The sequence below is a fragment of the Balaenoptera borealis genome (assembly GCF_965194805.1).
Source record: "Balaenoptera borealis genome assembly, chromosome: 19".
Taxonomy (NCBI): domain Eukaryota; kingdom Metazoa; phylum Chordata; class Mammalia; order Artiodactyla; family Balaenopteridae; genus Balaenoptera; species Balaenoptera borealis.
The window spans coordinates 15,513,329-15,585,417 of NC_138878.1; the positions used below are offsets into that span (position 1 = coordinate 15,513,329).

At 39.9% G+C, this 72,089-nt stretch overlaps 1 pseudogene across 1 annotated transcript; it reads left to right on the forward strand.

Annotated features, from left to right (window-relative positions):
- The first annotated feature begins 24,041 nt into the window (after nt 1-24,041).
- Nucleotides 24,042-52,216, forward strand: LOC309617522 (large ribosomal subunit protein uL30 pseudogene; annotated as a pseudogene). The gene has a single exon. The product of its transcript is annotated as a large ribosomal subunit protein uL30 pseudogene (transcript).
- Nucleotides 52,217-72,089: the final 19,873 nt, after the last annotated feature.

Consider the following 72,089-nt stretch of genomic DNA (forward strand, 5'->3'; position numbering starts at 1 on the left):
CCGAATAAAAAAGCCCAAGACTTTGTTAAAAGTCAAGTACTATAGAACTTCTATCAAAATATTGACTGAAGAGGCCAAATGAGTTTAAATATTACTACCCATGAAAGAGTAATATTTTTATTGAAGTATAGTTAATTACAATACTGTGTTAGTTTCAAGTGTGCAGCAAAGTGATTCAGTTTTTAATATGTGGATTTGCTTATATGTGGAATCTAAAAAAAAATGATACAAATGAACTTATATATAAAACATAAATAGACCCACAGACACAGAAAAAAATATATGGTTACCACAGGGGAAAGGGGGAGAGGGATAAATTAGGAGTTTGGGATTAACATATACACATTACTATATATAAAATAGATAAACAACAGGACCTACTGCATAGCACAGGGAACTATACTCAATATTTTGTAATAACATGAAAGAGTAATGATACCTCCAATCTTGAAGGTACAAAAGATAGGACTACAAGCTTTCAAATAAGACAGATATGAATTCAAATCCTGGCTCTACCATTTAATAGCTAGAAAACTTGAGTATTAACAATAGTTATAATAGCTAACATTTATTAAGTGTTCATTATGTACCAAATACTATACCTAATAGTCATTATCACGTAATCCTCATAATAACTCTATAGGATAGCTTCTATTAATATTCCCATTTTTACAATGAGGCTTGGAAAGATTAAACGACTTCCCAAGAAATGTACCTGGTATGTGGTGGGGCCTGGATTTGAACCCAGGAATTATGATTCCAGAGAGTGTCTTCTTTACCATTTTGACATACTTTCTCGCAAGTTATGTAATCAAGTCACTCATTCTTCATTAACTTTTCATTTACTGAGTTAGTGATTCATTGATTCAGTCATTCTAAAAATATTTAAGGAGCATCTCTTACATGTAAGGATCTGAAGTGCTGGGGAATCAATGGTAATGTGGTCCCTGCCTTAATAGGTTTTCTGGTTTCGTGGGTAAAGGAGATTCTGATCAAATAACCCAGCCTCTTCTTATATCAGCATACTCTGCACTCTATTTTTAGACCAACCTTTTTCTACTGAAGATCCATGTCACTCCTTTGTCTGAAATCCTTCTCCAGGATTCTGGTGGTTTCAAAATATGTCCACAACTTATTTAACATTCCTCCCTTCACGAAGTAAAACTTAATTCTCCTCTTTTAAGTGTGGGCTGGACTTATTGACTCGCGTCTAATGAAGAGAGTGTGGTGGAAGTGACAGTGTGTATGGTAGACATGGGTGGGGGACAGGAGGGAGCAACTATCCTAAAACTTGAAGGGTTTCATTTTTTAAGACATTACTAGAGATCAGTGCAATCTTCAAGTGGGAAACTACAGAGGCGACCTGGTGGATCAGGCTGGGAGTTGCATTACATCCCGTTTATATGAAAGAATCCAGCCAGATATATAGCCAGATCCCAAGTAAACTGGGCTTCTATATCATCTCTTAATTATGACAATTCTAGGGTGTTCAGAGGAGAAGGAAAGGAATTAAAGGAAGATTTAAAGGAGGTAAATAGTTTTAAAGGATCAGGAGATTTTAACACAGTTATGAAGGTCCCTTCTCTCCCTCTCTCTCTCCCCCTATAATATATATATATATACATATATACATACATACATATATATATATATATACATATATACATACATATATATATATATATATATACACACACACACACACACATATATATATATATACACACACACACAGTGTGAGACATCATGCAGCTTTATTTACTCTTGAAATCATTACACCAGAATTATAGACTGACATGGGTAATGGCTGAACCATAAGCAAATTGGGAAGTACAGAAATGTCTCACCCAATCTCTGTATATTTTTAATTGCAAGAATTACTCTTCCCAGGGAAAAAGTAATTACTGCCATTCCTCAGTTGAATTACAGTACCATATCTTTATCCAAGTGCAAATACTTTGGGATCTATACGTTAGAGTTTGCAATGGAACACTTTACACATCTGATTTTAAGGGGGAATGAGAATAAGACTAGGTATTTTTGTAGTGAGAATTTCAATGAAAATATGCCATTTCATTTGCAGAGCATCAGCACTTAATTGTCTAATTATTCCTGGCATGAAAGAAATGAAGTTAACGTACGACAGAGGCAGAAAGGCAAGTAGAATGAGCTCCGCGTGAAAAAATGTTTTGAATTGTATAAATAGTTTTGAACTATACCGTTTTATTTTGGCTGGCAAACAATAAGATTCTTAACATGTGAAATTAGACCCATTGAAAAAACTAAAAGAGTATTGCAGATGAATGCCAAGTTGTTCAGCAAGAAATCACAAAAAAATTGGCAAGAGTTACAATTCACTTGAGGACTCCACAGGTCTCAGAAAGTAAAGTTAGCAGTAACTACTCAGCAGTCAGCAAAGATGAGAAGGACTTCGACGAAGACAGAGAGGCCTTGAGTTCTATCAGCTTATAATAAACAGCATTTCAAAAGTAGCACTTTTCAGAGCTAATACATAAATATTTTAAGTGGTGAAGCATAGGTGTGGGCTATTTTTTCCTGTACCACGTCCAGAAAATCTGCACATACACATCAAATTCTGCATCTAGGGAATCTGTTTTATTGTGATGTTTGCATTTTTAAACAGTGTGCCTGACCTATTTGGAGGTTAATATAACTAAATGGAGCCTATTTGCTGTTTATTATTTATAGAAGATTCACTTCAGATTAGGGCTTCTCAAGACATTTGTGTTTTAGCTGTATCACGAAGAGTTCCTGGAGAGCTCCCAACACCATAGCAGGCAAGAAAATGACAAGTGAGAATATAGACCAACCTATACCCTGCACTATAAAGGCTAAGATGCAAGTCAAGCTCTTTCCTCCTTGTAAAGGCCACACTGGCCTCTGCACAAACTTGGGCTCTTAGAGTCACATAGAGGACAGCCCTGCAAGTCAGTACAAAAGGCTCTTCACTTCAGAGGATCCCAACTACAATATACAAAATAAAATGCCTGTCTTCCATTTATGAGAAGATTTTCTTAGAACTCCTTTGCTTATCTTACACCTACTAAAGGAAGCAACCAGTGAGTTTGCATGGCTCATGACTGATTACAAAACACCTAGGTATGGCTCCCAAGATGAGAAGAAATAAAAGAAAATTATAAGTAAATTAGTATTAAAGTGAGTTCTGCCATCAACCCTGTCTATCTTGTGGGCTAATTCTGGACAAGGTGACGGCTCTAATTCTGCAGACTCAAATAACCATGAACATTTTTTTTAATACATAGGTTTGCAGGTTCTTTTGGTTTTGAAGGGATAAATTCTGAGAGCAAGAACGGCCCCTCTGAGCAGCTTTCCAAGTTGTTGTGCTGGGAATATGAACATCTCTCAATGGAAATCAGCCCAAGCGTCTACTGCATTTCTCCTTTTATCATTATGATAATGAATGCTGGAAGCTTTCCAAAATACAAAGCCAACTTGACAGTGACAAATATGAAGCAAAAGGCCACAGATGATTAGGCCATTTACTGACCAGTGGAAAAAACAGCCATGATTGACCCAAGAGTTAGAAAAGCCAAGTATTTCAGTCAGCTGAGGAAGTTCAGGTCCATGGCATAGCCAGCAACTACAAGAGGGGAGGGTGACTTGTTCAGACAAACAACTCTGCCTTATTACTGCTATTTACACACGTGATTACAAAAGAGTCATAGATGTCTGCCCTTTCAGGGCTGGCAAGAGAATGAGATGAAATAACCTTTGTAAAGCACGTAATACAGTACAGTGCCTGGGTCACAGCAGGTGCTCAATAAATGCCTGATTCCTCTTCCCTGCCCTGATTCTATGATACCCATTTGTCTCAGCATCCCCACTGCCTTCTATTCTGCTCACCTGCTCATTCCCAAGCTCTCCAGGAAGAAATCCATCAGACAAGGGGTCAGAGGAACAAAGTAAACATACAGGAGCAGTAAAGGAGAGGAAGTAAGGGATTTGGAAATTCTATTATGCTAAGAGATAACTCAAACTTGGTCTGGCTGTAGTTTATGTTCTCCCAAAGGCAGACCTTGAGACAAGGATAATAATTCAAGTAGTGTATTTGGGAAGTTATCTGGGGAAAAACCAGTACGCATGAGACATAGAAGGGTAGGAGGTCAACAAGGGTGCATTATTGAGTTAGTGGGCAATTGGAGCTTAAACCCACTAGGGGTCTGGGAGATAATGTATTACATGCCCCAGAGTTATTCTAACCAAGGGAAGACGTAGGGTGTATCCACCAAACCGTCATTTGTCATTGGTTGATAGTTGCCTTTGGCGGCATCAACTCTCTGGCAATTCTGGCTTGCCCTAGATGCTGGCCAAGGTGGCCATGCAATCAGAAAAACGATCCTCTAGCAGAGTCACAGCTGCTCTCAATAAGCAGCCTTCCGTGTCAAGAGGTAAGTGCCCATAGGGTATAGGTGGGGCCAACCAAGCTCTGCCATAGCAACTAATTTGACTTTCAACTTGTAAAAGAGGTTGAAATAAGGAGTAGCATTTTGAGATTCTTTCTGAAGTTAACACTGTGACACTTGCCACTTCCATGGTGGCTGTTGGGATTGACGTTAGATGAGGCAACAGTAAAATGAGTCCAAAATTCTGATTAAAGAGTCATTGATAAAAGATATGCTAAGCTATCTATAACTCTTATCAACTATCCAGCCTGGAAAATTCCTCATACAATTTGGTTAAGACAAACCAACAGGAACTGGATGTAGTATATTGCTCAGCTCTAAATTCATTGCTTCCCTTTGTGTGGGTTTGTGTGTAATGTCAGCCTTATCAAAACCATCAGGTTGGTGAACATAGTAAATAGAGGTCTGATTTATTCTCTAGCCACTTACCTTCTCCCACAGCAATCCCACAGAAAAGTCCTTCCTTAATTTCCATATGTCCATTTGACTTGTAGCTTTCATATCTTCAATATTTCCAGACACTTCTGGAAATAATGAAGACTATTTAAACATAAGTTGTAAGGTAGGAATAAAGTGTTGATAAACTCCAAGCTTAAATTGTACAATAATCAATAGTGACCATTATATCTAGCATGTAGCAATTAATTCTAATAGCAGCAATTTTCCTATGGACCACCAAAAAGGGACACAACAGTTAATGAAGAAAAGAGAGAGAAGAAAAACAGGTAGAAGAAAAGGAGGGTTTAATTATTTATAAAAATTTTGTTGGAGAAATAAGGAATGGAAAAAATCTATCTTAATTGAATTAACTCTTAGAAAAACCAATTCTGAGATCACTTATTTCTGGTATTGCAAGACGGAATTATTCTGTGGGGTTAGAAAAATGTCTATTTCTGAATTTAACTTTTTCATTTAAACACTAAGAAATGATCAGGAAAGTAGAGATTATGTAAACGTCATGAGGTACGGGGGTGTTAGAAGCTTTGGAAATTGTTGATTTTCTTCACAATTTCAGGTATATTTGAACAGAAAAGAACCATTGTTTCAAAACACAAATGCAAAATGTTTTGTTTAGCACATACAGTCAGCCCTCCATATCCTCGGTTCTGCATTTACAGGTTCCCCATCCACAGATTCAACCAACTGCAGATCAAATACATCCAGGGGAAAAAGAATTCCACAAAGTTCCAAAAAGCGAAACTTGAATTTGCCACACACCAGCAACTATTTACATAGTATTTACAATGTACTAGGTATTATAAGTAATCTAGAGATGATTTAAAGTATCTGAGAACATATTTTAAAATGCATAGGCTATAAGCAAATACTATGTCATTTTATATAAGCAACTTGAGCATTCATGGATTTTGGTATCCGAGGAAGGGCCCTGGAACCAATCCCCTGAAGAAACTGATGGATGACTATATAAACATTAAACTGTCACCCAACTATTAAAATATCCTCCCAATTACTTATATTTTATATAAATAATTTGACATTGTTCCCAAGAGGCCAAATACCTGAGAATGGAATTCAAGGTAGTAATCACTGTGTCCCCAAGTCATGGATGTGGAAGGATTGTGAGAAAGTTCCTGTTATGTTTCACATGCCAAAGAATGAAGACTTTGTCTAAAACTCTATGATGGAGTCACATTCCTAACCTGGATATGTGCTAAATCCCAGCTTTTAAATTTTCCAACTTTATTTTTCTACCTTGCAAACATACTAATTGTCTTCCTGAAAAGCTTTCATCACTTTTCTTCTGTGTTATTAAAAAACAAAAACAATAATTTCAAGTCACTTAAGAATCCATAAACAAATGTAGATGTGGTTATATGCATGCCTTAGTATACACACATATATTTCCATGCTGCACTTCCTGAGATGACCTAGAAGCAATGACACTATAGCAGTAGTGAGCACACTTGGGATCTAGATCTTGATATCTAAATACCACTATCCAATAAAAGGGACCAGGGCTTCTTAAATCCAAGAGGAGTATGGAATATCTTGTGGTGCCAGAGAGTAAGGCAGTCCTAAAATAAGATTGGGGTATGTTAAGAGAACATGGAAGCCAACCTGAAAGAGCTCCCAATGGCCAAAACTGGAATAATTTGAGAAAAAAAAAAAAATTTTTAACAGTAGTATTGGGTTATAATCTATAGAATAAAATAAATATCCATGACTTCATTTTGATATAAATAAATAAATGAATAAATAAAAAATAGTGGAGAAAGGATAGCTCTTATTTTCAGAAGAATTCCAATTATTCAATGTGGAAAAAATAAGGAAAACAGAAAATCTCCATTAGAACACCACAGTAATAGTGTTGCAGGTAAGATCCATTGACGGATGCTAAAATTAGTAGGTGAAAAGTTGAGAAAAAAAAAAGGATATTTGGATAATCTCAAGGCAGCTCCCTCAAGATATTTATCTTACTATCACCAAGGGAAAAATAGTAGCTTTGCAGTGAAGAAAGCCAGCAGTTACCATCTTAACCAAGTAACCAAAGTTAACATCATCAGTAATGACATATCAATGTCAAATATCCCATGATATGGTGGACTAAGAAGGGTGCATCACCTCTGTGGTATTCTTGCCAAAACTGTACAACCTAAATCTAATGACGACAAAACATCAGAAAACCTCAGATTGAGGGACATTCTATGAAATACCTAACCAGTACTCTTCAAAACTGCCAAAGTCATGAAAGTCAAAGAAAGACTGAGGAACTGTCACAGATTGGAGGAGTCTAGAGAGACATGACAACTAAATGCAGTGTGTGGTCCTCAACTGGGTCCTGGAGCAGAAAGAGGACACGAGTTGAAAAACCAGTGAAATCCAAATAAAGTGTTAAGTTTAGTTAAATGTATTCTATTGACAATTATTTCTCCGTTTCAACAGCGGTACCAAGGTTATGCAAGATGTTAACATTAGGGGAGGCTGAGTGATGGGTATATGGAAAATTTCTCTCCTGTTTCGCAACTTTTCTTTAAGTCTAAAATTACTTGAAAATAAAAAGTAAAAAAAAAAGAAAGACATGAGAATTGAATATAAAATGACAGATTAACATATTTCACATGAATAAAAGGGCTATGTTTTGTGGATTGTCTGCTGTATCAGTCACTTCCCCTAGTGGTTTATGTTTCTTTACTGGCTTCACTTTCAAAAGCTTTTCATATGTAGGTCAAAATTTAGATTGCCAAGTTTTTATTACAGGCCTTTAATAGAGTATTTTTGTCAACATCTGTCTAGTGAAAACGGTCATGCTCTATAATTACAAGTAAACAGACATACCAGCTAGAATGTATTACATATTTACTATATGCCAAACACTGTAAGTGCTTTGTTGTATTAACTCATTTAACATGCTCAACAACCCCATGAGGCAGATCCTATTATTATTCCTATTCAGTCACTTGCCCAAGGTCACGCCACTTTCCTGTACTTTTAATCACCACTGGGTTTTGCCTGTAGAGCAATGTCAGGGCCACCATATCACGTCAATCCTGCCTCAAGTTTGAAAAACAGAGAAAGACCATAGGATTAGAAACTTCAGGTTAAAATCCTGAAAGACTGTTCAGAAGGACATCATTACAAAGCATGTATTGAAAATTAAAAAGCATTCCTCTCTTCCGAAAAGTTAGTGTTTTTTGAGGGTTCTGCTCTCCCTAAAAGTTTCATCTCAAAGCCTGCCATATATGTTTAAGAAGTAAAAAAGACAATACTTATGTGATCAGAGACAAGATAAACCTTAATAGGTTCTTGCAAGACATTATGATCTTTCATATAACCATGTCTTTAGGTAATTCCTCAAGTGCACACTCTTTACTCAATGAATGGCAACGATTTCTGCTGTTAAATAAGATATCTAAACAATATGTAGAATATACCTTGTTTTCTTAATACACCTGAAGTCTATTATGTAAATACACAGTGCATTTTTTGAAACACAGATTATTTACCAAGTAGATTAGGCGTTCAGTGAAGAAGCTATTACAGACTATTGGATAAACAGATATTTAGACCATTTTCAACCAATTACTTAAAACACATGCCATTAAAAGTTTATTAGCATGATTATTTTTACAGAACCATCACCAAAATCATTAAAGCAATCAAGGTTCTATGGAGACAATTAAAATATAGCAATAAGTGAACAATTTGAATTGTAATAAATTCAAGTATCACACAACAAATGCAAGATGTACTTTTATTTTTTTTCATACTTCAACTGTTTAATCTCTCAGCTCAAAACACTAATTGAATTGGCCTTCTCGTGAGCCAAACCTTCCATCACAACTACTTTTGTAAAATCACCGACTTCATATTGCTTGTGAAAGTCTTTTTTAGCAAAGAACTCTACTCTTTTACTTTTAAACCTTCCCTCACTTTTTCATTTTACAATAGAAGAATGATTCATATTCTGCAGCCTCCCTTTTGGTTTGTGTGTATCTGTCCCATAGATCAGATCTCCTATCTCACCCACAGGAGATGCAGAATTGTAGATAGAAAGAAAAATAACACACAAATACTGGAGTACCACCTTTGTGGACATAAGCCTCCACGATAAAGGAACAAAAGAAAATCACCTATTAGTCCAAAATAAATAAATCAGGGTTTTTAAAAACGTTGTTACTTCATCAATTTGAATAACTTTTAAGCAAACTGGCAAATGTTTCCAAATGTAATTGTGAACTTGAAAATCAGAAACAAAGATTTTTAATTATATTTTCAAAGTCTTCAAAAATTGTCTGGATATAAAATTCAAAATTCCCAGGCCATGTTTTATCCTGAAAAGAAAATGATAGTTAAATTAGAAATCCTTGAAAAATAGGATTGATAATGAAAATACCCACAGAAGGCAGGCTGCAATTTTTCCGCCACTGTAATACAATCTATTCCAGAATAATTTTTCTTTTTATTATTTCATTAAGTTGTATCTCACTAAAGTTTCTCTTAGAATCTCTCGGCAGCACCAAATTTTTCATTGAGAAAACGATAAATCACTGGCCTAAATTACAATTTCATTATAAATGCCTTTGCCTTCTAATGCTGCCTAGGACCTTTTACCCTGCTACATAATTCTAAAAAATGACCCCTGTCATAATTTCCTTCACTAGAATAATATGGGGAGATCTAATCCTGAATCCTGCTGTCTTATAATTTAATATAAGAGGTAATTATTATTCAAAAGATAATGTTGCAGATATTGAAAATACTCTGAAGTTTGAGTCTAAAAAAAAAAAAAAGGAAGTCTTAGGTATGTGGGAGCTTTCTATCACTGCACCTATCAAGAGAAGCAAGAAGAAAGAAGCAAAGGGTTTTTAATAAAAAAAAAAATTACAATCTATATACGGCTGGTGTTTTGTATTGTGTGAAACACATTTATATAGTCTTCAAACCATTTTTAGAAATGAAATGCCTCACTTCCAAAGTCAAGGAAGCAGAGAGAGCAATGTGGCCGTGAGCAACAATGTCTTTAAGTTCCGAGTCTGCTTTAGTGTTGGGGTAATGAAAATCGCACCCTCTCACCACAGTCGCAGTAGGAGGCTTTGGGTGGGGAAGGGCTGCAAAAAACGAGAAAGGAGGATGAACCAAAGTGGCCAAGTGAAAATGTCCTGAAGCAGGATGTTAGGACGTAGCACAGAGAAAGGGCTTCTCGGGGACACTTTGTTGGCAGCATCACAGAGCCTGGATGGGATACGTACGAAAAACAACTTGGCCTCCCCAGCAATATTTCAAAACTGTGCTGAATGGTGGGGTTTTCCCTCTCCTAGAATTCACAAAGAGGTAAACCAAGAGAAAAGAAAAGGTAACAGTAGGTGTACTGAACCCTTCTCAAAACTGACCTGCTCTCTAACCTCTAATAGTAGGAACATAAACTGCATTCAGTTGATGCCCAAGAAATCACAACCTTCCCACCTGTGCAGGTACCGGCCCCTGCACAATGCACTTCAACAGCGCAGGTGAAAAGTCAGTTGTATTGGTGGGAGATTCTTTCTATGATGTGACCTGAAAAGATGGGACAGCACAGAATTCACGGGGCAGATCTCATGGATGAAATTAAGTGGCATTTTAGTGGAAAACTGAATCACATATTCTACTACCTTTTCACAAAAAAAAGAGGCAAGATGAAGGGTTTTATTAAATTACAAATGTCCTCGAGGTCATATATCTAAGTGCTTAGTCCTCTGTGTCTACCTGTATGAAATAAAGAGGTCCCTCTTTCACTTTGTTTCTCTCCCTAAAAAAATTCAAGATATGATGAAATGAACCATCATAACTATCTAATGACATGGATAGAATTATGTGAGGCAACGTTCGGATTACTTGGTAGAGGAGGTGGAGGTAGTGATGCTGGCGATGGTGCAGAAGGATAAAGAGCTAAGGGTAAACAGAATACAAAAGAACGACTCAGATGAAATGCTAAGTCTTGCCTACCAATTCCAGACTAGTCAGCAAACCTCTATACAGCTCAGTAAACATCAGACTAAACAGTACACAGGGCTTTACTGCCCTTTTGTTTTGTTTTGTTCTGTTCTTGCTTTGGGAGTTCATTTAAGATGTAATAAATTGAAAAGGTGCTTCCTCCCACCCCCGTCCCTCCATAAATCTCAGCACATTGCAATGACTTATGCCTCATTATGGACAGAAAGAAAGGGCCTCCCTAGGCAGGGACATCCTCGACTACCATTAAAGCAATCATTAAAAATAACAACCCACCTAAGGAAGAAAAATAGTCTTTTTTTTTTTTAAAGATATATATTAATTAGCCAATAAGATTAAAACTAGGTTCTGTGGGTTCAAATAGGAATTGAAATCCAGAATGCAGGAGAAAGCAGAAAAACTGATGTGGGAGGGGAAGGGGGAAGTTTATAGAAAAAAGGTCTATAATTTCCAATAGCAGTAGCAGAGAGAGCCATGAAACGGTATCCATAACGAACTAGTAATAAAGAAGTGTGCGGAGATTGGTGGACTGTGGTTACCTGCATCATTTCATGAGGACAAAAGATTTAAGAGTCCTAAGAGGTTCAGGGCAGACATTGGAGTGGACTGACATTCCAATAACTAAACAAAAGTACATTAAGGTGGACACACAGGTAGATGGAGAGGAAAGCACCGAAAGGCAATCTTCAGGTTTAAGATGCACTAAAAATTTTCTGCTTCACTGTGGTAAGTTTTCAAAGGACCCCAGTTGAAAGAAGGCAGAGTGAGTGAGTCAAGAGTAGGAAAATAAAAAGCAAGATGAAAACTGAACATTAGGTGGCCCTACCAAACAAGCCAATTCTATCTTCACTGGCTAATTCTGATCACTTCCTCCTATGTTTAAAAGTACTCAGTGGGATTAAGATCATGCCACAAAGTGATAAATACCTATAAAATGTGAAGTGAGCACAAGCAAATGTGTCTCCTACTAGCAGTCACAGAGAAAAACAAACCCTATTGGTGCTAATCCCCAGTGGGTCATCCACAGAGCATGTCCTCCACATGCCAGGGTGCTGCCTCCCACTAGGTCACAGGCAACTGTTGACCTACCTTGTCATTTACCCTCATCAGAAAGAGGAACCATTCTTGTCATTTGCCTTGGTTTTGGTTGTCCCAGAAGCATACCTTGAAACAAGGATTTCATTTTAAATAGTTTATTTTAAAAGTGATCCAAGAATTATTGGGAAGGAAGTGGAATGGGGAGACAGAGAGGGCAAAGCAGCCAAAAATGATATGTCATCAAGCAAGTTACCAATGAGAAACTGGACTTGAATCCTGCTGGGGAACTCAGCCTGTGTAGATCTGCACCTCAGAGCTGTCCCATCTGAAGGGTAAAGGAGCTTGAGTATTTTTTTACCATCTCAGTAATGTGTTGGAAAATCTTTAACAACAAGTTCTCCAGCAGGAGCGAGAGTGGGGTTGAGTGATCCCTGATTTGCAACATTTGCCAGTTTCCATGGTGTAAATTCTCCCATCATGGCTGATTTCTAGCTACCAACAAAATATCATTGAACATGGAGCTGGGAAAAGAACCATAGCAGCCACTGCTATATATACATAGCACTGCTGACTTCTAGATACAAAAGACAATAGCAGGGGGAATTGTAAAATGCAGTAAAATAATTAGGAAGTAATGGTTGATTACCTATACTTTTAATATAATTTACTTAATTGTAAGTGTATGTAATTTAATTTTTAATAACAGCTATGTTTAACAACTGACTCACAAAATTCCAGAAAATTTAGCCATCAGGTCTTGCAAGCCAGTATGATCCAAATCCAACCCACCATCGCACAAATTCCCCTCAGTCATTGGTTGAAGGATGCACTTAGTGGGGATTCATATCCCTCATACTTCCAGTCTGGGGTGTGGGTGGGCAGCGAAGTGGACCCCAGAGGCCAGACAAAGCAGATGCCAGCAGACGGACACTGGGCCACACTCTTCACTGAGCTGTCCTGCCTTGTGATCTAAAATTGAGTGTGTCCTAAACAATTCCGTTCACTTTCCTCTCCCCATTCCACAAATCATGAACCATCCTGCTGTCCCCGTTTTTGTTGAGGAACTGTTCTTCCCCTAGAAATCCTGCCTCGGACCCTCAAGTTCCAACTCTCTCTTGAACCCATATCCAATCAGCTGTCCTATACATTCAGCCCCCAAAAAAGGTTCCTCTCAACTGCTTGTCATGTTTCCTTTGACAGTATAATGGTCCAGACCCAAGTCATATCTCACGGAGACTCTTCCCAATGCATTCTAAGTGGACTCACAGCTTCCAGTCTCTTCTGGTTTCAAGGCACCTAGAAATCACTTTTGTAGTAATCTTTCCTACATGCCTTAAAGAGCACTACCATAGCTACAAAGGAAAGACCTTTAAAGAGTAGAAAAGTCCCCCTGTAGTTTAGTCTAGTCTCCCATTGTAGCCCTACTCCGCCCATTCTCCTTCACACCCTAGAAGATCTGAAAAACTAAACTGCTTGCTGGCCCCAGAACACAAGCCTTGTCGTACCACCTTTACGGTGCTCATTCTGACTGTTTTAGTTACTTGTCTTCTGCTATTCTCACTTTACTAATTTCTTTTGCCCCTGGGCACCTAGCACAGTACATTGCACATAGTAGGAGTTTAATATTTGTTGAATTAATATGTTGTGTCCATTCCAATCCAAATAAGCTGGATAAGACTGAACCGGGGGTTAAAAACCTAACTCAGCAACCAATATACTTTATTATACAATTCACCTTGTAATGAATTAATTAGATTTTTTAAAAAACTTTAATTCAACTTACTTGAAGTTGTCAAGCTGATTTTTTAAAAACCCTTTTCTGCCCAGCTGTCTTGGTATTTGTCTTTTCCTCATGATTTGAGCTATAACTACTCTATCCAGAGTGACCCCTTTGCTCAGAGCCGATGGAAACATGTCTGCCCACACTCTGGAGAGATGACGGTGAATTGACTTAGAAAGAAGCCTTTGTAATATTCTACAGTAGTTAAAGTGCTAAACATATCAACGTAAAGACATCTTAAAAATTTAATGAGGAGTGAAAAAAAAGCGAGTTGCAAACAGACATATACAGTTTGATAACATTGATGTAAAGTTTAAAATCAAGCAAACAAAACTGTACGCCATTTTTGGTGGCACCCATGTGAGCAAACCAAAGAAAATACCAAATTCAGGAGAGTGGTTAATTCTTGGGGGCAGGGAAGGGCAAAAGAGAGAAATGAGATCAAGGAGAGGCACACACAAAAGGCTTCAAATGGACTCTAAACGTTTTGTAGGTTGGAAAAAGTGGTCTGAAACAAATACGGCAAAATGTTCAGATTTGACAAAGCTGGGTGGTTGAAATAGCTATTAGTCTCTATACTTTTATCTGTACACGTGAAATATTTCATAATTTTTTTTAAAGTATTTATTTGTACTGGAAGAGTTCCCAAATGGTTTTACATGAGATTTGTAACTTAACAAAGGACTCTTGAGTGGTGTTGAGTCAGACACAGAAAAAGTAGAATGACTGTACGAGTAACTGCAGTTTCCATTTTATCAATACTTTTTGACCTTTCTATCTAACTAAATTGATTACAATCATCTACTTTTGGTTGATTACTCAATTTTAGCTTTAACTAAATCACTCACCTCTCAACTAAGTACATGCAGCTGATTGAAAGCAACAAAACCCCATGGCATTGGAAGGTTAACAACACAAACCCCAGATGATGCCGCATATCACAGGTTCATTAAAGGAAGTCTGTTACTCCAGGAACAATTACTGGGTCATTTGTTCATCTGGCTCATGGTCTCGTCCCAAGAATGTTCTAATTCATCTCTCCTAAGTAGTAGAATTCCTATCAAAACCGCTGTCGTATACTATTCCCTTGGTAAAACTGTAGCACCTCCCTCCTTGGGGTTGTTTTTAGGATTGAATGAGTTCATACATTAAGCACTGAAATCAGAGGACCATTGTGCACACTGCTATTATTATTAATTATCTGTAGAACAGTAATGACAATGTGATCACCTTAAATGAGACTTAAGCTCAAAGTCCGTAACAGAAGCTGATTTTCATTCCCAGATCTATCTTTTTAGATTTCTGGTCTTTTACCCATAAAACTGCAATAATTACCAAAACCAAAACCCTGTCCACCACTAGTGTCCAGCACAGAAGTAGGGGAAAGATTGCCAACAGTTCAGATTTTACTTCCTGCCCTAAAATGAAAGAAACCTGGGGAAAGATAGCAGTGAGTTGCAGGCCTCTGGACCCATAAGGAATGCAAAGAGAGCCCTTGTGTCTCCCTTCCTACCCAGCCTCTCTGTGGCTTTCCAGAGAGATCCAGGCTGGGTCTGCCTCTCATCCTCTGGCAGCCACAGGCCCCAGCCCGCTCTGTCCTGCTCAGTAACCAGGCATCAAACAAGAGTAATTGACAGCTTCTCTCCTCCAGCCTCCCTCTCAGAGCAGCAGTTTCCCCAGGAGCCGCCTCGTACAACCTCAAACACTTTATTACTGGTCAATTTGGGTTTCCTGCCCACTTTAAGTGGCAGTGCTGAGGGTCTGCAACTCTCTCTAGCCCTCATTGATCAATATTAACAGTCACTTTCACAGCATTTCCCTGCTACTCAGCAAGGCCAGGGACTGGCTGTAAATTACCACACAGCCTGGTCATTATACTGAAAGAAATGCTGTAATCCAAAAGTTAAGGCTAATTGTGAAAATAATTTCTGTCAGGCTCCTCAGTACTCGAATCAAAAAAGGCAAGAGAGCCCAGAGCTTGTCCATTTGGGGTTTGTTTGTTTAACCAGAGTGTTCAACTGCATTCAACCCCACAGATCCACCCTCTATCTGGTATTTTTTATGAAGATGGGTCCAGTGACTTCAAACACCCCACCCAGGCAAACCTCCAGTTCTCCAGAGAGGTGGGGGAAGGAAAGCCATCCTATAAAGTTTAAATCTTAGGTTTACAGTCGATGCATTATAGGTATGAAAAAAAAAGTCAGGATTTAACAATTATTGGCTGAGGTTCACATAGTAATATTTGTTTATGAGGTAAAATTTAACAAGAAACAAACAGCAAGTGTTGTTTATAAGCAAACGTGAGCCCTTTAAAGGCATAGAGAGGCTTTGTAAACGCAAATCTCCGAACCTGGCAAAGCACTGAATGGAAATTCCCTGATGCTAGCAGCTGATTCACATGTTGAAGGTGACAGAGCAAAAAGGCCACCAGGAACCGGCCTGCTGAATTGGGGGGTGCAGAAATACACTGTTGAGGGGTTTTCGGGGCACACTGCTGGGCTGGGAAAAGACTGGGCCCTGGATTTGGAAGCAAGACTAACACGTGAGCACAGCAGAGAGAGCGAGAGAAAGAGAGAGGGAGAAAATAAAAGGCTGACGGAAAGAAGTAGTAATTATTTTCAGACCCAAGAGGGCCTTTCTCCTCCAAAGATGGATTCGGTGTGTCACCTAGAGCCACCTCAGCCAGGTTGTTTTTCCACTGCCTTAGAAGTGCTGCCACAGAAGGCTCGGGAGAGACCCCTCACTTGGGCTGGAAGGAAGAAATAACAACAAATCTATAGAAGGGGCGCTCAGGCAGCTGCCACGTGGCAGGGACATCCCCTGCAGACCTGGCCTTGGCCACACCCTCGGGGAGACCTGTGCTCAAACAGCCGGAAAGGGAGTGGAGGGGAGCAGAGGGAAGGCAGGAACCTGCCGAACACTTAAAATACTAGAGTTAGTGAAAAAAACATTCTGCTTACTCTCTTTATACACAAGCGCCATGGCAGGACGAAGAGCAGTCAGAATGGGTCCTAGAAAACCCATGGTTCATCCTGCGAGGTGCCACTCATGGTGGCTCCTCAGCCACCACACCATGCCTCGTGGCTTAAAGTCCGAGCTGCCCTACTCCCTCAGGGGTCAAAGGCTACCCTCCTTTTGGCCTTCTCCTCTGTGGGTCATCAGGAAGAGTCTCACCTCAAACCCAGAGCCCTGATATCTCCTGCCCTCCACCACCCCCTGCCCAAGTTGCAGTCTGAAATTAACTTTCTTGGGCCCAATCTTCTACCTGCCTGCGTAGGTAGCACATGCCCTGCCCAGCTGCCCGATTTGAGCGTGAGGATCTGGTGGCCAGTTGGGAACAGCTGGATGCTGGTGGCCAGCTGGCCTCCCCAAAGGCCCTGCCCTCCCGATCACATCCTTCTCATGGAAGAGAAGGAAACCAGGTCAGGGCTGAGAATCAGAGTCGGTGTTCCCCGAACTTTACTTCATCTCCCCAGGAGTTTTTTTCCCTTTGTTTTCACCCTAAGAGGGAAGAAGTGATCTTGGCTGCTAAGAAAAAATACAACATAAAGGACACCCCCCATTCACAGCCCATCAATAGGCAGGAGCTTTCCCCCACGAAAGGGAGATTAGGGGCCGCGGATGCCAGCTCGCGGGACTCCTGCACAGCGGACGTGGACGGCTGGCTGGCCGCTCCCCGGGCTCCGCGGTGGTTCAGAGCCCTCGACCCGCTCCTGGGCAGGGACTGGCCCACCAGCCTGGTGACCAGCCTGGCTCATCTCCCGGCTCCAGGGCCCGGAGGGGGATTAGACACCAGACGCCCCATGCTCTCTTTTGTTTAGGAAAAAGGAGAGAAAGAGAGAGAGTGAAAAATAAAATCCTCAATCGTTGAGTACAAGTCATTTTACATGCTGGGATAATGAAGTATAAAAATGCCTTCAAAGAACTGATTTCCTACTTTTAACTCACTGCCAGCCAAGCTCTTTGTGAGGCCTCTCTGGAACATGCATTCCCCTCCCACTCAAACAAAAGAGCTGAGAATTCATTAAACTATTTAATTATGCCTTTTTATTTTTCTCCATTAGCAAGTCCTACCAGCACAAAGTAAATAAAGCTACCGTGGTCTTTCCCCAGCAGACACACTGACTGTTTTTATTCTTTATTCAGTTTACAATATAAAGGGCTATTTTTCCCCCTCCTCTTATTCTTGGCGAGTTTCCTGGTACAAACCCCGTAAATAGAAGCACCCAACTGTACATGCAATGCATGAAGCTAGCGCAGGAGCATTCAGCATTGCAAGCACATAGCCTAGACAGCTTTCAAAGTACCCGCAGCCAAAGGCAGCCAAACAGCACTTTACAGCCAGGCGCGGAAAAAATATTAGTTAGTTGTTTTTTTTTTTTTTATACTCTAGTAAATTTGCTTTTTACATCTATTTCTTTTCAGAAGGGCTTGTTATTGAGCTCACTGTCCACAAATTCCATTGATCTCAGGCTGTGACTCAATCCATATGCTCACGCTTTGACACCAGCACAGCAAGCAAGCGATACAAATCCTGTTCAGGCTACAAACTTATTGATTTTATAGATTTCCCCCAAAGTTGTGATAATGATATATCATTGTTAAATTTGGTAGAACAAACTGCTTTCCCAATCTGTCAATGCGAGCATGAAAACCAATTCACAGCCTTGTTTAGAAGGCTTTCCCATCAGAAGAATAAGTTCAACCAAAGGAAGCAGACCACCGATACCTGACCTCTGGCACCAGCTTGATGTATGATTCCTTCCTCGCTGCCCTTTTCCGACCCACAGCCCACTGGGCTGCCAGACTCATGCTTACCAGTTACAATTATCCACGGCGATTCCTCCCCAGGATGCTCAGTATTAATTATTAACAGCTGGGAGCATGCTGCTTGGGTGACCCACATCAGTAGGTTTTAAAAGACAATTTGGGTAATTTTAATATGCTATTCAGATGCACTTGGATCCATTAGGATCCTGGGATTATTGACTTTAATAGGGCAGAAATTCTTTTTCTGCTCTCTCCCCCTCACCTTTGGGAGTCAAGGCAGCTGCTTCCAGCAGGGGGCAGACATCAGACAACATTTCCTTTGAAAGGATGCACCTTCCTGTCTAAGCTGTGATGGGTCAGGCGGCACCTAACTCTCAGCTCATGTCCTAGGTATGGGCTAGATCTTGAGTCTTACCAACCTGGTAGGATTTCATTAGTTTTACTTCTCCCCAGGGTGTTTGTGACTCTTTTTCTCAAATCATGTCCCCAGGTGTCCATCCATTCAAGTACCCTCTGGATGACCCCACCTACTGACTCACCTTCTGCCTGTGAATTCAAACGTTTTATCATGTGGAGATGTCTGCCTAACTCATGTCAACACACGTGTTAACCTTCTATTCCCAACTGCTCCATCAACAGGAATACGTTTTCAACCATTATAGGGTTATTTCCTTGGGTCATGATGATTGTGATTATTTTGGATGTTTCCAATGTGTCTACTTCCCATATTTCTAAAACTTTAGTACTTCTGTAGTCTCCTTTTTTCCCCTTGTCTCACTGTCTGCCCTTCCCTGCTTTTTACCTTCTTACTTGCGGACTCCCATGGGCTCCTCTCACACCCCAACCCGTTAGTCCTCTTACCACTAACGTAAACAACACAACAAAACCATCGAAAACTCTGCTAGTCTCATCCCCTCAGATAAAATCCAGGTCTCCTTCTCTCTCTCAGAATCTTTCATTGCCTTCAAATAGTGCCTTCTGTTTCTCTGCTGCCTCTCTCCCCAACAAAATTGCAACTACCTCTTATTTAAGGATAGAGTGTCAACCCCCAATCTATAATACCTGCTTGACTTAAACTGGATGACATGGGAAATGTTGTCTTGTCAGATCATTTGTCAGATAAAATTCCAACTACTTGTATCTCCAACTTTTATTTTCCCCTCATATACGTTGTCAGTTCCAACATGGGCTGAAACCTAGGTTTCCTAGAGTCTCATGTTCTATAGGAAACTGACTTTAATAAATCAGATCCAAGACGAAATGAGATCAAGCATGCTGGTACCATATAACCATGGACAGACCCACTTGGCCTTTTCATTCAAGTACACCCATGCCTAAGCTTGCTTATCTTCTTTAAGCTAATAATAATGTACATCTTCATGACTTTAATTTTGGCAATGGATTTTCATACAACTTTCTCACAACCTGTGACAGAGCATAAGGAGGCATCACCTTCCCCATTTCATAGATGAAGACACCAGGACTGAAATGCATTATGGGTCAAGTTAGTAAGTAGCAAAGCTGTTCTTTAAACTTAAGACTTCTGGGCTCTGAATTCAGTGGTCTTTCCAACAGAGCACATTTCCTCTCGATGCTAGTTATTTTAACAACAATCTTTGCATTCTAGGTACACCACTTCCCCAACCTGACACATCAACTGAAAAATTATTTTACTGGCATCTTTTGTTATTTTTAATAGCAACTGTCTCATGACATGTCTAATTAATTTTAGGGTCCTCCTGCTAGGAAATAAAGTTAATATAGCAGTGGCCTGCAAGAATCATCATTATGGAAATGGCTCCCATTTCCTTCTGCAGTTCAGGAGTAGAGTGGGGTGGGATGGGCAGGAGTCATAATATTATAGAAAAATAACAGTCCCTAAAGGAACTTGTAATATATTATCTTTTCAAAGATCACTAAGGTGAGAGATTTGTAAAGCGAAGAAAATTTCAAAACAGCCCACACATACAAGATTGTTTATAGTCATAGATCCAGTATGGAATTCCCAAAGTCCTTACAAGAGAGTTTCCAGAAAAGCATCAGAACAATAAGTCCTCAGCCAAGAAATCAACAATTAAATAGGCTGGCTATTCTCTTTAATCCATCCATTGCAACTTCCAAAGGGTTTACTGGGGTAACTCGACTACGGGGTTTCCCACATTGGAAGGGCAGATAGAAGGATGCACCTTCCCGAGAGAAGAAGCAGACAGTTAAATTTTTATGATGAATAAGTTCCCCCCTCCCCCAGAATTCTTACTCTGAACACACACACACACACACACACACACACACACACACACACGCAGACCAAACCGCCCTCCTGTTCATAATTGCACTGGTCCAAGTGTGCAGAGCCTTCACACAGAATGATGGCTTCCCCTGTCTGCTGCATTTGTTCGGCTCCTTTGGGAGGAGCAATTTACAGAAAGCATTATCGATTTTTGCCATAATAGGTACAGAGATGCCTCACTGTCCCTCCTCAGCTGGCTCGCTCTCCGCATCACAACTGTCAGGCCAGTTTGTGAAGCTCCATCATTATTTTTTTTTCAAGTAAATCCATCACAAGCTCAGGGTGGGGGGAGGGGAGGGAAGTGATGAAAATAAAATTATTTTCACCTTGCCATACGAAAGAATGTTCATGTCCTTCACTGGAAATGAGTGCAAGCACCATAGACTGGCAGAAAAATAAAAGGAGGGAAAGGAAATTTGCAATACCAGAAAGAAAACCAGATGAAAGACAAGGAAATCAAGTTGGGACCTATTTGAAATATTTTTAATGCAGTTACACCTGGGTTCCAGCTCCCTGTCATCCTCCTCAGGGGGCCTAAAACACATGCAGGCATTGTCTTTAGTGTGGAATAAAGGGAAAGCAGACATGGATTCATTTATTTGGTTATCTACTTGTGTGCATCACGGAATGGAATCCGCCTTAAAATTCCCTTCTCAATAGACCACCGGCCTTTACCAGTGACCACCAGTTCCCACTCTACTTTGTTCCTTTGTGCCAGAAGTTTCCTGATCCCCCCCACCTCCACCCCACCCCCCAGCCCTCCCTCACTGTTCACTGGAGGCCTCCACCATTTGGTTACTGATCAGCATGTGAATGGAAATACTTCTTACTTGAAATATTTTTTAAAATGAGAGTCTCTCTTTCTTAAAATGAGAAAGAAATCACATGGAAAATAAACAGAGGGGGCAACTACACTCAATATGTTACTGACGCTCAAACAAGCCTTTTGATATTCATGAACCGCCTTGATTGGTCATTGGTACCCTCTTCAAGCAGGTCTCCAGGCTTGGTGAGGAAGGTCAGAGCTTATCTTCCTTCATCTGAGGGTACGGGCTCTACTGTCCCCCAAATTCCTAAACACAGCCTTGTTGAAGGCTCGGAAGATTTAACCCAAGAACTGGCTCTGGATCTCATTCCCAGATCCTCAGTTCATTAGCCATGAAAAGTGATAGCCACTTAAGATTTTTATGAGACGTTGTTCCAAAGACGGACCACAGAAAACTGCACAATTACACAGCACTTTGCATACAGCCCGCCAGCCTCTGGCTCAGACCTAAGTAGCTCAACAGCCATCAAACTGCAGGACGCAAAGTGGCCAGTTTGCTCTTGGTAAAGGTGAGGACGTTTTGTTCCAAGTGGTGCTTTCTTGAAAGGACACACTTATTCTGATACAAATCCAACACCTAACCGAGTATCCTTTCTCCACTCCCCCCAGGCACAACCTCTCCACCCTACAACTACAAGAACAGACCCTTAAAAGCCCACAGGTCCCTCCCTTTTTCAGAGCTCCTATTTGGCAGGAACATTTGCAAACAGAGAAGTTGAGAGGGACTGAGGTCCAGCTGAAAGAGGCAGACCTGGGATCCATTTGGACACTAGCCTTCTGAGGTTGGACCATGAACTGAATCATTTTGAAAACAAAACCCAGTCCTCCTCTATCAGATCATATGGAAAACACATTGAAATCAGGGCAAGAAATGGGATTAGTCCCATAAAACCTGTAATTCTGACTGCAGCTGCCTGATTGTTTGTCACCCATGACACCATATACTCAACTATGATGCAACATGGCAGTGCTCACCGGATTCAAAAATTCTGTGTAGCAAGAAGGAGAAACAAGAATCTTGGTGATTTTGAACTTTCACTTCTAAATTGTATTTCGAGACTCCCACCGGAACACGGGGTCTAAGTGATGCTATTCAAGCCCTTGGTATCTATCCCACCCAGAGGAATATTAACTATGAGACCCTGGGAGAGACCATGGCAAAGATGCGTACGGTTTGCAAAACTTGCAAACTCTTATAAGATATGCTAGGTAGTCAATTAAGGCTACTGTCTCTTTTCATGTTGATGTCTTTACACTTCCTCTCACATCAGGTGGCACTCAAGTGGCCACCGGCATTTTGTGGATCTGGTTACATTTAGTTTGGCTTTAGAGAAATATATTTATTTGAGGTTCACAGTCATGTCCACGAACACCTAAGTCATTGCTAGCCAACTCAACGTAGAAAAATTCCAGAAACACCTTGCTCCCAAAAGAGTAGCTAATGTTCCTGGCACAGAGACTCATACAACTACACCAAGAATGACCAGATGATGACCTACTATAGTCTTGTATGAGGCAGAACCTACTGTATTAAGGGTGTTACAGACATGATTGCATTTAATTTTTACAACAATAGACATTTGCTGTTTCTTTCACTGTTGTTTCCCCAATGACTAGAACAGCGCCTTGCACATAGTAGCTGTGTAATAAATATCTGGGAAATGGATGAATAACCCATAGAATAATGGGCAAGAACATTAAAATAAGATTCACAAAGAAAAAATATAATGGACCAAGAAATGCTAACAATCAATGAAGTAGAAAGTAAGATAATATTTTCTATTAACACATAGACAAAGTTTCGTTTCATTTTTTAAAATTTTATTTATTTTTATTTTTTTAAAAGTCTTTATTGAATTTGTTACAATACTGCTTCTGTTTTATGTTTTGGTCTTTGGCCACAAGGCATGTGGGATCTTAGCTCCCCAACCAGGGATCGAACCTGCACCCTCTGCATTGGAAGGCGAAGTCTTAACCACTGGACAGCCAGGGAAGTCCCTGTTTGTTTCATTTTTAATGACAAATGCTAGTGTGAAAAAGAATGGCAGATATGGGTTACATGGGCGTAACCTGGTACAACCTCTCTGGGTAACCATCTGGCCATATTTTTTACACTTTTAAAAATATTCCTGGGGCTTCCCTGGTGGCGCAGTGGTTGAGAATCTGCCTGCTAATGCAGGGGACACGGGTTCACGCCCTGGTCTGGGAAGATCCCACATGCCGCGGAGCAACTAGACCCGTGAGCCACAACTACTGAGCCTGCGCGTCTGGAGCCTGTGCTCCGCAACAAGAGAGGCCACGATAGTGAGAGGCCCGCGCACCGTGATGAAGAGTGGCCCCCGCTTGCCGCAACAAGAGAAAGCCCTAGCACAGAAATGAAGACCCAACATAGCAATCAAGCAATCAATCAATCAATAAATTAAAAAACTTAAAAAAAAAAATATTCCTACTCTTTAACCACAAATTTCAGTGTTTGGGAATTAATCCTAAACATCGGAATATTATGTATAGAAGTTAGGTATGAAGATTTTAATCACAATATTATTTAAAAGAGAGAGAAAAATAATATATAATCTAAATAATATATAATCTAAATGTCCATTTCGGTGGTTAGACATAATGGTGACATAAAATTTGGTCCATTCACATGATAAAATGTCATATAGCTATTTAAAATCATGCTTTTAAAGTAGCATCTAATGACATAGGAAAATACACTAGTTATATTTGTACAATTTTGTGATGTCTATAAGACTATACCTATGCATTGAAAAAAACTGTAGGAGACTACACATACAGAAATATAAAGAGGGGTTACCTCTGTGTGTTAGTAGGGCTGTATTTTTTCAGTGGTCCTGAAGATGCATGCAAGGAGACGCTCTTTGGTTCTCCTGCCATAGACCCAATCTCTAAGAGAACAATATTTGATTCTGGAAAATGTGCATGGGCCAAGAGAAATTACTACTAGCTAGCCTTGAATAATGCCACTAGTGAATTACCCAATTTTGATGGTTCATCCATTTATTTACTCATTCAATAGCTAGTAAACACTTCCCATATGCTTAGGGCTCAAATAGATACTGAGCCTATAGCTGTTAATAAATGAATGAGATCCCTGCCCTCATGGAACTTACATGCTAATTTAACAACAGACAATAAACAAGTAGCATTCACATTCTGCTCAGAGATAATGATTCAAAGAAACCAAGGACGATGATGTCATATTCAGTTGGTTGACCGTGCCTTGGAGCACTGTTCATTGGACTTATGAAAAATGTAGAGTGAATAAAACAAGTTCCAACTGTCATAATTCAGTTTCAAGCTATCTGGGACACCAACACCATTTTCCTAAAATTAAGCTTGACTTTATGAACCAAGAAGTCCTCTCACACTTGGCTCCGATTCGTAGGCAGCAAAATTAAACTTCTTTCAAATGCACAGGTTCTTTTCTCTCATCTCCCATTCAGAGAAGTTAGTTCAAAGTGCAGTAGGCAGAGTATGCCATGAAATACAATAACATGAGAATCAGATATGCCCAAATCTCCAGAAAAGTACATTTTTTTCTAAGGAGAAACTAAATTGTAAAGGTGAGCCAAGTGGTAAGCAGATTCTGAATGGTGATATAAACCATGACACATTTAATGAAATTGCCTCCAATAACCTGGATAAGAATGACTCACAAAGAAGATTTGCAACATTTCTGTGCAAACTGGATCTAAAGCAAGGACAGTCTATCTCTCTCTGGAAAGGGTATATTTTAAAATGTTTTTAAATCTGTTCAAATAATACGAGAAGATGCAACCAGATATTAAGAGAGCTTGGCATTTCTCATCTCTTTCTAAGCAGAACAGTTGAATCATATGGTTCTTGAATTTCCAACTGTCTCAGTATCGAACTCATGGATACTCACGTGGCTGCCTGACACCTATGTGGTTGTAAAGCTAAACGCTGAAGCCAGATGACATGGTTAAATGGTTCTCCCTTCCACTGATGAGACCAGAACTTGTCACTCGTTTTACCAAAGTGGCTCAATGTTGCTTCACACTGATTATCTAATAGCACCCATTATGAGGAACATAGCCCCAACTAGCCACAAAATCATCTTCCACTGTTGATTCCCTGGACAGTTCACAAATGGTTTAGACTGGGAATACAGATGAAATGAACTTGTGTTTACGTATAAGAAGTTTACTAGAGATCCAGGGAAGTACAAAAAGAAAAACAAGCAAAATAAGATATTCAGAAGGTAGGTTCTACAGCTATAAAGATATTCATTCCGAGTGCTCTATGGAAAGTTCAAAATGAGAGATAATATGAATGTATAACCATCAACATTAAATTGTGCCACAAAACATAATGCTACTAAGCCATTAAAAAATGTTGCTGATTAGTGAGTAAAGAAAAATGTTCACAACGTATTACTGAAGTGAAAACACAGACTATGACACAACACAGACAGTAGGATTCCAAACAAATATACAATTAGAAAAAATATAAGAGAGGTATACACCAAAATTTTTACAGTGGTCATCTCACAGAAGTAGAAGTGGGGCAATCGTAATTTTCTTCTTTTTGTATTATTTTGTAATAAAAAAGACATATTTCTCCTTTATGTGACTTAAATAATTATAGACCTAATTGGTCATTGGATAAAACCCAAGAATACTCCAGTGGTGTAAGTAGTTGAATAGGTGGGACAGTAGTATTAACAGGTGGGATAGTTTGGGCAATGGTCTGTAGATCACCACTGGTCTGTGACGAAGTGTTCACTAGAAAATTAGAAAAGAATGGATAATTTCATGATTTTTTTCATAGAAATAAAATTATTCATCTGAAAGGCTATTATTAAGTCTGAGATGGTTTCCTTCCTACTCTTTTGGGGGGTGGGGGTGGGGATTAATGTCCTTTCTTTTATGAAACATGCTGGTGATAGTAAATAGTAACTGTGTCTGCTTAATATACTTTCAGAGCAAAATAAAAGGCTGACAACTCCTGTGTCAGCTTCCAAAGCTTAAGAACACTTTTACTAGTTCTAACAATTCAAATGTGGGGACTAATTATTTCTAAATGGTGCATTTCTATTTATACACATTTTATCAGAACAAGATTTACAAACCTATTGTCCTTAGGCAGAGTATACCCTGTAGGTGAATTTTGTTTACTTAAAATTGGGAAATTTCTCATAAACATCCCTTTACTGGGCTCACAGTTCCACAGAGCACAAGATGCTGTAGTTGAGCACTCACTGTTTCTTTGGTGGGCTTGGAGTGCCCCAGTTTGCTGCAGAGAGCCGCCTGGCTCACTTTGGCCACTTTTGATATCTGCCTGGTCCTTGTATCTTGCATTTGAATCTGCTACCCTTTTAGGAAACACACTAATGGCCTGTTTTCAAGAGAGGACATTAGGGGATTATGGAAGCCACATTCTGTTTAGTTGGACTGGAGAAAACCTAGCCCCAGTTCTTCTACATAGCAACATCTTGGATTGTGGTCCAAGAGCTTGGCATCACCGATCAAAATTCTAGCAGTGGCCTTTCAGCTGTAGCCAGTAGCCATGGCCGGAAAGCAAATCAAATACAAAAAATAACTCTCAAACATTCCTTGTATTCCTCCCTCCACCCCTGCCCCCACCATCCCCTGGGGGGGATGCCTTATTTAAATATTTTCTTGCCTTGGCTTTCTCCTTCACAATCACTCATACCATAAAAATAAAGCAAGAAACACCAAGAATTTTAAACACCTCAGTCTGTAATGGGATTAGAGCATCTGTAAGGTGTAAAAAATTATTTCATTGTTTCCTATAAACCGGCTCCTTCCTCACCAGAAAGAGCCTCAGTCAAGATGTAGAAAACAACTTTTTAAACAGCGTGTATTAAATCTGACAAACATCTGGTCAATCAAATTTACAGCAATACACAGGGTCTAATAAAGGTTTATTTCTTCTTGAAGAACAAATTTAAAGATTTTTTTAAAAAGCTTTTATATATAAAAAGAAAACTAGACCTGCATTTTTGGCCCAGACTGATTTCAAATGCTCTGTGCTTTGCCAAGCCCAGCCACTAGGGCTCTGTTTCCTAGAGGCAGCAGCAAAGGAGACATGTGCTCAGGCTTGCAGGCCAACAGCTCTCCTGCATCACAAAGGAAAGTACCCAGTGTGGCCCAGGAAGTGCTAAGTTTGAAGCTGACTGCGGTCCTCAGTGGGACAGGGGCCAAGGTGGCAATAGGGAGCCCCAAGGAAGCCAGGATCATTCACCTATCAGCACCATTTCTCAGCGTTGCTACCGCCTTGTACACGTGCGTGTTGAGGCCGGGGGATCAGGGAATGGGTTTGGAGCACAGAGTAAGAGAAGGGAATGGAGAAGCACGGAGGAGCTACCTAAGCCCCTCCCTTTATTCCCTTCTCTAATTCTCTCAAACCAGCAGCTCTTAGGAACAAGGTCAGGACATGATTTAAGCTACTTAGAAGAAGGCATGGGCAGTGGTGCTGAGAATAAAACCGAGCTCCCCCTTCAAACCATGAGTGATTGGGGTTATAGAATAGGACACCCACTCAGACACCATACCTCTCAGTGCCTGCCACACCCTTGTACCATATGCTCACCAATACTCTGCAGTAGCTCCATTAGCCATAGCATAATGGGGATGATATTTTGAAAATATTAAACTATTTAATTTTTTCCCCTTAGGTGGATTCCTCTCACCATCCATTAAATAAATGTGTTTCATTGTTTCAGGGGAAGGGTGGATAGGTAAAAGCACCCCTTGATGGAGCTAAGCCTGGGGCACCCAAATCAATTAGCCACAGAGGAGAGTAAGTGCCGCAGATGACAAAGAGAAAGCGAGTAACAGATCAGATGTAAGTACCTTGAATTCCCCTTTGGGGTCAAAACTCCTGAGAAAAATTGGGAGTGAAGAGTGATAGAAAACTTCACATAGTGTTACTGCCAAAGCATTGTTTAGAAATGGTGGAAGGAGGTATTTAAAAAGATGGACTAATACTCTGTAATGACCTATATGGGAAAAGAATCTTTATTAAAAACAGTGGATATATGCGTATGTATAACTGATTCACTTTACTGTACACCTGAAACTAACACAACATTGTAAATCAACTCTACTCCAATAAAAAATTGTTTTAAATTTTAATTTATTAATTAATTAAAAAGATGGACTAGAAGGAACTTTTCAACCTCAGCAATTTAGGCCAAATACTTCTTTGTTGTGAAAGTTGTCCTATGCATTATAGGATGTTTAACAGAATTCTTGGCCACTACCTACGATGCCAGGCAATCCATGCCCACCTCCCCAGTGGGACAACCAAAAATATCTACAGACATTGCCAGTGTCCTCTATCGAAGGGGCAAAATCACTCCCTGCTGAGAACAATGGGACTTGAGGTAGCACCCTAGTTCTCAGAGCCTGTGCGAGTATCAGGCAATATAGGAGCACCAGATGCCTTGAAAGGAGTGGACAAGTAATTAGTGAGAGAACTGGTAGACCGGAAGACACCACACATGGAGGGGACCAGAGGCAATGGTGAGGCCAAAGCAGACCAACTAGACCCAACTGAACTTCGGTAGGCACAAGCACTGAATGTGAGGAGCCCACCCAGGCCACCCTTGCCGTAGAGGAGACCTAAGTATAGCACACGTACCGAGGACCCTCTCCTGTTGGCTGCCATTGAGAAGACATAATTCTTCCCAGTACACAGAGGCTACCGGGACAAAAGAGGTGTATCAGATTAGATGATTCACGAAGAGAGAAACAATCCTCTTGAAAGGATGACTGAATCGTACATTAACCCAGTATGTACCCTAAACAGAATGCATATGACCTAGAGACTGTTGTCAAGGACCGTGGCAAGTCAAGAATAAGATGAGACCACTTATAATCAGAATCATAGCAAGTGTCCAGGACCCTCTACACTTTATTCCAGATTTTCTTATGCTCCCATCCAGTTTCTAGGTTTCAGCCCCTGACTGTGGCTAGTAAGCTCTACTTTTGACCTTCAACCTTAGGACCTGCTTTTCTCTCTCTTCCAGCCTTGGATTTCACTGTTTATCAAAGAATCATGGAAATCTCTAATGTGGAAAACCCCTAGGACATAATACAGTGTCTGGTGTTCCAGTTGAACCATCCCCTTGATGGTCAAGGAAGAATCCCATTGCTACAGACTTTTCTGGATTCACAGTAGAAGAGCTAATAAGTAAACCTTCTAGAGCTGTACTGCCCTATATTAGCCACTAGCAGCATGTAGCTATTCAAATTTAAATTATTTAAAATTAGATAAAGTTAGAAATTATAGCTCTCCAGTCACTATTACGGACAGAATTATGTCCCCCCAGTTCATATGTTTAAGTTCTAACCCTCAAAATCTGAGAATGTGACTATATTTGGAGATGAGATCTTTAAAGAGGTAATTAAGTTAAAATGAGGTCTTTAGGGTGGGTCTTAATTCCATCTAACTGGTGTCCTTATAAGAAGAGGAAATTAACACACACAGAGATATACCAGGGATGCGTGTGCACAAAGAAAAGACCATATGAGGACACACAGCAAAAAGGCAGCTATTTGCAAGCCAAGGAGAGAGGACTTGGAATGAAATCAACCCTACCAACACCTTGATCTCAGATTTATAGCCTTCAGAACTGAGAGAAAATAAATTCCTGTTGTGTAAGCCACCCAGTCTGAGGTATTTTGTTATAGCAGCCGTAGCAAACTAGTATAGTCACACTAGCCATATCTCAATAGCTGCATGGAACTAGCAAGAAGTTCTAAGGAGAGCACCATTCTAGAGCTAATGACAGCTGAAATAAAAAGAAAATAAAACTTGATGTGGCCCACCATTCAACCTCATACATGATAACTCTTGTGATTTATTGGCAGTCGTGTTGTCTAATTAATGTGTCTCTTCTTTTTGCCTCTTATATTCAGTTAGAGCTCAAATAGCCAAGCAGAGAACTTGGGAATCTGTAGCTCCTTCCTCCTGCTCGTGACAGTCTTCACTCTATATGTAACAAGAACCCTGTATCCCTGCTTGAGTATCACAGTGGTAATACCCACCATCACACACACATACATACTTTACCTTAAGGCTAAGAAGAACTAATAATCCTCCCTACCCCCAACACACATACACTCAAACACCCACAGATTCCAACTGTACTTAATTCTCTAAACCACGTAAACCATGTGTACCAGAAGCTACTGGTGCTTTCTCTGGATCCCCTCAGGCCATCCCAGAGGTAATCAGCAGAAAGTTCCCATACACATAGCTTCCTGCTCTCTCTAGCCAAGGTGGTGGGTTCAGGACAGAAGAGAGGCCTGAAGTGCTAAGAAACTGATGCCCAGTAATGACCTTCAAATAACAAGAGATGGAAGTTACAGATAAAGAGCTTTCTTGTCCCTCAACAGTCTCATTATCAAGGATGGTCTGTGTAGCCTCTGATGACCCCCAATAGCATGAAGCTCCAGTTGCCCACAGTACTGACCTACTTTACCACATCCCTCATGGGCTGCCTTCCCTTCCCCCACTCCCTTCCAGCACACCTGGGACCATTTTCTGTTTGGGGTAGGGTAACCCCAACTAAGACATCATGAAAGACTTGGCACAATCTTGACAAACACAAAGGATAGGAACTGAAATTTACACACAAATTTTAAGTGTTTTTGACACCTTTAGACTGAAGATCTGAGGGTAGTTTTTTTTTTTTAACCATAGGTACTGTTGGGTCCCTCTACTCAAGAAAGAAAAACATCTAGAATTGCTTCTACAGTATAATCTACAGGCTGCCTTGACCAAGTGTCTCACCTGGCCCCTTTCAGGATAACCGGAGAAATAGAAATAGGGTAATTTCTCAAGACTAAACTGGACAGATCAGTACCAATGCACAGAAGACTGATTCTTCTGCATGGCTAACAGAGAAGGCTGCCATGGAACAAATTGCTATTTTTCTGACTCTCCACAACAAAATGTTGAAAACCTTGATGACCACTGAAAGTACCCTTCTCTGGTGATAAATGCAGAGGAGAGAATGCTCAGCAAGGAAATGAGAATAAGAGGTAAATTTGCTGGCACTATCACACAGTTCCATTCATGATTTTGCTACAGCTCAAATTATATTACAACAAAAATGACTCTATCATTAATTGTGTAATACCCTCCCTCTTACCAAAAAAAAAAAAGTGTGAGTCTCAGTGGACAGTTTACTTATGTCACATAAATATCCAGTGCATGACGCATAAGAAAGCCAACAGTTGCTTTTAAGAGATTTGGCTCCTGGAAGCTAAGGACAGTGGGCAAGTACCCAAAGACATCCAAATTCCATATGGTTTCTGCCTCTCTCTGAAAGTTGGCATCCGGTTCCCAATTGTGCTCTTCCCAAGAGGCCCACTCGATGCACAACTCAAAGGAACTTAAGCCTCATTCATGCTAATGAGTCTCTTTATTGGTCCAACAAAATGGAAAGAACTTTGAAAGCTTGATATTTCCAGCTGTATTTTTTTTGAAACAGAGAAACCAAGCATCAGGTAGTAGGAAGCTCAGGGACAAACCTCCATGGCCACCATTTTTGTCCCATGAGAGTAAAATAGGCAGAGGAATTCCAAGAAATAAGACACAAAGCTGCAAGCTCTACACAAGACTCAATGGAGGCCCTGGACTCTCTCCATAGGTGTCGCTGTGGTCCTGTCCAGGGCTTAGCGGAACATTGCCTATCTTTGAGAGGAAAGGCAGCTAGGAAAGAAGAGTGAATATTTGAAAATTAATGATGTCAGTCTGTCTTCATATATCAAGCTAATTTGAAAGGGCTTTAATTTTCTTAAAGGATAAAAAAAGGTTTCTTTGCTAGATTAAACTTGCAATTGTCATTCATATATTGTTTATAAGGTAGTCATCTCTTCGCTCTGTATTTTTTTGTTTTTGATTTTGTATACTAGTTAGCAGTGAAGACTTGTCTGCGTGTATCAGAAGGAATAAAGAGAGAAACGTCCTTAACTGTCAGTTTTAATAAGAGGAGTCAACATGCCTCTATTCAGGTTAAATATTGTCCTGTCACATTTCAATAGAGTCAACAGATTTTTTTAAAAGAAAAGTCAAAAGCACTGTGTATGCAAAAAACCCTCCCTGTCATAGAATGTCAAAGCCCTTCTTTATCTGGGGGAGGGGCGTGGAGGTAGGACAGAAAAATCTTTTGTAAAATGTGAAAAATTACCTCTCATAATTGGTGCTGACATAAAAAAGGGTTTTTTTTTTTGTTAGAAAAACAAAGAAAATCTCTAATTTAATAATCACCTGCAAAGTGTTATTGTGATGGGAACAAAAAACACACAATCAAAGTCATCTTTTTTAAGTAACTATAGTGTTTTTAGGCAATCACTGCGCTTTACAGCAGCTCATACACATAAACCAATGATGTTCAGAGTGGAGAAAAGCTACTCCAAACTCCTCAAGGAAAGTTTCTGAAATAACCAGGCTACAATAGGAAAATGTAAATGGGGCATTATGTTCAAAATAAAGCCAAACAAGAGTTTTTAACCCAAACTATGTTCCTCTAAGAAGGAATCATTTAGGCGTAAGTTGCAAGAGAAAAGCCATTCTTCATAGGAGGCCTAAAGGGTTAAAGATACACATTTTGGATTGATGCACTAGAGAGAACTGGGCCTATGTTGAGTAGATAACAATTCGTAAAATAAAGTAGCAGAATAAAGTCATTTTTCTGTTTCAAATGCTTATTGATTTGTTTAAAATGTGAACCCTAGCTGAGGTTTTCAGGATTTGATATGTTTTTTATTTGCTGCAAACACTGTAATTTTAGAAATTATTCTAACTCTGAATGAAACTATTTCCATTTAATAACCATCTCTACCAATTAGGTCAGTGTAAGTAATATGTACAGCTTTCTAGACTAAGAATATTCAGAATAATCTCAAGTTTGATAATATCAGACCAAACGGGATCCACTCTCCTAAAAACGGCAAAGAAGGCTGACTCACAATTTCAACATTTACTTATGGTTTCACTGCGGCCTAGTGTTTCCTTGGAATGGTCTCCTTACCAACCAAGGAAGATCAGAGTTGAGAAAATCTACATCAAGTCCTTTAAATTAGAAATAAAATAAACACACAAGCAAACATTTTGCCTTTGAGTAGGGTGACCATATATTCTGATTTGCCCAGGACAATCCCAGGTTACTACTGTTATCCTGGTGTCCCATTTGTTTTAGCACTTGTTTTAGATTTTTCTCTTATTAATGAAGTATCATTAGTCACAACTGCATTAAAAAATAATCCAAGATGGATCTAGTAGATCTGCACTTTGTTCTTCCAACTTCTGCCATGGTATTGTTTACTTGTGGATGAAATGTATGTGTAGTAATAGAATTCTCACATTAGCACATGGCTAAGTCTGAGAGATGACCACTGTTAGCCCATATCTCTTTCCTAGACACTTTCCGGGGGGCAATTCATTCCTCTCTTTCAAGGACAACTTGCAGAGTAATTGCTGATAAAATAAGCACTTAGGAAGATCTAACTCCTCTGGTTTATGATGGTGGTGAGAGAAATATTTGTCACTACTCCCTTTGCTGGATTCTTAAATGCCATAGCCCATGCCTGTAAGATGTACAAAGGTGGTGAGGTCAGCAAGAAAAGTAGAAAATTATAGCAGTCCTGTCATGGATCCTGTAAGAGTAGTCTGCGTGCTTTTACTATTGGGTTATCTCCTTCAGTGTATGGTGAGAACCTACAACAACACATTTATTTATTTATTTATGTAAATATTTGACAATACTTTTTTATTTTGCAATAAACTCTAGCCATCAGTGAGCTCAAAGCCACAAAAAATACATATTTAAAGAAAACTTAAATTCTGAATTTCTACTGTTTAAAAAGCTGATGTGAGCTTATAACTTGCATGACATATGTGTTAACATTTACCATCCACCATGGAGAGATCATAGTGATACCACTGACTACAAGAAAAGCAAAAAACATAAATCTGCTAAAGAAGTATTGTCTTCTACTTAAAAAGTTAGTAGTTATTCAAAGAACACTATACCAAAAAAATTATGATTTAATATGTAAAGCTATAGAAGGTTCAATTGCACACCACTCTATCAACCATGACTTTTCATTTAGATCAAATGACTCTTTTTTTAATTTCACTCATATGAGATTTTAGTTGAAATAGATGCTAAAATTTACATTTTATATAGTCAAAATACATTAAATAAAGTACAAAGATTTTTTGACTAAGCTGAAGTAAAATTAACTTTTCAAAAAGACGTTACCATGACTGTATGATTTTTTTTTCTTTGCTGCTCATCATTATTATTATTATTTTTTTATCAATTGGGTTTTAGATTTGAAATTTTGAAGAACTACATTAAAAATCAACCTATTTGGCTTCTTTTCTGGCTGGAACCATGGAGGGTGCAGAAGAGAAGAAAAAGAAGGTTCCTGCTATGCCAGACACCCTTAAGGAAAAGCGAAAGAATTTTGCAGAGCTTAAGATCAAGCACCTAAGAAAGAAGTTTGCCCAAAAGATGCTTCGAAAGGCAAGGAGGAAGCTTATCTATGAAAAAGCTAAGCATTGTCACAAGGGATACGGCAGATGTACAGAATTCAGATTCGAATGGCTAGGATGGCAAGAAAAGCTGGAAACTTCAATGTACCCGTGGAACCCAAACTGGCATTTGTCACCAGGATCAGAGGTATCAATGGTGTGAGCCCAAAGGTCTGTAAGGTGTTGCAGCTTCTTTGCCTCTGTCAGACCTTCAGTGGCACCTTTGTGAAGCTCAGCAAGGCTTCAATTAACATGCTGAGAATTGTGGAGCCATACATTACAGGGGGTACCCAAACCTGAAGTCAGTAAATGAGTCGATCTACAAGCATGGTTATGGCAAAAGCAACTAGAAGCGAATTGCCCTGACAGATGCGTTGATTGTTCGATCTCTTGGTAACTATGGCATCATCTGCATGGAGGATCTGATTCATCAGATCTATGCTGTTGAAAAGTGTTTCAAAGAAGCAAACAACTTCTTCTGGCCCTTCAAATTGTCTTCTCCACGAGGTGGAATGAAGAAAAGACCACCCATTTTGTAGAAGGTGGAGATGCTGGCAACAGGGAAGACTAGATCAACAGGCTTATTAGAAGGATGAACTAAGGTATCTGCCATGATTATTTTTGTAATCTGGTCAGTTAATAAACAGTGACTGCTTTTAAACTGAAAAAAAACTGACCTATTTGTTCTACAATGGTATTAATTTTTTAAATAAATGAGTCCTCTAAATTTTGGTTGCATTTTGTTCAAAATCACTTAGAAAACCTTAATCAAGTAGTCAACAAATGAATACCAAAAAAATACAGCATGAAGAATTCAGTGAATGACAATTACTGGAAACAAAATTTGTACATAAGAACACATTAAATTTATTCCCAAAAAAGCATGAAGGAAATTTAAACATATTAAATGATGAGAGCACAAATAATGGGCAAGATTTTATTTTAAAATTCTATAAACATGCTTTAGAATATCTCAAACTGTGCAAAGCATATTTTGGTAGAGAGCTTCTTTAAAAATCATATAAGTTTATGTTTTTAGTGATGTAAAATGAAATTGAGAAAGCCTATAATTTGGCAAAACATTCAGAAGAATTACAAAAAGACAGATAATTTGATGAGTTTTACCTTACCAATTTTTTATCACAAAAAGTTTCCCTGAATTAAAGCAATAAGATAATACCTGTATAAATATTTTGGTTGAAATATATACACACTTCAGTGTGAGAAAAAAACCTGAAGATATATTCCAGTTAGTAAAATGTTTCTCTGAGATTATCAGAAACTTCAGCATTTGTAGAGAGAGTAATTTTCCATGTATAAGTATCATGGCTTACAAGGATTAGTAAATTAAATGTAACAAGTTTCAAACAAAAAAATGCAACTTTGAAAGTTGAAAAGTGCTGTCACTAAACAGTGACACTTTGCTATTTACCAATAAATACGGTTCCTGGAAAGGTGCCTTCTCCAGAGTGTGAGGTCTCCATTACATTTCTGTGTGCCCAGAGACGTTCCCTTTTGAGTTATGTCATTGAGTGACTTTGTGCTGTGTCACCTTAACTAAGCAAGAACTATGGTTGCCTTCCAGCATCCCCTTCCCTGTAGAGTTGTGAGTTAGCATCACCCACAAATGACATTTTGTGCAATATTTGGAAGGCAGAAACAAAGTCCAGCATTTTCTTTTTTTTTAATGCTCTGAACGTTGGTGCATCTGGTTGGGTACCAGGCAAAATGACAGCTCATATACATTGTCAGGGATCCACTAGCTCACCCAGGTGATGTGCAGCAGCGCTTGGACCCACAGTTCCTCCAGCTCCTGCTGGATCTGCTCCTTCAACTTCTCAGTCCTTGGCCAAGTGCCTGCACAGTTCCTTGGTGAAGGGTACCATCTTCTCTTTCCAGTCATCCAAGTCTCTTTGAGATTGGAAGTGGAATCCCTATCTGTCTCTGACCAGTTTCTGCTCATGGATTCAGTTATTCTCATGAGTTTCTAGTTCACTCTCATTTCTGTCCATTTCAAGCTTTTTTTTTTTTTCCAACTGCTGGTCAGACTGACCAATGGCAACTTCAGTTCCAACACTGGATGCTGAGGCAAGAGCCTACAAGGACCAATCTATCAGCCCCCACAATTGTGTAAGGTCTAAACCCCATAATAAATCCCTCATTCTAATCACTCAAGATGGTTTGCTACTCTGATTGAACCTTGACACATCATCCCAATTCTTCAAAACCAGGAAGTTCCTTAAATTTTATAAGCCACCTGCCAGATACAAACACTGAACTTCATAGCCACTTCAATGTTTATGAAATTGCTTTCAAATGATATCTGGCAAATTGAAATAAAAATGACTGAAGGAAACACAGAAAGGAAAACCAGAAAATGCACTGCTTTTTTCCTTCGGAAAGAGGAAAGTTCATTCCTCCACGGAGAATAAAGCCCAGAGGGAGGGGTCGCTGGCTCCCTTGCAGGGATCTAATCAGATGCCAATTCATTCCTCCTTATGAGAACATGTCACTGCATTTCACCTTTGCACATTTTATCAGGCACTCCATTCATTTAGTGGTGTTATCCTGGCAAAATTGGAAGACATGTGGTCATCTTGAGTAGGTACTAGACCCAAACAGTGGTGTTACTGCAGATCTTAAAGAATAATGTAAGTTAGGAGTTTTAAGAGATCTGGTATTTGTGGCAATGTATGCTTTATTCATTGTCAATTCTGCCAGATCCCTACACCATGGGGGATAAAAAGAAGGGTGGGCAGGAGCCTGAAGATGGCGATGCAGCCAGCTGTGTTCTGGTTTTTTTTCTGTGGTATCCATGAGTCCATTTTGGATAATGGATAAATTTGTTTGACAAATACAAAACAAAACAAGAAAAACAATTTAACCTGGTCCTCAAGTTCTTTCTTCTTTATAGTCATCCTGAAGGGGATTAAGACAAACACCCCAATTCTCAGTTGCCTTAAAGGTGTTTAAGAAAATGTCTGGGCATTTTACCAGCATGAGGAGTAACATCAATGCAATTTATAAAAAGATTAATAATTAAAAATCTTTCCCCAGAAAACGAATACCACACAAAAGCTATTCAAAACTTCAAAGGGTCCATGCAGGCCACATATATTTAGTCCATTTGAGTTATTTCAATTTACTTTAGGAAAAGAGAAAAACAATCCCACAAAGCTGACATTATAGAGTAAAGTTTCACGGATATGGGAGCTATTTAATCATTTTGTGTGTTACCCTGGCTTTTCTATGGTCTCTTTTTCCTGTGGTTTTGTTCTTGGGCTGCTCATTAGCACCTCCCCCAAAGAGTGGGCAGGAGCAGAGAAAAAGAGATATAACTCAAATCAGACAATTTTATCAGTCAGCCTGTCAACAAGTTGAATATACTGAGAACCCGGGAGGTGCAGAGGCACTTTTTAGTAGCTCTGATAAAAGGCTTGGTGGGGGAGGAGGTCAAAACTAATGACAACATTGAGTTTTGTGGATTATCAAGGGATTTTTATTGATTTGTGCCCTCCACATCTCCATTAGTGCAGATAATCAAAAGTGGGGCAAAAATAATTAAGCATCTAGAGAACTCTCTTAAAGGAGACACTTAAAAATTTATCACTTTTATCCCCATGAGTTTGGGGACCTGTTGGGCAGTTCAAATAGGAAACAAATTAATTTCCTTTACTCTGGCTAGTTTTTTAAAATCACACTGTAAGGAAAAATAAAATTCATCACAGCAGGTTCTCTAGCTCCCCAACAACCTTCTCCTTTCAGCCTGATTCCAGAGAGGCAGGACCCATGGAGACGATACATCTGAGTGAAACAAGAAGCAAGATCACTGCCACCAAAATGAGCTGAAGCCTGACAATGAAGGATTGAATTTGCCACAGATCCAGTAAAATTAACAGTGTGTGCTCTGCACACTGACGTGGATTTCCAATGAACTTTGCTGTCTGCACAGAGACACAAAACTCTCCATCATGTCATGAGGACATTCAACACCTGAAGTTTGCTGAATGAAAAAGAAACAAGTGGGTGTTATCTCTCTCTCTCTCTCAAGGGCATCTTAAAATTATTTTAAGCCTCAAGTTCCAAGGCAGAAGGAAAGATGATGTTTTGTGAACAGCACCAGCTGTAATGCAAAACCCTTGGGATGTTTGCTCAAAGATGCCATGGTTGGTTCTGGCGTTCTGGAAAGTTCACCAGGCTCTTTACTGTTGTATGGACCCATTTGGACCTGTTTGCACTCAAAGTCATTCACCCCTCTTTCTTGCATCTGTGTTTCCCAGGCTCCCAGGACAGCTGGCTTCCTGCTAGGGCTCAGCTGATGGGAGGCACTAGTGGGAGATTCCATGATGGAAGGAAAGAAAAATCAGAGTATTTCTCCCTCTCTTCCTCAGGTTGTACCTCCAGAAGCTTCCTCATCTCTCTGGCTCTAGCTCCCACCAGACAGGCCTGTCGTGGTTCTAACTACCATAATCCCCAAACAGCACATCTCCCTGTCCCTTGGCCAAGAAATGGTAGCGACTTCCTGGTGTTGCTAATCTTTACCTTGACTCAGCCTCTCTAGCACCTGCGCAACTGAATCTCTGAATCAAATTTGCTTCCTTTTGGAACCCTCCTACACTGTTGGTGGGAATGTAAGTTGGTGCAACCACTATCGAAAACAGCATGGAGGTTCCTCAAAAAACTAAAAATAGAGTTTCCATATAATCCAGCAATCCCACTCCTGGGCATATATCCAGACAAAACTATAATTCAAAAAGACACATGCACCCCAATGTTCATAGCAGCACTATTCACTATAGCCAAGACATGGAAAAAACCTAAATGTCCATTGACAGATGAATGGATAAAGAAGATGTGGTATATAATGGAATATTACTCAGCCATAAAAAAGAATGAAATAATGCCATTTGCAGCAACATGGATGAAACTAGAGATTATCATACAAAGTGAAGTAAGTCAGAAAGAGAAAGACAAATACCATATATCACTTATATGTGGAATCTAAAATGACACAAACAAACATATCTACAAAACAGAAACAGATACACAGACATAAAGAACAGACTCGTGGTTGCCAAGGGGGAAGGCCGGTGGGGGAGGGAAGGATTGGGGGTTTGGGATTAGCAGATGCAAACTATTATATATAGAAGGGATAAACAACAAGGTCCTACTGTATAGCACAGGGATCTATATTCGATATCCTGTGATAAATCATAATGGAAATAATATTAAAAAAGAATGTGTGTGTATATATATGTAGAAGTGAATCACCTTGCTGCACAGCAAAAATGAACACAGCATTGTAAATCAACTACCCTTCATAAAAAAATTGCTTCTTTTAAATACCAAAGTGGTACTCACTTTCCTAGTTGGACCCTGAATGACACACTGGGTCAGGGCATTTTATAGATTATTTTCTATCTTGACAGACGACTCAGTAGCTAGAATCCACTCTTTCATAATCTCATCTTCTGTTAGAATAGGGTTTCTCAACTTCAGCACAGTTGACTCTTCCAGCTAAATGATTCTCTGTTGTAAGGGGCTGTCCCACGCATTGCAGGTTATTTAGCAGCATATTTAGCAGCCAGGGCCTCTACCCAGTAGATGCCAGTAGCACCTCCCCAGTCATAATAACCACAAATGCTCCTAGGCATTGCAAATTGTCCCCCGGGAGGGAAAAGTATCTCCCCCGGTTGAGAACTGATGCTGTAGGAGATAAGATGGCTAGAGTTCTGTGCACACACCTTGGTTGCTCCCCCTCACACACACCCAGTCAGCGAATGGGGGCTTAAGGGCATAGAAGGAAGGACCTCTGAGCGGTGGGGCCCTTGGTGGACTTTCCTCATCATTACCATGGCTTCTTAAGAGGGTGGGAGCAAGGGTACCACAGTCCCCCAGTTATCTTGAGCTACATTGACTCTGAAGACAAAAGAACCAGTTTTCTTTCTCACTGGGGAAGATGCTGACCTAGGCTGGGCTGTGGCTATGATAAGGCCAGGGATTCTCATTCTATCTCTTCCTTTAGGAAATTTAGAAAATGTGGAGACTGGAGCCTGCCCTTCTCCACATTCCATGAACTCTCCCATGTGCACTTTCCACTCTGCATTTTTAAGTCCAAACCAGCCAACTGCGCGTGCTCAGCTGTGTTACACTTCTTGGGGAGCATCAGCGTTTCCTCCTCCCAGTCCGTTCCCTTTCAGGAAAAGCTCAAAAGGTACAGCCGACACCTTCCACACAGCGTGGTACCAGCCTGGTTCCTTGCAGCCTATAATTTAATTAAATGTCACCCCTCCCCCAGGTATTATATTTCAAATGCAAATAACTTGGTAATGTAATATTGTGGCTGAGACTTTAAACTCAAGGAAATCAAGAAAATCAAGTTATGGTCGCTCTTAGAATTAACATTCCTCTACACATTCTTTGGGCCCTGGGCTTGCTTTGTGTTGCTAACTACCATCAAACACACACTGAAGTGACTGAATATTCATTCACTCGGCAGGCTGGGGAACTCTGGTCTCTAAAGGTTGATATTCTCCCCATTAAAATAAATGGCCCTTAAACTGGACTTCTGACGCTAGAGTAGGGGCTGTTGCTCAGAGCTATGAGTGACAGATAGGGGAGTTTTATTCTAGCCCACATCCATTGCTGGTTAATTGTTCTGTGTCTCTCTTTGGCCCTTAACTTCACAAATCACACGAAAAAAGTGCCATTCACCTCCTTCAGCAAGATGCTATTCATAACAACATGGTAATCATTTTACTGTGCTTTCAATGCCTTCAAAAAAAGCAAAATACATACGAATGCAAAATATTTTAAAGTTTACTTTAGACATTACATAACGTATTTCTGTTGGTGTTCTCCAGGCTGAGGTGCAGTGAGATGGTACCTGCTGGTCAAAGAATCACCACGCCTCAGAATCTCAGCCTACAGTCACTCACTAAAAAAGCAGCCTCGGCCTTCAACTGTGTCCCTCATTAAGGAATACAAAGGGGCCAAGAAGTCAAACCACTGGGGAAAAAGAAGCCTTCCCTGGAAGGACACCCTGAAATTACCTCCTCGTGTACCTGACTGATTATGAGGTGGCCATAGTATCTATGTGGTTAGGACTTGGAACAAATTTTTTTTAAGAACTTAAAAGGTGTTTCCATTGTACTGGTTTGTAAAATGTTCTTATAGGTAGGGTGTGAAAAGGCAAATATGGGCCACCGCCTTATCAGGTTAAGAAGTCATCACATGAAGAAATACCAGCTTTATAAAAATATCCACTTCACAAGTCAAATGGGGTTGTTATTCATACCAAAGTGGCTGTTAGGGAAACACTGAGACTTGAGTTCTCTTGAGTTTCTGAATCCTGGAAGTCCATGTGCCTTCGGAAGCCCCTCCTCCTCCATGCCTCAGAAGTAAGTCAAAAACTTCTCTCATAGACAGATAGAGTCTCCATAGCCTCCTCCTTCCACGCTATGTGTGTGTTTACATGCTATGTCCAGATGCACCCAACTGCATCAGAGCCAACTCCAAGCAGCTTTGGGCAGTGGGCTGTTTTGTTTCTTACCATAGCCCTAGATGCACCGGTGAGCACCAGGGAAACTTGACCCCTGAGTCTCATTAAACAGGAGACAAACTGCCATTGTTTCCAGGACTATTGCATTTATTTACTTATCTCTGTATTTATTTACATCCTTGTTTATTCTTAAGAAAGACTCATACCTGCTTTACAACTACAGAAAATAACACAAGGCAACCTAAGTGAGAAATTGGGAAGGAGGGGGAAGAAAGAAAAATACAAGGGGTATAATAGACCCAGAAATGGATGAATGCAAAATGGCACTGAGTCTTATATACTTGTTCTGAACAGACCACTAATTTGCTTCTAAGACTTTCTTGCAACAATGCCAAAAAGGGAAAACTGAATCATGTATGAAGTCCCCAATGTCCACAAAATGAAAACAGAGCAGGAGAAGACAAGCAGTTCTCGATGCTGAGATTAAGTGGGTCCCCATTCAGCAAGTATGCATTGCCAATACCATGATCGCCAACCCATAACCCACTCAACTTTCCAAAGCATCAACCTAGAGCACCAATTCATTATTTAAACCTTTGAAGAAGAAAGCAGCCTTCCTAGGGCCTTCTTCCTACTGAGGTTTCAGCCACTTTTAAATATGCATATGGAACACAAACATATTCCTTGCCAACATACTTTCTCCAGTTCACTAATTTTAAACACCAATAAAAATAGTGTCTTAATGGAATGTCTCTAAAAGAGCAGAATAGCTCCTGAATTATGTACAAAACAATGTTTCAAGAGGGTATACTCAGAATATGATTATTGTTTCCATGGCTTCCATTAGATTCTCATGTGTCTACCACCCAAAAAGGCTAAGAACATTTCCACCACCAGCACTCGACAACTGGTTGAGCACAGGACTTCCATGAGACCAAGGAAAAAATATTCCATATTGTGTCATTTTGATCCTTCAGTGACACAGAAAAATGACAAGGACTTTTTGGAGGGGTGGGAGTGAATATGGTCAGTCTGGTTTGTGACTGTCTGAAATGTCAGTCCTAGGGAATATATACAGCAGCTCCTTGTCAACATTTAGAACAAGGCTTACCATGCCAAGCAAGTAACCACTGTGGTCACCATTAATGGGGCAGAGTCAAGATTCTTCCTACAGAGCCGGGAATGAGCTCTGAGCGGACCTCGGTACCCCATCTCTCCTTGTCTAGTGGATGCTTATTATCATGAGAATCACGATCATAAAAGTGCCCAAGCAAAACCCCTAAGTGCACTCCCAATCAGGAAGCTGGCAGGCTCATTTTTAAAATTACAAATAAGAATTTTTTTCTTATTTTTTGTCATCAATTTTTTAATAAAGAAACATATGTCATAGCAAATGAGAATCCTGGAGTCTCTGCAGAGTCTCATCTTCCAGAGGAAATCACAGGTAACAATTCAGTGTCTATATACACAGAATGGTTTTCATATGTGTGTGTGTGTGTGTGTGTGTGTGTCATTTTTACTTACTTAATTCTTATATAAATGAGATCATGCTCTAAATACTGTACTACCACTTTCTTTTTTCCACTAAATGATATATCTTTGGTCTCTTTTAGGTCAGTTCTTATAAACAGACCTGGCTGCCACATATGCTTGCAAATGGTGTGTACTATACATGCAGTCAGTCAGTTTGCTTCACTCTTTGATCACTTCATAGCAGTCCATGGCAAAGACACAGTCTGCCATTGATATAATCAAATTCCTACTTTGGAATATGTCTGTCTGAATGTCCATCTTTGTTATTACAACCTACAATAGACTATACTTATATATATATATACTGTACCCTTGTGAAAGCATTTCTGTTAGATACATGCATTTTTTATGTAACAGTATTTCCAAATTTCCCTAAAAATCAAAAAGCTCTACTGATTTATGCTACCAAATAAGAATTTAAGAGAATACTTATTTCCCTGTTCCCTAGCCAATACTGGCAATTATCTATACTTTTAATATATGGAAATCTGATAGCTAAAAAATTTTATTGAATTTTTATTAGAAAACACACATACACATGTAACTCCCATATCTGATAAACACAGGAGCCACTGTATTCTTAATCAGAATGACTATAAATCTTTGAGTATAACCAAAGTCTTGTTAATACAATGGAGTATTACACTCACCATTACTATTATACACTGTTATCCGGAATGAAATGATCGGCAGTCATGAGAAGCTATCAGCTCCACTGCAAACAGCTGCACTAACTGTGTGCACACAACTCTAGGGGGCACCATTCATGCAGACTACGCTGTACGTGAATGAGGGTATAGCCTGCACAGCCATACATGGTAACCCTATGAGAAGCTGCTTCACTGAGAATCCAGAATGACATCCCTCTTAAAGCTCAAAGTGAAAACTCATTTTTTTCTTAGTTCTACACAGCCAGCTCCACCACAGACCCAACAAATCAATCCATGTTGCATGTGATGTCAGCTCAGCAAAAAGTTAGGCAAATTAATCCTTGTAAGACACTATTCATTAGTATCTAAAAGATCTTTGTCCCATGTGTTCACCCAAAGGGCATAACATTAAAATGGCATGATCTCTTGTGACGTACAAAACGAGTTATTAATTTGCACTCATTATCTAAAGATGTTTGCCAGTAGCCTTTGGATATGTCTCTGGTATGCACATATGGTGCTTGACAGAGAAGATCTGGGGAGTTGTCAATGACTACAGGTGACACCATTTAATCTGAACAACTCATATAGATGGAGATTACTCAGGGCTTCAGACACAATTATTCAGCTGGCAAAACAGACAGGCTAGAAGTGGCGCTTTCAATTATCTATTTCAGTAAACATTCTCGCCTACCTCACCGTGGCATTTCTGAAGTGCGCTCTTTTAGGCTAGATCATGTGCATGGTCTAGACAGGTATAATAGTGTGGTGTCTCCTATGAGAGTGACTAACCAAAGAATGAATGTACGTTCATTTTCCTCATTTTGTTTTACTACACATAGTTGGTTGGCATCTATACTGGCCCCGTTTTTTGGAGGTTTTGGTGTTCTGCATCAATCTGGATGGCTCCCTTGTCTCATTACCACCTTGATTCACAAAGCAAAACCCATCTGCTTGAAGATCAGTCTATATTTCTGACAGCTCTTGCATTCTGAATATTACTATTTCTTTTCTTAAATTTCCTTCTGTTATTTGTGACGGAAGATTTGGTATTGACTCATAAAATAGTGTTGCAGAAACCCAGTTTTTCGAGGACTGCCCTAAACAGCCTGGATTAAATCTTGCAATTAGCCCACAATTTGCATCTCGCAGCAGGAAATTCACTGTTGCAACTGCAACTTCAGTGGACTCAGTAGAATAAGCTATTGTTGAAGTAATTCCTGTAAAAAGTCATATATTTAAACCCTTCAATTTTTTTGACAACCTCTCAGAAATGAGTGATATAGTTGCTCCAGTGTCCAAAAAAGCAATAATGTCCATACCACTTTTCTTTATAGGCAGGGTGGAATATTATTACCCCATTCCTCACAGACTATTCTGGTTATAAAGTATGTTTCTTGATATTTGAGAGGCCTTTTTCTTTCACTGTCTTGAAAAAGCCGAAGGTCTCCTGGGCTGGGTGTCAGTCCTGGTGGTTTTCTTGTAATATGTTAACTTCTTCAATGTCTCCTCAACAATAGTGGCATTTATCAATTTCCAACAAATTCCATCCTCTTACGAGCAGAGAATGAGGAGGCTAGTTTAAGATTCCCACTTCTTTTCAATCAGGAGTCACTCCATGGTCCAACTAGAAGCAGTGGATGGATTTATGTTTCAAATACAAAGGCCATCCCAGGCTAGGAGTTAAGGTACATACGTGTGGAAGAGGCAGAAGATAATAGGAAGAAGGGAAGCCCTGTGATGGACTGGACTATGAAAATCTCCCCTGAAGGCATTACAACTCAACTTCACAAAATAGTGTGGTCCAAACCAAGCAAATGTACACCCTCCGGCTGCCATTTTGAAGTGACTTCTTAAAAGCTTCTACAATGAACATACCCCATGGAGTCCAGAGTTTTCAAAGCACAGTAGAGTTTCTTCCCAATGCCTAAATTTCTGTCTTCTTGCCAACTCTGACCCATCAACATTGGTTTAACTCAAGTTACTGATGTACTTTGATGATGTCTCTGGTGTCCCAACAATTTAGTGTTGGCCTAAGAGTGAGGCAGTCGGAAAAGGCTTCTCTTGCCTCTTAGGTTACTCAGATCCAAACCAAAAATTTAGTCGGGACGTGTTTATGACCATGTTCCTTATTTTCATTTAACCTTTTGGCACAGACTTCTCATACTTTCTGAGTGAATGCTGCTTGTGGAAATTGGGAGTCTACCCCTGCCAACCTATTCAATTTCAAATTCCCTCTATTTAGTTTTCCTTAGGTAGGGCAGGAGGAAGGGAGGCGGGGGAAGGGAAACGAGGGCTGAGGTGAGAAGAGAGAGACTGGGAGAACCCAAATCAAACACGTCATTTGATTACTGCGTCAATCCCGCTGCTGTTGCTCTACAGTCTAATAAACGTCAGTGGCCCAGAGTTACTCAGCTGAACACTCTGTTACTCTTACCATCATCTAGAGGAGGATTTGTCAGATTCATAAATTGTTCTATCACTGAACAGGGAAAGGCAGGCAGAAAAAAAAGAAACTTCAGAGTTCCTTTGTCTCTTATTTATGATTTTTGTTATAAATCTCTTTCTTATATACAGAACAAAAGCAGGCTTGATAGCACTTAGTTTTAAACCATTCTCAGATATGATATATAAGTATGGCACCTGGGTAGTCTCCTGACAGAATACTAAATACAGAGTTATCTTTTAGGGCCAATGGATTAGAAAAGTCTTTCCAGAAAGCACATGGCTTATTTCTAGCCCCCTGAGACTTACATCCTATGTTAAGTGGGGTTTCACTGATGAGACTACTTCCTGTACTGGGGGTCAATTTTCTTAAAATATCAAGGCAATGAAGAGGCAGCCATCTAGATAATGGCACACCATATTAAAATTCAGCAAATTATCCAGCACTCTGAATCATTCCACAGGCAAGATAACAAATGCCCTGAAATGATCATTTTTGTAAAAACAAAACAGACCAAAATCTCTCATATATCTAATTAACCAGAGCCTAAACTTATCTACTATTAAAAGATGAGGTTTTTTTAACTGCCGAAGTACATACTTTTCAAAACAAGGGCTGTGTTTCAGATTACTAACTTTCAGTGCATTCTAAAATTGAATTTAAAATATTTTAATCAATCTTTTCAAAAGTCACAAAAATAGAGGGACAAACAGAAAGCAAATGAGTATATGTGGGTATATCCTGGCACTGCTGCTGGCAGTCCCACAGTGTAAGAAGCTCAAATTCCTGAGATCCTTGATTACAGGAGAGCCACCTGCCCAAGACATTTGTATCTGACTCTGAGTAAGCAAAAAAGAAACAAAACAAAACAAAAAAAGTCCTTACTGTGTTGAGTCACTAAGATTTCCAAGGCTTGTTTGTTTTTGCATCAGAGCTTAGCATACCTTGACTAATACATGAGGCGATCTAACCAGTCCTATGGATTTTACAATAATAGCAAAAAAACTATGTTGATTACTCCCAACTTTATCTACCAGGTCAGCACCCCCAGATAAATAAAGGTACAGATAAAGATATATGTAGGCATGTACACACACACATACACACACACACAAACACACACACACAAACACACATCCTACAGTATTTCTCCAAAAGTTTTCTCATCTAATTAAATGACATCAATACCATTCAGTTGCTCAAGCTGCAAAACTGATAGTCGTTGATTTTTCAGAGAAGCTTCTGGAATTCAAGCTCTACACCCTAGCAAATAAAGTGTCTACTTTGTTATACAGCTAAATGGAATTTGTCAAATCTCTCCTGGGGAAATTCCTATCTTTTGTTTACAAATACACACAACAAGAGGAAATGAAGTTGGGTATAATGTTCTACCAACTAGATTGTAGGAACCACTTTGAATCATTGTTTCAGAATTTTCTTGGCAAAATTCAGAATTTAATATTTTGAAATTTCACAGAGAATTTTCATGACATGAAATGGAAAGAAATGAAGACGTGTAATACTGGGCGAAAGAATAATAACATTTGTAAGAGAGAGATAGTGACAATTTTGTTATATAAGTCAAAAATCCAAAATACAGAAACTAACCACATGCCATACCAGCACAAAACAGGTCTCCCTGCTTCAATCTACCAAAAGCTTAAATTAAATTTTCCTAAAGCTACACTTTATGCATGTCATGCCTTCTAAAAAACCTGAAATAGTTCCTCAGTATCATATAAATAAAGTTTAGATTTCCTGGTCTGGCATTCAAGATTCATTTCCAGCCTCTTTCATTCATTGCCATTCAACAAGTATTTTTGAATATTTTAAACTGTTATTGCTATAGTTCCCTATTTTAAATGTTTTAATGATGGGTGATAACATCCTGTGGCTTTAAACCAATGGCAAATATGACAAAGTAAAGAAGTTTCACAAATAAATAACATGTTATCAATTCTTTTACTATAATGGAAAATGTGTAAGTTTCATTGTAGAGTTGCTGTGAATTTATAGGCTGTATCAGTAGGTTTCAATTCGATTGTACATAAGAACTTTGTGAAAAATGCTTATACTCTACTTCTTTCCTATAAATTCATGTTATTCTCCTATATACTGATGCTCATGCTGTTCCCTCTGCTTTGCATGCTGTTCCTCTTCCCAACATCTCTACCTACACTTCTTCAGGAGCAGTTACTCCTGCCTCCAGGCTTACCCCATGTTCAATTTGCTGCCTAGTTAGTCTTTCTAAAATGCAAATCTGATCATATCACTTCCCTATTTAAAAGCCCTTGGACCTACACAATAAATCCATATGTCTTTTCCTGGCATGAATAACATACATAATCTCTCCCAAACTAACTGTAAGCCTAAATCTCCCAGCCTCCCAAACACATCCATTCTGTCCATATTGGATCACTTACTGCTTCCCAAATGTATTTTATGTTTTAACCTGTCCATGCCCTTTGCCTTAAATAGCATTACTGCTTTGTCTGCCTGGTGAACTCTACTGACCCTTCAAGACTTGTCCTAAGGATAATTTCTGAGCTTTTTCTGTTTATATCACTCCCTTCCTACCACCCCTGATAATACCACTACCACCCTCAACTAGGTCGAAGTTGTTCACCTATCACTGGAGCCACAGTACTGCAGACACATCCCATCTGTAGTGCTTTCTCATAATTTGTTATAGCTCTTTACTGGACAAGTCTTCCCTAATAAGTAGGAAGTCTTCTGAAGGCAAGGTCCATGTCTCTTATTTTTATTTTTTTTAAGTTTTTATGAAATATCTAAAACACTCCGAAATATACAGAGTAACACAACAAAGACCAACCAGTGAGAAATAAAAATATTACTAATGCAGTTGAAATGCATGAGGCAACCCTCCCTAATGCTGTATTATGTGTGATTGTGTGGGAGAGTTCCAGGGAAGAGATGAGGATCATAAGGCAGGGCACCAATGCCACGTGCACTGGAATGCGATACAAGATGTTATATTTGCCTTTTCATGCAGTGAGTAAATGCAAGGGCTGAGTTAAAAGCAGAAATGCAAGGTTTGGTGTTGAAGTTGGCAGAAGCTCCCACTTGGGAAGGGCAGTCTGACACAGAAATAGACTGAGATTGCCCAAAAAACACTGCGACTTACATCAAACCAATGAGAAGTAACAATCTCCTTGGCTTCCCAAGCTGCGTCTACTAACCTCAGGGCAGCAAGCAGCCTAGTGTCTGAGAGCCTCATTCATTCATTCGTTCATCCACCTATTCATTCATCCATCCATTCATTCATCCATTCAACAATTAACAATCTACTATCTCCTTCAGGGATCAAGGGATGTGTCTTACCTCTGAGATGGAACCCAGAGGGGAGAAAGAAACCAAGGCTGACAGCTTCCCTTGAGTTTCGTAAGCTGCATTTGAACAGCCAGCCCTTTTATAAAGAGAAGTCTGGGTGGGTCCTTCAGCACTGTCACGGGAAGTAAAAATTGCCCCGAACCAACCCCAGCAAGGAGTGGACACTGACAGAGCTGTGAAGAGAAAGTCCTGAGTGTATGATCTGCAAAGATACACAGCTTTACCCTACCAACTTTATTAAGAATCAAGAAAGAGAGGGGAAGATTGTGTTACTATTATCATGATAATCACATTTGCAGATGACACTAAATTGGGAGGTGTTCCTAACAGCAGTTGAAGACTGGCACACAATACCAAGCTATACATGGTTCTTGGTAATATATGTCAAAAGTAATACAATGAAGCACCGGTTGAAAAAATGCAGATGATCTATCTGGGGATGAATAAACTTAAAGATAGAATTTAACTTGAAGGGGATTCCTGGATGGCAATAATAGAGAAAACAACCAAATGGTGAGCTAGTGGTAAAGAGACATCAGGAGGTTAGGCAAGCACCGCAGTTCAGCGATTCTCTGAGCTAGTAAGATTTTCAGCCATACACACAGGGGCATCCCAAACCATGGCTGAGAGTCTGTGTCTGTGTGTCAGCAGTGAGACCAGACTTGGAACACTGCAGGCAATTAGGGGTAACATAATACCTCAAAGGGAATTTAGAAAAGAAAATAAAAACAAATCAAAGGGAGTGAAATATGAGGAAAGGCATAGGCGATAAAATGAACATAATTTGACTAAATAACAACCTACGGGACTATGATAACCATCTACAGAGCGTAAAAATCCAAAATGGGGCCTAGAGGTCTACTGGTCTGGGCGTTGTTCTGAAAAAATATCCATAGTCACGTTCGTTAGAAAACTCCCTAAAAAGGCAGCATTTTGCATCCATTTAATTGAAGCATGTGGGTTCTGTTGTGGATAATAAACAGACTTGGGTTCCCAGAACCTATGTGTACCTCAAGACCATTTTTCAAAATCTGTGGACAGAAGACCTCTGGGAGGAACTCAAGAGCTACTGCAAGAAGGTCCTTAAATCCATAGGTACAAAGTCACTCATTCATGCACTCAACAAATGTTTATTGAACAAGTATTGTGTGCCCATACTGTACTTGGCACTGAGTAGGGTGTTCTGAATAAATAATATGTCAATATATAATACGCACTATATTAGAGAGCCATGATTTTAAAAAGCAGGGTATAATGGAAAAGCACTGAAGGGTTTTAAGTAACAACGCCATAATCCATACTAGTTTTTAAAAATGCACATGTATGCTCTCAATCAATGGATAACACTGTGTATCAGCTTTCAAAATGTCTATCCTTGTATCTGCAAAAATTACTAACTAATGCCTAACTATGTATACGGTTATAAATATATTTGTATACACATATACATGTATATAGATGATGACTCAGTAGGAATTTAGAAAAGAAAAACAAATAAAATGGAGTGAAATATTAGGAAAGGCACAGGTATACATATGTATGCATGTATACGTACATATACATGTATATTTTTTTAATAAATATTTTTAAGTAAAATAATTTTCTTAATATAAACATATATTTTTGTAGCCCTATCTTCTCATGTTCAAAAGTAGGAAGTTGGGGGTCCTGAGAAAAAAGGTAAAGATCAAGCTATCTTCTGTGATATCTGACTTTGTACTGCCGCAACCTCAAGTCCAAACACCCTCATCTGACTTTGCAAACTTTCTCGAATCTAGCCTCACCCATAGGCTGATGTAACAGAGATGTCTGTTAGTGTATCCATACAATCGTTATCTCTCCTGTTTGACAGCAATTGGACCTGAGGAAGGTCCTAATCTGAGGAAAAAATCAGTAGGCTTGTCGTATGAGAAAAGATAAGCCAGACCAATAAGGTTCCTTTCTCAGGGTTTTGGAACTGGGACTCTGAGAAACTGAGCTGGTTTAGACACTGGGAACAATATTAAAAGTCGAGGTCACCATGCCCAGCCATGAGCAAGATCTGTAAGCAGAGAAAGAGGGAAAGGAGAACAGAGACAGAGTTTAGAGAGAAACAGAAATAACCAAATCCATGCTGTCCCTGACGTACAGGGGAATAACCCTGATGCCTGAGTTTTCAGCTCCCAATGCCAGTTTTCTTGAGGCCCAGGTAAATTTCTTGAGCTTGGATACCATGTGAGTTTCTGTGACTTTTAACAACCACCTTTTTAACGGAAACTGGTTCGAGAGTATGTCTGTTCCTCACTCAAAACTCCTTCACTAGGACACCCACTTACTGTACTGATCTTTTGGCTGTAACCCAACTCCAACTATCTGAGGAAATTAAAATGCATTAAAACGGATTGGCTCATGAAATCTAAAAGTCCAAAGTTTCCTTCAGACACCACTGGATCCAGATACTTTTTTAAAATGTCCAGTCTCATTCTCTGTTTTCTCCCTTTCCCTCTCTCCTGCTTTTCACTATATGTTGTTTCATTCTCAGATTCTCTCTTCCTGGTGGTCCCCCAAAGCTTCAAGCTTCCTCTTTTTGCAACTATCAATCTGAGCAGGAAAACTCTTCCAGAGCTGAGTCTCAATGGCTACCTCTGTGCCACGTGCCAACTCCTGAACCAATCATGTGGTCAAGTGGACAAAACTCCCTAATTGGCCCAGCCTGTGGCACAGTCCACTCCTGAAGCTAGGGGAAGTATTAGCCCATCCAAACCATACAGATTGAGTGGGAGGGACTGTTTACTAAAGGAAGATTGAGGTGATACCAGGACCAGAGGAAATGGATGCCAGAGGGCAAAAATAACAGAGGTCTGCTACTCCAGGCCAAGCTCATCTCCCACAACTCCTCCATATGGACATCTTTGAGTTGTAGGTCAGTCTTCTCACACCCCCATCAAAACAAAATTATTCTTATCTCTGCAAACTTTCACGGGACCCCCTCCTTTCTGATTTTTTTATACTTCACTCATCTTTAAAAGTCCAGCTCCAGTCCTAATTTCTCCATAAAATTTCCCCCTATTCCAGCAAACTGGTCGCTTCCTTCTCTCATTTCCTATAGCACATACAAGCCGCACGGAACCTCCGATAATACCAAATAACATTTGAAGGTCCAGTGGACCCTCAGTATTTGGGAATTTGCTTGCTCACTAATCTTCACTCTGAACTCATTACTGGTGGGGTTTTCATGGTCATCTGTGGATGTGTGCAGAGCAGCAAGGCCTCTGAGCCACCCTCATGCACACCCCAGCTGTGGTCAATCAAGGCGATGCTCTGTCTCCTTCCAACTCCTATGCTGTAAACAACTGTCCTTTGTACAGCTACTTAGAACCATTTTCATTTCTAGTTTTTGCCTTTTTGTGGGTTTTGGTGGTGATGGTGGTGGTGATTTCTCTGTTTAAGATGGCCCCAAGCACAGTGCCAAAGTGCTGTCTAGTGTTCCAAGCACAAGAAGGCTGTGATGTATGTTAGATGAGCTTTGTCCAGGCACGAGTCGCAGTGCTCTTGGCTGTGAGTTCCATGTTAATGAATCAGCAACATATATTAAATACGGTGCTTTTAAACAGAAACACACATAAAACAAGGTTACGCATGGATGAGTAAACAAAATGTTGTAATCAGAGGCTTGCAGGAACCTAACCCTGTATTTCTCCAGAAGCAATGGTTCAGGATTCACTAATTCAGTGAACTGCAGTGACTTGATAGAACATAAGTAGCACAAATAATAAGAATCAACTCTGTATGTATAAATTTCATAAAACGTTATTGTATAAATAAAATTCATTCAATTTTATACTCTTGGACTGTTCCACAAATGTTTTGTGTGCTTTGTCTTTTCCAGCCACATTGCAAACTCCTTTAGAACTCACAGCACGTGGGTTCTGCATGCAGCAAGACACATGGCAGGTACTTCAAAACTGACTGATTCATGGATATATTATTGATCAGTTACAGAACCCACATCAATTCAACTCATCCTATTGTTTCCATTCAAAAAACTTCAAAAGTGTAGTTTACTATCTTACTGTTTATAGTCTCTCCCATCTGAGCGTGTTGTAGATCTATTCAAATATGATATTAATCCCAAACCATTTTTCATTTTAATAGCAAAGTGGAGTGAAAGAGGCAAGAGAATTCAGGACTGAAACCAAGTTCTTCACCCTTGGAAAACAGAGGTTTGCACGTTTTATGTCCCAGCGGTGACAGACCACTGCTGCTGAAAGGACATCCCTCTCTCTGGTACCCCTGAGAATCACGGCACATACCTGTCTCTCTAGCTTATCACTGTCTTTGGCAGACCTTGCCAAACAAGGTGCCACACGCTGCCCTATGCACCAGAACCTTGTTGGCAATAAGGCAGAGGTATCTTATTAAACAAACAAATGTTTCCTTGATCTGACTTTTGTGCTCTCACAAGAAGCTGCTTTGTTTTTTGGGCTTTTACTTTTGACCAACCTTGGCTTTATTAATCGGCACTGGAAGTGGACTTTTATATGTGTGTTCTGTTTCAGTTGAAGGAAGAAGTAAAATTGACGTCAGAGAAAAAAAAAAAGGTAAGGGGAGATTATTAGTGAGAAAGCTTCTGAAAATGATACAATATATGTAATTCACCTAAGAAAATGTTCACCTGGGATCCTTTCCGCTGGTAGCTCTGAGCTACAGGGAAAATTTGGTAGGCTCCTCAGAACCCTAGTTTCCCTTCCAAAAAACCCCAGGAGTTTAGACTAGATGATGATGATGATGATGTTGATAACTTTTATTGGACATTTACTATAAGGACACTTTACATACGTAACTTCATTTAATCTTCAAAATACTCATACAAAGTAGATGCTATTATCATCCCCATTTTACCAAGGAAGTTGCATTTCAGAGAGGTGCAGTGTGGCTGGGTGATGAATTTGTTCACACTAACGTGAAGTCATGATTTGAATCCAGGCAACTTAACTCCCTTAACCACTTGTCTATACTGCCTGATTAATGTCTAAGGTCTCTTTATTCTCAAACATTCTATGCTAATTCCTCAAATTTCTCCCTTTCGTCAATCAAGGTCCTGGGTCTAAGACCCTGGCCTGTTTAAGTTGGACATAATGACATATATAAATTTGAACTGGAGAAAAGGGAATATAGAGAGGAGGAAAAAAGGGTAGGAAAATTCTGGAGCTCAAACTCCCTAATGGTCTTAGAAACTCTATAATCCATCCTACTAATCCAGTTTTAATTATATCAATAAGTAGATAGGGCCTGGACTATTTTTCAAGACAGAGCATAATGTGTGGGTAATTCTTCACACTACTTCTTCCTTTTAAAAAATCCTACAAGAACTTCTGGAACTTATTAGTATGAACAAATCAAACAAATCTTTTTTTTTTTTTTTTTTTAATAATGCAGTACCCTATGGGGAGGGGGTGGGGTGAGATGTGACAGGGTAAGAGAGTGTCATGGACATATATACACTACCAAATGTAAAATAGATAGCTAGTGGGAAGCAGCCACATAGCACAGGGAGATCAGCTCGGTGCTTTGTGACCACCTAGAGGGGTGGGATGGGGAGGGTGGGAGGGAGGGAGATGCAAGAGGGAAGAGAAATGGGAACATATTGTATATGTATAACTGATTCACTTTGTTATAAAGCAGAAGCTAACACGCCATTGTAAGGCAATTATACTTCAATAAAGATGTTTAAAAAAAAAAATAATGCAGTATCCTTATAATAAGATTTAAAGGGATGGTCTGTGAAGGCTGGGGATCCTGCAGATATGTCCTGGGAATTCTCCTGGCAGTTCACAGTCGGCTAAGCCCCTGACTTCAGCCAAAGGCAGAGTCAAACCTCCCATGAAGAAAAAGAGGAGCTTGGGCCCAGCTGCCTGTTAGAACGAGGCACAGCACCCCCACCCACGGTACCGACAAGAGATTAATCCATAAATCAGAAGCAAGTTTAATTTTTAGAAAGTATGAATGAAAGACCTACTTGTAGCGGAAGAGCTGCCTCATCAGGAAATGATGGTGTAACTGTCATCAGCGAAGGCTCCCCCAGCCCCCCAGGGAGGCGGGCGACAGCGGTCAGCGGCTGTTGGCACCTGACAGCAACGCCACAATGAACCTCTGACCACTGTCCACTGCTCAGAGAGGTTCGCCAGCAACTAAAATTAGACTGGCTTCTATTCCAAGCCTAGGGCTCCTTCATGGCTGACTTTCTTTTGTAAGAGTCTGTGATGGTGGCTTGTTTGATTTAAAGAAAATCAATGAAGAGTTACATGAGAAGGAAAGAAACAGAAGATCAGGTATTCCCAGGTTAAGATAAAAGTCCAAATAAAGGGCACTGCACACACACTCTCTCACTCTCTCTTTCTCTCTTCCTCAAAGCAAAGAGAACGAGAGGCCTTTGAGGTAAAGTGGAAACTGTTTTGTTGGAGAGGTAGCATTTTCTTCATCTTTAGAGTATAATCTGATAAGCTTAATCCAGTAAAAATGGCAGTTACACTCAACAGGATGACTGACTCAGGATACAATAGATGGAGAGATATGTGATCACAAAACTCAGCTTTGGGTCCTTGCAGGGACCAAGATCATTACACGACATGGACTTGCTTCTAACTTCTTCCCTCTCCTGGCAATCATGGGGGTACGCAGGACAAGAAAAGGACCCCAGCAGATTGATCCTCTTCCTGTCCTTCCCAGAAAGGGAAACCATGCTGACCTTGGGCTCTGACCAGGTGAGACCCCCCTTTGACTGCATAGTTAGGTTAGCACAATCCAAAAGGTTTTCATAGACAAGAAGATATTTCTCTTCACGCCCGGGCCCCAAAATCCCAAGCATTCCTAGAAGCCACCCACCCACCCCGCCCCGTCCTCCATCAGGAACCAAAGCACTTCCATGAGTCTCCTCAAGCCCCTATTGTGTATGTGTTATTTACGAACTTGGTGTCTTGTCTTTTCAGGGTTTTGGTCCATAACAGTGCCGTCTATGTTATTTATGATGCAAGGAATAACTTAGACCATGTTAGGAATCTCCCCATTATAGGGACTTTAGAGAGCTACATTTTTCTAGTTATGGTTAAACTACTGCAGTGATAAATCCAATCCTAAGAACACAAGAGGGAATCCACAGGACAGGTGTTACCCATTAGTCACCGTAAGGAAATGCAGGAACAAACACTGGCTCACAGATGCTTCAGTATCTCTTCTCAAGAGTGGCTGTGGGAATCTGAAATGGTGAAGGGCGGAGGCAGGAGGGGGGTGGTCTGAAAGCCAGCAAGGAGAAAAGATGGGTAAGGCTATGGTTGGAAGGAGGGGAAGTGATAGGAACAATGTCCGTGTGCCACTACAGTGCAGGGGATAGAAAGGGGGCTCAGAAGTACGTCTATTTCACACCCTCAGCTCATGTGAGCTCTGTGGGGTACCCCCTCGAGTCTGTGGACAAGTTTCTCCTGTGGACTGGAAATCCACAGTGAAATACCCAGAGAAGTGACATACCCAGAATACCAGCTGTGGAAGTCAGTTCTATGGCAATTTCCTCTTTTCCTACAATTCAGTTTCTTCATCCATGAAAATCAGAGAACGATTTCCCTTTTCCTCTCTCCATGAACACAGTAGAGAATTTTTTAACTCAAGAAATATTTATTGAGCACCTATCAAACCTGGGCATGGTGTTAGGCATTGAGATGAAACATGACCACCCACAGGGTAGTCATAATTTAGTGGTGGAAACAGACCCAAAAAAGAGATTATTATAATATAATGTGGGGACTTTCAGGATGGAACTGTGTAAAGGGTATTGTTACTGGAATGCAGAATTGGAAGGTCCCTAGGGGACACACAGGCATGAAATGACAGAACCTGGACCAGGACCCTTGCTTCCAGTCTCCAGGTGGCTTCAACAACTTCCATGTGCCTCCCTGTGTCCAAGAAGGACAGGAGAACTTGATGCCACTCAGAATTCGTGACTCACTGGGACAGAAGTCAGACTTTGTTTAAGCAACTTCAGAGCACAGAGATTATTTCAATAAAAATGATTAAAACTCCTTAAGAATAGTCTCAAATACCTCGGGTACAAAGTACACACATGTTCAGGGAACACGCACTGTCAGGGTTGGCTCACATTGGGAAGACATGGCCCTCCATTCAGAGTGTGCCGTCCTCCTCCAAATCCTTGAACACCTCCGACAAAAGAGAGCTCAATCCTTCCCAAACGGACTCATTCCCCTTGTCCACAGCCCTTGTTGTTAGGATGTTCATCAGGTTGAGATTTCTAACCAACCATGAGAACGGAAATGTTGTTAGAAACTCATTTATTCATTCTACAAATATTTATTAAACACCCACTCTATGCCATGCACTGTGCTAAGTGCTAAGAATTCAGTATAAATGTTAATTATATAAAGTGACTTCACCATAGAGTTCTCGGAGATAACACCTTGTTAGTCGAGCTCCAACTCAGCTGTCTTTGAAGACAGAAAGACTAAATCTCCTTTAGAAGATATGCTTTGGTGAGTCATTCTTAACTTGGTTCATAACAGGGAGCCTCATATTTATAGCAAAGAGCAAGCGAACATGCACACATTCTTCATGGGGCATATAGTCTAGTCTAGCTGGGGGACAGCCCAACCAAAAATTCAAGCATTGTAATTGAAACTTTGTTAAGAGCCAGGGGAAGGGTAAGTTACCTCCTACAGGTCTGAACATGCGGGCATACCTGATAGGGCATAAAGATGCGCTCTGCACAGCTGCTTCCTTCTCACTGACTCCTTTAAGGAATCCCCTGCTCACTGTTCTCCTTTGCTCCTCCACAGTACTGCTTACAATTTGCCATTATCTATGCATCTCACCCTCTGCACCTTGAGAACACAGGCCATATCTAGTTTGTCCACCACCAAATCTTCATCCCCTGGTGTTACACAATGTGCTGTGAAGCACTTACTACTATCTCCATTTTACAGAAGATGAAACTAGGATTCAGCCACAGATGTGGGTGGTGGAGTACCAATGAAAGTTGATCCAGGTCTGCCTGATACCAAAGCCTTGCTCTCAACCACTATGCTGTCCTTGACTCAACTGATGATCCTCTCTAAGCTGGTGCATCTGGTTTTTTGTTTGTTTGTTTGTTTGTTTGTTTTGGCTGCACCACACAGCACATGGGATCTTAGGTCCCTGACCAGGGATCGAACCCTTGTCCCCTGCATTGGAAGTGGGGAGGGAGCCTTAACCACTGGACCGCCAGGGAAATCCCTGGTGTATCTGTTATGAGATTAGTTAGGCTGATTTAACCAAAATACTAAAACTAACTGTGGCTTAGTTTTAACCAACCAGAAGTTTGTTTCTCTCTCATGTGAAAATCTAGGGTAGGTATAGTGGCTTCACGTTCACACTCTTTCTCTTTTGATGCTTTGCCATCCTTGGCAAAGTTCATACTGGCTTCCATCACATGAGCCAATATGGCCAATCCTGCTTTCATCTTCACCTTCACATCCAGGCAGTAGGAAGGGAAGAAAGGAAAGTAGAGGGCATGTCCCCTTCCTTTAAGGACAGGAGCTAGAAGTCATGCACATCACTTCTGCCCACATCTCACTAGCCAGATCTTAGTCACATGGCCATGCTTGACTGCAAGGAAAGCTGGGAAATGAATACCAGGAAGTTAGGAACCCAGCTAAAAATTCTGGTTAAATGGGAAAGGCAGAATGGCTATCTCCAAAACCTGGCTTCAGGAGTCATGAGTTTCCATTAATAAGGCAGTGAGAGAAGTCACAGTGAAGTAGAAGGGGAAAAAAGAAAGAAGTTAAAAAGGAGGCAGAAACATCAGCTACTAAGCTCAACTCCTTCTCTTCAGGAGTCTCTACCTACTTTAGTCTTCTAAGCTCCTTCCCCTGATGCTTTATTTCTGGAACAGGATCCCTGATTCCCTGATTCTCATGAACCCTTAAACTGAAGGATATTATGGTTTCCTGTTCTATGGGCTCAATTTTCTAGATTATACCCTTTGAGTTTAGTGAATAAAGGAAGAGCACTGAAGGGAAATAGAGTCCACTTTTTGGATGCAGAATAATCTTGAGAATTGTGATTCCCAAGAGTAATTGATGTTTGGGTTTATGTCTTACAGGGGAAAAAAGTGGAAATTGGGCTTCCCTCCCTTAAATATCTCCTCCTAAATGTACTAGAAGAGAAATACCCCTTAATCTCTTTACCTTGTTTTAAATTCTCATATATTTTCATTAAAAATTAAGATTTTTTACAAAAGCAAACTTCAATGTGTAGGGCACGATGTTTTAAAATACAATTTTGCGTAATTTCTTAATTACACAAAAAATTACCCCTCTTTGAAACTGATTTATCATGTGCTAAAGGCCTTAAAGAAAGCTGATATCAAACCTTATCAAATCTTTAAAAGTCCGAGGCATTCACAAAATAAAAGCAATTTAAAAATATATAGCAAGTGTAACTAATGGGCTTGAGTGAGGTGTGTAATTATAAATAAACTCTAATTAATTCTCTCCCATTCCTTGGTTATTATCCACAGAAACACATTTAAGTGAACTCACAAATGATTTTTCTAAGCAAGAAGGAAATACAGCCCATTATGAAAGACATGTAGTCCTGCTCCTTTGACCACATTTGGTTGTTAAGATGATAGAATGATTTTGATGAGGTATTTTGGGATCCTAGGCATCTGGAAGGATTGATGAGATACGGAGGACACACCCTTAGATGACACCCAATGAGACATACTCTCATATACCCTCCTTTTAAGAGGGCCTGGAACCTATGACCCCTCTAACTAACTCGTATGGCAATGGTGGAGGGATTTTGCAGATGTAATTAAAAATCTCTCAGCAGTTAAATAAGTTAATCAAAAGGAAGATTATCCTGGGTAGACCTGACCTAATCAGATGAGCCCTTTAAAAGAGGGTCTAGAGGATAGAAACTTCAGCAAAGTGTCTCTCTCTCTGGCTTTAAAGAAACAAATTGACATGAATTCTACAGCTGCAAGGAAACAAATTCTGCAAACAATCTGGGGGAGCTCAGATGCAGATTCATCCCTTGTTGAGCCTCCACATGAGAACACAGCCCAGCCAACACTTTGATCTCAGTCTTGTGAAACACTGAGCAGTAACCCAGCTAAGCAGAGCCCAGACTCCTGACCTACAGAAACTGCGAGATAACAAATGGATATTGTTCTAAGCCACTACATTTGCAGTAATTTGTTATTCAGCAAAAGAAAACTAATACACAAGGTGTGCACTCTAGATGTGCCAATGTGCTGAAGGAAAAGAGAGAAGTACAGATTGGAAACAAATTTTTAATCCCTGTGCACTTACCACCCCCAAAGCTTTTGCTCTTTGACATTGCTTGCCGCTATCCTGCCTTCAACCTCAAATTAGGTTTCTGCCTATGATTCAATCTTTGGCTCCCTATGAGAAATCTTTTTTATATAAAATTAATATATAAATAAATTTTCTCTTGGAGCAATGCAGTGTGGAACAGAACCTGCCAGGCTCCCTAACGTCCATCACAAAGAAAGATTGCAGAGGGGAGGGGGAAAGCAGAGCTTTATCCTCCTCGGGGAAGCAGAGAATTCATAGTGATCTTATTGCAGATGTAAAATTAGGTCAGGGGCTCTATAAACTGATTAAAGCTAATGCTTCACGCTTCCAAGGAAAACAGCCGATACAAAAGGGAATGATCTCTGGCTGAGGATAAGAAGGAAGGAGAGCCCTCTATGTTCATAGGCAGTTCAGCCATGTAGGATGCCTGGCCAAAATGAACATATAGGAAAGGAGCATCCAAAGAACAGCTGGGAAAACTTCTAAAAGCAAAGAGACAGCCTACATTCACATAAACCTAAAATCAGGATGAAAGTGAGTGCACCAGTAGCTTGAGGATCCTGAAGTTCAGGAACTGTGAATCACCCTGCTTCTCCCCCAAAATAATCCCTATCTGTAGCCTAGCCCTCTGTAACCTTGTGTCTCGACACATATTTTACAGGCAGCTGGGTTTGAAATATTCTGTACTGTGTCCCCCAGAAGTCAACATCTTGCCCGTTCAGGATAACTTCAATGCTTGGATCAGGAAGCACAAACGACAGTTATATCCCCAAGACCCTTCTTCAATCCCCATTTTTCTCCACAGTGTTACCCCCAACTTTTTTTTTATTTCATCCTCTTTCCTCTTCACTGATATTTCTTCCTCTTATTCCCATCTCAAAGTTACAGAAAAGCCATCTTTATTTCCCTTATATCCTAGCTTGTCCCTCCCACTTCAAGGAAAACATTTTTTTTTTTTTTTAACTCTTGTCCACATTCTTTGATTTCTCTATGGGTTCCCCAAACAACCCAAGTCACGACCAAAGGGTTAAAAAGACAGATCCTCTATAGCCAGAGTAGTAGCAGCTTTTGCCATGCAAATGTGTCATTTGAATGGGTTTTTTTTTTTTTTAACATCTTTATTGGAGTATAATTGCTTTACAATGTTGTGTTAGTTTCTGCTGTATAACAAAGTGAATCAGCTATATATATATATATATACCTATATCCCCATAGCCCCTCTCTCTTCTGTCTCCCTCCCACCCTCCCTATCCCACCCTTCTAGGTGGTCACAAAGCACCAAGCTGATCTCCCTGTGCTATGCAGCTGCTTCCCACTAGCTATCTATTTTACATTTGGTAGTGTATATATGTCAATGCTACTCTCTCACTTCATCCCAGCTTACCCTTCCCCCTCCCCATGTCCTCAAGTCCATTCTCTACGTCTGCGTCTGCGTCTTTATCGCTGTCCTGCCCCTAGGTTCATCAGCATCTTTTTTTTTTTTTTTTTAAGATTCCATATATATGTGTTAGCATACGGTATTTGTTTTTCTCTTTCTGACTTACTTTACTCTGTATGACAGACTCTAGGTCCATCCACCTCACTACAAATAACTCAATTTTGTTTCTTTTTATGGCTAATATTCCATTATATATATGTGCCTCATCTTCTTTATCCATTCATCTGTCAAGGTAACATCTTATTGAGTTACGGAAACGTCTTGACCTTTCTGTTAAAAGTGTATATATGGAGAAATAACAGCTTGGTAAAGAGTATAGAAATACTGATCCTAAATACTGATATAACAACGCATGGAGAAAATTGCCTGATTTACATACTTGATTTACACAGCATAGGAGGAAAAGAAGAGTTGTGGGACTGGGTAAGGCTGAGGGTCACCTGTTGATGGCTTTTGGGCGGAATGCCTCAGTTTAGACTGTGAATCAAACATCAGGGAAGGACACCTGGGACTTGAATCAGTTACGCTTTCATTTCAGTCACGACCAGAGTCATTCAGTCCATTTTTGGTTCAAGGCCAGTTACCAGTCAAAACTAACTTCGGAAAACACTGTCTAAATTATTTGTTCCACGTAGAGTGGAAAATAACAGGTCTAGCATGAATTTCATAAAAACCAGTACATTTAGTTTTGGTACAACTCTCTATGAAAGAAGTTCAATGCCAACTAAGGGTACTTAGTTTTCCTGCATGAGGATGAATGTTCAGAATGGTTTATGGTCACCACCCCAACCTCTTAGCCACACCACTGGCTCTGGCCAGAAGGGTCCCATAAAATTGGCTGTTGTGGCTGAACCCTATGGATGGTGCTTACAAGAAGGCCCTAGGGTTACTCTCTGCCCATTTCAATACAGCTTAAGTTTTCAGGAATTGGAGAGAAAAATAAAAATCAAAGTTCCTGACCCATCTATTCCCTAAAACAGAACATCTTCACCAACAGCATCATATGAAGTTGGGTAAAAAAGTTCCTCCAATCTCACACCCCTGAAGAAAATCCTTTCTGGAAAAAGCATTAATTTTCAATGTCTCGGTAGTCCCCTATGGCAACAGCAGGAATAAAATCTAGTTTTACAAAATTAACTAAAATAAAGTCATGCAGCAGAAACTTTCTCAGTTAAGGAAACCCATATCTCTCCTAAGAACATGTTGGCTCTTCGTACACTATTTTAAGGTATTTTTATCTTAAAATTTATTTCTCCTCCTAAAATACATGGCTCAGCTAATGCACCAGGGTAACTGCCTATGTATCATCTATCATAGGCCTTAGGCTATGCCTGATCTTTATGGGTGCCACCAAATCCTCCTCCATCCAGGAATGAGGGATAGCATCTTCCTGACATGGTGCCATTTTCCTGCCTTGCCAATTTCACTCATGCTTCTTTAGCCAACAGCGGATCTCAACCTAGCAAGTACCAATGGGAATAAAGCAGAAACTGAGAAACTGACATGATTCAAAAAGAGCTTGAGTGTGAGGTAAACTGAAGCTTTGGGAAAGATGTATTTGGTGGGAAAAGAGGGAAAGTTGAGAGAGATCAGGATGCATAAAAGGGTAAACAGAAACGGAATATGCAGGCAGGATGTCCAAAGCACATATCACTCAAGAGAGGACAACGGGTCAGAGGGACATGGCTTCCCAGGACTTGCCCCCTCCTTTTTGTGTCATGCCCAGGTTAGCTGGCAGCAGGAAAAGCTCATGGGAAATGGTCTGATCCAAGAAAGATGATTTAATTCCAAGCCATTCATAATTATCTCAGACAGAGGAGGCATATGATATTAAGTATATCATGCTATTTGTCAACAACAACAACAACAACAATAATAATAATGCTTTGCTAAGAATATCTTCATCCTTGGCAGACGAATGTTCTTTTTACAAGGTAAACTTATTTGGACTTCAGGAAAAGTAATGAAGATGGACAGAAGGTACTAGAAGCAGCATGTTCTAGAGTATAGAGTGTTAGGCTGAGAATGATAAAATTTGGAGATTATCCCTACTTTTTGTTTATTTGATTCTCAGGGTTTTTTTTTAAAGACTAAGAAAGAATAAGCACCTAAGAAGTATTCTTATCCTTACTTTTCCAAAATGGAAAAAGAGAGACATAATGGATGGTGATATAGGTTCGTTTCCTTAGAATGCTTTCCAAAGCAATTGAGAAAAATATATTACATATTTCCAAGACCATCACCAGATTCCCCATGAATCTCCCAAAATACTTTCTCTTTTCTCTTATTTCTTTCAGATTGATTTGAAAATACTTGGTCTGAGTCCTAGATCTGCCACTTAAGAGTTATGTGATCTTGGACAAGTGACTTAACCTCTATAAGCCCCATACTCTCAGAGTCAGCTAATAATAGTAACCAGTCAGAGCCCCGGCAGGAAGCAGATGGCACACTCAAAACAAGTAATTGAGGAGAGTTTAATAAAGAGACTAATTGTAAAGGTGAGAGCAGGGATTTGGAAAAATAGAAATAGCACAGCACCTTAATACTAGCAACATCAGGGAGCCACTACTACCCCTAGATCTGAAGAGGCACAGAGAGGGAATAATTCCTATATCCTAGGAAGAGTAGCTTTATGAAGAATATGCCAGAGAGAATCTGGGGTCTTGGGTAAAAGGGTGCAACCAACTACTGGCCACTTCCTGTGAAATAAATACTCCAACCTTGCCTCAGTCCCTCTCTCCAATCTCTTGATTTGGGGTTGCCAAATCCATCTGGGAACAACAAAGCAAGGGATCCCACTGATATGATCAATACCAGTAGGTCTCCTGGGGCACAAAGCACAGTAAGGAAGGGAGGGGAGCAGATGTGGAAGGGCAAAGAAAAAATATCCAGCAGAACACCTCACAAAGGTCATGAGCCCAACCCCTCTGATGGTCCTCCAGTGTATCATCCTTCAAATCCAAGCTATACCTGAAATCCATTTCAAGCTTTCAGTAGGAAAGGAGATGGTCACCTTAATCCTTCCTGGGATCCACATTCAAAACAATCTCTCTACAGTTTGCACATAACCTTGTGCTTGTCTATTTTAACACACACCTGTTGTTTGTTTTATTCCTACCTATGCTATGTATTGATACATGTTATAGAATCACAGAACTTTAGACACAGAATGAAGGTAACAGAATAAATTAGGGATACCAGCTACTCTTCCACTCCAGAAATATTTATTGGGCTTGGATTTTATCATCCGTGCCAACTCTAAGTGACTGGTAGTGACTACCTGGGGCACTGTGCTGGGCGAAGCAGAAAGCTGGACCCACACACAATAGGAAACATGTCTCCTGCAGCTGACCAACAGGGAAAGTGAAAGCATACATACGTAAGACTACTTTATCTTGTCAAACACAAAAACAGGATGCCTGGTTAAATTTGAATTGCAGATAAACAATGTATAATTTTTAGTACAAATATGTGCCCTGCCATATTTGGGACATATACTTAAAAATTATTTGTTTATATTAAATTCAAATTAAACTGGGCACCCTGTATTTTTATTTGCTAAATCTAGCAAGCCTGGCCCTGACCCTGGATGAGATTCTTGGCCAAACTTGCCACTTGATAGATGGGGCATCTGAGGTGTGCAGATACCAGGAAACTTGCCAGTGTTACACAGCTGGTTATAACAGAATCAGGACTAGAAGCAAAGTTTCTACTGCCTCATGAGGTGACCCATTGTCTTAGTTCATAAACTTTCTGAAGATTTCAGTAAATCTGTAAGCTACCTAGCAAACCATCCCAAGCCACCCGGCCTCTAACGAGCTCTTTTAGATCGATTGAAAATATAAGCTGGAAAATGTCATAATGACATTTCATAATACTGTTATGTTAGTTTGTAATGTACAGTGTATTACACAAATTCATCAATTGCTTACAGAATTAATAGCGCCATGCTACCATTCTTATTCAAATTTTAATGGGCATGAGCATCTATATTTATACTCAGGAGTTCCAGATCAGGCAGCTATTTGGTTTTCTATAAAGACAGAAAATCAGTGACAATCTAAAAATCTATCACAGCTAATAAGTGACTTAAAATGTGAAATGAGAATTTCTACCTTTTCAATCACTGAAACTGCTTCTAAAGCTAAAATATATTTAAAGGAACAAATATTTTTGTTGGAGACTTTCTGATATATGAACAAACCAGTTATCCTACAAATATGCCCAGTGTTCAGGACACGGAAGAACACCAAGGTTGTTGTCTGTGACCCCTATACCTCACAGTCACTCCTTCTCAATCCACGTATTTGGCTCCTGTAGTCAACAGAATTCTCTTGGTGCACACCTACAGCTCCAAAGGCAAAAGATGGCTTAGACAGGTGAATTTAGGAAGTAGTTCCATCATATTGTTCATAAGAATCATGTAAGCAGATGTTATGATTTAGCACCACCTCTGGTAGACAGAATAACAATTCCCAGAATTATGTCCAGACCCTAATCCCTGGAAACTGAATGTTTTAAGTTACCTAGCACAAGAGAATTAAGGTTGTAGAAGGGATTAAGGTGGCTAATCACCTGACCTTATGATAGAGAGATTATTCTGGATTATTGGGGTGGGCCCAACGTAATCACAAGGGCCCTCAAAAGTGGAAGAGGGAGGCTGCAGTATCAGTGTCAAAGTGATGCAATGGTCGAAAGCCTCCACCAACCGTTGCTGGCTTTGAAAATGGTTGGAGGCCATGAGCATATGAATGTGGGCAACCCCCAGAAACTGCAAAAAGCAAGAAAATGGATTCTCCCCTACAGTTTCCGGAAAGGAATGATTTTAGCCCCTGAGACCCATTTTCCACTTCTGATCTCCAGAACTATAAGATGATAAATGTGTGTTGCTTTAAGCCACTATGTTTGTGGTAATTTGCTACAGCAGCCATAGAAAAGTAATACAACACCTTTGTAGAATTATCAACAATTATGTAGTAATAAACTGATATTTATCAGTTTATTACTACATAATTTATCAGTTTATTACTACAAAGCATTTAGATAATGATGTCACTCTCAAACATAAGAGTTATAAAAACTAAGATATTGAGATGAACAATGAAAATAAACAAGAACACAACACTGCTATCTGGAACCAATCCAATTGGAAAAGGAGATGAGAACACGTGGTTAAGAAACACAGGCTATTGATCAGCCCAAATCTTGTATTGATAAGAACTGGGTAAAAGCACAAAACTTTGCAAAACAGAATGGGGCCGAAGAGACTCCTGCTAACTAGAGCTGAAATGGAAGCCATCAAAGCTAAGGCTGCATGAGAATATAACCAACAACAAATGGAGAGACCCCTTCTGATGATGAATCAGAGGGTGGAGATAGGCCCTGGAAAGATGAAAGACACTGGACAAAGGAAGAGCCAGCAGTGTCTGCGAATAGGGACTGGGAGGATTTGCAAATGCTTCTTGTGCTGCAGAGGCATCTGATTACAGCAATGATGGCATCCAGCTATACTGACCTTGTACAAGAACTCAACTTCCCAAAGAGGCATGGCTCTGCAAAGGCAAGTCACCTAAATAATAGGGCCTTGATAGCTAGAGGAAACCTCAGTACAGTTTATACAGCAGATACATCACAGTGTAGTGGCAGCAACAGTGAGAACAATGGGGTCAAAAACTATTCCCACAGCATACCCATGAAAAAATGAATAGGGTGGGGATGCACATCTCCCAGGGAAAGCCAAAAGAATGAGAAAACCTCAAAGCTCAGCAAAGATCAGGTTCCCCCAATACAAGAATACCCAGAGCAACAGTTGATCAAAACTAATTCCACAAATTAGTTTATTTAATTAATCCACTTGTTCTAATCAACCAGGTGAAGAGAAATCACCTGAACGAATTGATAGAGATAGGTAGATATACATACATACATACACAAACATACATACACATGAACATGAAGTAGATATTGAGAACCATCAAAAAGCAAGATTTAGAAAAATCAAAATTGTTTTAGAAAGATCAACATGCAATTAACAAATATTTGCTGAATAAATGAATCTCCAACAGTCAGAACTAACAATGCCTTCAACATGAAGAGGAGTAGTAGTTAGGGGTCATAATTTTGAGGGAAAAATGCTCACCAGGAACATAAGTTCCTGTAGGTAGAACTGCAGAAAGTTAGCAACTGCAATAACAAACAGAGGGCTTCTCTATGTACGTCATGCTCACAGTCTCACACAGAGCAATGGAAGAATGTGAAGCTGTTCAGGAGACCGTTAAAGTTTCCTTCGCAAGAGAAAAGTTTGAAACTCAGCCCTGTCACTACCTAGCCATGTGATTCTTGGCAAGACATGAGTCCATGTTCTCTCTTTTGTAAAATGCAGATAGTACAATAATAATGTATATGAAAGCTCTTTGCAAGTGAGGCATGATATAAATCGTATTATTACTTCACCACAAGACACAATCATGCTACCAAGATTTTAAAGCCACATAATGAAGATCACTTTGGGTTTCAAGTGGAATAATTCTCAACCATAAATATATATCTAATAACATGTTTGAAAATGAGCACAAGAAGAACACTTGGTTTGAGTCGTAATAGCAAGCCAGAAAACATTGGCCAAATAAATTGGGTGTTTCAAAACTTCACAAGATTACTAATGCAAGAGAACTCATTAAACATAACTCCAATATTTAAAATAACACTGAAATGACAGCAAAATCATTCAATATATTGCTCATCTTATAAAAACTGAAGCTTGTCAAAGCAAATTAACTTCCTGTCTTAGAAACTATGTGACCCCCCCCCAACATATTAGTTTGAAATTTCTTGAAGCAAAGAATCTATCCTATTTGACATCTGTTCAGAAGGCTGTGCTTTTTTAAATACTTGGAATATTATTTAGAGCATTTAATACTATATAATGTACTAATATAACTAACAGTATATTTAGATATTATATATGTATTAATATATTATATAAAATATTTAATATATTTAATAATATATTAATAATATGCCCTATGGTTATCATTTAACGGCACATTTACTTGGATTATTTTTTTTTTAAACTGTCAGTACAAACAACAACAGCAATCTTTACCACACAGTGTCTTCCACTCCTCTCCAGCATCCAACTCACAGCTTCTTCAAATTCCTGAAGGTGGAGAGTATGCTTGAAAATGTCCGAGTAAATATACAGTAAAAATCTGAGTAGGACAGACACAGATACTAGGGGTCATTTTGTTTGTGTAAAAGTTAACTTAAATGACAACTTCAAGTAAAAAGGCTCTTCACAGAGGCAGCTAGTGAGATTTCTGCACTTTGGTCTGACAACTAAGACATAGACAGGCACAAGGGGTAGGAGGTGTAATCTGGCAAAATTAAACAACGAGCTCATCTGGAATATGCTTCCATACATACTAGAGGTTCCCTCACCATCAATAGGGCACAAAGGTGGGCAGGGTCAGCGTTGAACAGTTCTACTTCCTGGTGAGGAAACTAGTGTCCACATAGTATGACATGGGTGAACATTAGAAATGGTGGGTTGAGTAATGAACAAGCAAAGCAGTCCACTGGAAGAAGTTCTCCCTTCTAGTGCAGCTCTCCAGTTGGCTTACTCTATGACCCTTGTGAGTCAACAAACATTACCATCACTAACAGCAAATGAATGTATAATTCATTTATTTAACAAATATTTATTGAGCATCTACTATGTGCCAGGCCTTGTTCTAAGTGCTGCAGTTACAGCAGGCGACAAAAGAGATCAAACCAACAACAGCAGAATCAACAAAAAACAAAAACCTTGCCCTCGTGGAGCTTACTTTCAGATGGAGGTGAGACAGACATTAATAACTGCTTAATGTGACAAGGACACTGAACTATGCCTTACTAATTAGCATAGGAAGAAAGGGAAGTGTGCAAAGAAATAAAAGAGAAATGACTCCTGACTTCCCCAGTCCCTAGGTACAAATAAAATCACATTAAACATGCTATCAAGATAGGCTGTGTTATGAGCCATGCATTTCTGCAGATCTCCATGAGCTGCTGTGTGTCACATGAGCGGCAGCTGTCTTGCATGGTTTTACAAACAAATGAATTTCTGCTTTTTCACTTTATCCTCTCATCAGGGTCTACTTCCACCCTTACTTTAGTGGGCCTAACCATCACCAAATGTTGCAATCTCCTCCTTAAGAATACTTCTCCCAGGTGCTCTGCAGAGGAATGCAAGACACAGGGGCTACAAGTCTCCAGTGATGGCCACCCTGAATCCTTAGGTATCTTGAGGCAAGGTTGAGTGTCTTTTTCATGAGTTAGTAATATGAGTAATCCCAATCAAGATGAGGAGGGAGATTGAATTATTGGTCCCAATTTTCACTCCTCTGTTAGCAATATGCGTCCACACCCTTGCCATGGCCTCACAGAGGCAGAGTGTATTTCTTCCACCCCACTGACATCAGGCTAGGCTATTTGCTTAAGGAATGGGATGTTAGTATGTGTGACGCCAGCGAGGGCTTACAATGTGCTGAAATGAACACAGAGAACCATACTGCTGAACTGAAGACCTGCAGCACGAAGCGACCTCCAGGCACAAGAGCCACCCCAGCTGGCCCACACAGATACAATAAATGGTTCTTCTAAGCCACTGAGTTTTGGGGTAG